Source organism: Gossypium arboreum, chromosome 7 (genome assembly GCF_025698485.1).
Source record: "Gossypium arboreum isolate Shixiya-1 chromosome 7, ASM2569848v2, whole genome shotgun sequence".
Taxonomy (NCBI): domain Eukaryota; kingdom Viridiplantae; phylum Streptophyta; class Magnoliopsida; order Malvales; family Malvaceae; genus Gossypium; species Gossypium arboreum.
Window position 1 is genome coordinate 14922882 of NC_069076.1, and position 72089 is coordinate 14994970.

Consider the following 72089-nt stretch of genomic DNA (forward strand, 5'->3'; position numbering starts at 1 on the left):
CGAGCTCGGGATTGCCAAGTTAGTTTTATTTAAATATATGTTACGAGTTGTATGCGTGCGATAAAGGTTTCTTTATTTGGTAATTAGATGTTCGGGTCGTACTAAGAATTATTTTTAATCGAGTGCACAAGAAAGCATAGTGGTTTGACTTGAGTAATACGGTTAGTTGATAGTTTGAAATTTCGAGGACGAAATTTTTTAAGGAGGGTAGAGTTGTAACATCCTGAATTTGGGGCCTAGAAGAGTTGGGTTTTGAGTCTGGGATTCGAATAGAAGAAAACCTGAATAATTAGGAAGTTTTAAATATTATCGTTTAGAAAAAAATTTATTTTATTAAATTACCACTAGAAAATTTTCTTGTATTTATTATTACGGATATTTTAAATTTTATGAAATTTTAATTAGTATTATGAGATAAAATTATTATTATTAGAAAAATATTACTTGTATGTATGTTTGAAAATTTTATGAAAATTATTATTATTTCTTGTATTATTGATATTTGAAATTTTTATTATTAGATATATTTATAAAATTATTATTATTATCGGAAAGGAAAAAAATATTAGTTGTAATGCCTTGATTTTCGGATTTTTTTGGGTTTTGTGATTTTAGTAAATCTTGAAATTTTCATGTTCTAAATATTGGAATTATGTTTAAATGTGTTAGTGGACCTTTAGAAGGCCCAAGACTAAGCTAAACACGGTAAAATATCAAGGTGGGATTTTAAGTGAATAGGAGATTTGGTTAAGTGGGCTTTTAAGAAGAACTGCGTAAGTTATGACACAAATAAGGCCTTGGTAAGTGGCAAGGTGACGCCACTAAGTTCCTAAAAAGTGGCGCTGGGAAGGAATTGGAGGTCCAGGTTCAAGTTGTAAGGTAGGCATATTGTTTTTCTTTTAATTTTAGGCATGTACTAGGCATGTGATCACACAAGTAAATTTCGACAAGGGCCTTAGGGAGATGGGCGATTGCTCTAATTTAATATTAGGGTTAGGTTCTTTTCTTTTCTATCTTGGAGAATTAGGGTTAGCCACCGAAAGCTTTCTTTCATCTTTTCTGAATTCTCACAAAAGCCGAAAACACAAGTCTATTCTCATTGTGCCGAATTTTCTTCTTCTCTTTTCTTCCATGTTTTCTCTTCCTTTATGCTTCTCCTTCTAGCCAAAACCTTCTGACCATCTTATTCACCTTCTTTGTCGATCCCACCTTCCATTAAACCTTCATCACCAATCGCCATTAAAAGGCCGAAATCCTGAAAACTCACTACTTGTGCCGATTTCTCCAAAGCCAAATCCTTCAGTATTTTTGTTCCTTGTGATCAACATTCATCTTCTCTAAACCCTTAATATCTGTTGGCATCGTTACTCCAAGGTTATAGCCTCAAACCATCATCTTCTTCATCACCTAAAAAGCCGAAATACCATAGATTTAGGGACTTATAGCCGAAACTTTAGATCTTCTAGATTCGAGCTCTACCATCATTTAGAGGATAAATCGCATCGGATCTGCGTAGAAATCAAAGAGGAACAAGTGGTAAGTGCTCATCACTTGGATCTAGTCTTATTTTACAACTTGAAAAAGCGAAATCCCTAAAATCTAGGGAGGTGTCGATTTGGGCATATGGCCTTAAGGGATTGTAACGATGTTTTCTTTCGGTGACTAGAGTCTTCTTAAGCATTGAATTAAAGGCGTGGTTCATTGGAGCAATCAGATTCGAGCTAGCTATCGATTTTGGCAAAAGGTAAGGTTTGAAGGCTTTTTGGGATATGGTTCGATCATGGATAAGTAAGTTTTGGGGGTTTAGTGATTATGGTTTGTAAATAAGAACTATGCTAATCGATTGTAGGTTATCGAAAGAGATCTCAGTAGCAGTTATCGCGAAACAGGTGTGTACCGAACACCCTTCTTTAGTTCAATTCGGCAAAAGTCGAAATGTCGAAATTCCGGCATTTCATGGTCATGTAAGTATGTGAATGCTCTCAAGTCATAGAGTAATTGTTAGATCTGGCACCGCAAGGTGGTAAGCACGTTCGCGTGATGTTTTAGCGTATTTCGGAAAAAGGGGCTCGATGGGCCAAAACTGGGCCCAATGGGCTTACGGACCAATATGGGTAAGAGATGGGCAAATTAGCCTGTTAGGTAGATGGTGGAATCAAATTGCATAAAACTGATAAAAATTACTGAATTAGCTTGTGCAGTAGCGTAGATCACGAAATTACCCCTAAAGAGCAAAATTACCGAAATTACCCCTAAAGAGCAAAATTACCGATATACCCCTAGGGTTTTAAGTTGGCTGAACTGCTTGATTGATTACTACTGTATTTTGCATGATATGCATTTATTAATATCTGTTGCATGGGATTGGGGTATTAATGGAGGAAGTACTGAAAGTGGTTCATCCACGTATTAGAGCTTTGCCTCAATCGACTGAATTTGAGTGCGTTGTTTAAACTGTGTGTGTGTAAATTTGGGTGGGTTGAGATATTCCCACAAGGTGTGTAGGGCTGATGCAGGCGGTGTAGCGGTTGGTGGGTTGAGTAGTCTCCCAGGATGGGCTTGCATTCATTATTTCATTGATATTCATGTTCTTGAACCGGGCCTATGGGCCACACTGTTATGTAAAAAGGGCTAAGGCCTTGCTCATGATTCGAAAAGGGCTTGACCTCATGTCTTGTTATCTGAATAGGGCTTAGGCCCAATGGGCTCGAGCTGATTTGGGCTTTGGATGGGTTTCAGTATACACGAGTTTTCCCAAACTCACCCCCTTCCTCTTCCATCCTTGCGGTGAGCCCTAGAATTGGTGGACTTGGAGTGGCGGGATTCAGAGTGGCCATGAAGAGTGATTGCCGACTTTAAATAAGTTTAGCGTTTATTTTGGATTATTTTATTATGCTTAAAGTTGTAATAAGGCCGCTTTTTAATTGATTTTATTTTGGGAATTATTAAACTGGTTAGCACTAGGGTTCGTTTTCTAAAATCTACTTGTTTTTTAAAAAGAATCACGATGACGCAAAAGTTTCCAAAAGTAAATGTTTTCCCAAGAAAAATAAATATTTTTAAGCAAACGTTTTGCAACCTTAATCATTTTCTTAAGATGGTCATAATCAAACGGTTTTCTCAAAATTATACGAGATGTTGGAGTGTGGCAATGGCGGTGTGCATGTCTAGGATTGGATCCGAAGGGAGCTTGGTACTTAAGCAGTCCGATGACTCACCTCCTCTTCTTCCTGGTTTCCTACCTGGTGCACAGCTTCCATTCACCTTAACCTACTTTTAAAAGTGTCTTCTACAACACCAACGAAGTTTTCCACCTAAGTAATACGGAATGTTTTGAACGCTTCGATGTGGCGCATCAGATCCGGTCATAACGTCTAGGCCGGGTTTGGGGTGTTACATTACACACCGTGGTATCAATCACCATGTTATCAAGAAACAATAAACCGTAAATCATTCAATAATTAAACTCAAACATTCCTCAAAATTATTATAAAACCATCCAAAATAAAATATTCAATATCTGAAGTCCAATTACAACCAAAATTAAACTAATTCTCGGGAGTTCCACAATGCCCAATTACAGTATCTAAAATGTGTAATAAAGTCTATAACAAGCCTAAGTCTCTTGGAACTATCTTTCTCAGCTCCTCAAGCTCGACAACTATCTAGACGAATTGTGAGGGTGTGAGCTTTAAAAAGCTCAGTGAATGTTAATAAAAACGGCATGTAAATCAACATCCAAATCATGCTTAAATTACAACCGATCAATCACTAATTATCAGCCATAATAAAGAAACATGTCAATTTAATTTCCATATGCTTAATCACTATCAATAATCAATCAATCATGGCTTACAAATATTGAATGATATAACAATAATCACATATAAATATATTGGCATACACTTCTCATTGCTTAATCGGGTGATCATACATCGGATAAACAGATCTCTGAACTCCTACAAATATCAAATACAATACACCGAGTTAAGCGGGCCAAAGCACACGCTCCCTTATAGTGCCTCAAATAACCCAATGAGTGGATACTCATGCTCAACACTCCCTTATCTACTCTAAATAAATCAGTCCACCTAGAGCCTTATACTCACAATGTCACAAATAAAGGTGAGTACTCACAAATCTTATGGCATGCCAACTATATCCAATGAATCCGCCATGCATGTTGCCAATATATTCAATCAAACATAGCATTTAAATCAGTCATTATTATGCTCAATTTGTGTGACAAGATGCTTATGTGTAACATGTAACATAGCCATTTAACATCCCAATTTAATCAAGTATTTAATTTTCCATTTTCCAATATTCAATTACCAATTGTAACACTATTATATCATGACCAAAAACTCCAATAAATATATTTTAATTATCCTCATAATTAACCTAATCAAATTGTACAACACCACCCAAAAGCTCACTTACCATTATTCTTTAAAAATTTAATTCTTGCACATTTAATATTAATCTTGCGAAAATCAACCAATCAACCATAATTAATCAATTGAAATAATCAATTAAGCTACTAATTCCCTTAGAAACACTCACCACCCAATTTTCCTTACCACAATCAAGTGATCGATCAAGCAAATCCAAGCTTCAATTTCGGTTAACTCGGTCCTCTTCAAGATTTAGATCTTCAATAGAGATAAAGTAGACATGACCACCTTTCTAATGCTATAATAAACACGAATTTTAATTAACTATACCAATCGAAATACTCTCACAAAGGTACCTTACTAGATTTGTAACATCAAGTCGAAAACTCGATTCCTCACAAAATCTATCTATCCAACCCTCCTAAACACTTTCAATTAACAATACTAGACCAAATACACTTATACTAAGCATCAATTTCATCTTTAAATCAATTTCACAAAATTCTGGAAAATCGGTTCATGAAGATGATGAAATTCAGATTTCTTTAAATTACCTCAAAAATCATGTTTAATATTGATAAATAGGATCAAAAACCTTTTAATAGATCCATTTTGAGTTGGAACATCCATTGATTTGTGGATTTCCTCTAAAAATTCAAGATCTACCATTAAAGAACCATGTGTTCTTGGAAGAAGATGACATTGATAAAAATCCTTTAGTTGACTCTCAAATCATGTAAAAATGTTTCTAATCATCATAAAAATAGGTTTAGGATTGAATATTACCTTTGATTCACTCTAATTTGTTGATTAAAAATCTTGATTCAAGAAACTTGATAAATTTTGAGAATATCTTTAGCTACTTTTGAGAATAATTTCGGGTAAATTGAGAGAGTATTTTGAGGAGGAAATTGGTTGGATCTATTCTCTGATGATAGACTTTAAAATCATACAAAGAAAACGAATTTTAAAGCTCTAAAATATGTGAAAAGTGGGCTAGAGACATTAGCTTTAAAATTGAAACCACCCGCCAGAAATTTAAAAATTGGGAAATTTGTCTAATGTTCACTCCTAGAGGTGAGCATGGACCGGGCCGGGCCCAACTAAAAATTGAAGCCCGTTTGCTAGGCCTGGGCTCGACCCGGCCTAAAAAATGAGCCTAAAATTTTAACCAATCTTGACCTGGATAAAAATGCTAAAACCCGGGCTTGACCCGGCCCTCCCATATTAATTTTTATATTATTTTTATACAATTTAAAATATATATAATATATCAAAAATACTAAAAGCATCAAAATAAATATTTCCTAACAAATTGAAAATAAATTTCAAAAAACATGTATACTTAAATAACACTAAGATAGATGCAACTTAACAAGTAAATGTCTCTAAAATAATAACAAAATTAACAAATGTTTTAAAATAATAACAAAATTAACAATAAAATAAGTTTATACAAATCCAAACAATAACAACAAAATAGTAGCAACATAATAGTAAAATTGTAGCAAAATAGGAGAAAATAACAAGAAAATAATATTAAAAAAATCAAAATTTTTTTGTCCTTTAGTGAATTCGGGCTTGGCCAAGCCAAAAATGTCTTACTCGAGGCCCGACCCATTTTTAAACGGGCCTTATTTTTTTGTCCAAGCCCATTTTTCAGGCCTATATTTTGTTCAAATCCTCTCACATTTCGGGCGAGCCTTCGGGCCGAGCCGGGTGGCCCGACCCATGCTCACCTCTAGTCACTCCCACATTTCCCTTAATTTACCATTTAATTATTTCCATCCAAAATTCCAAATTTTATGGTTTATTTGCCATATAAATACTCTAAATTTTCCATTGTTTTACAATTAAATCCTATTTAATTAATATTTAAATTTTACTCAAATTATTCCCAATAAAAATTATTTTAAAATTCTTTTTCAACCCAAATTGATTTTTTTACTGATAATTATTTAAAATCTTTAAAATTAATTTTTTGAAAATGTTATTTATTTATTTTTAATTTTTAGATTATTGTTTAATTGATTTTAGATTAAATTAACGTCCTAAATTAAATTAAAAATTACTAGAAACCCTATAAATTTCTAATTTTACACTTGAAACCCCAAAAAAAACTGAAACTACTAGACCCGGTTTATGAATATTACACGAGTACCCGGACATAATACATGTTCATCCGATATTAGTAGATCTTGAACCGGAAGAGTTGTTTGTGGGGTCAAAGATTCATGAGCAAAGACAAGTGTGGTAATGTGCCATCAAACGCTATAGTATGAAGGTGTCTATCGGCTACAGGGTCGTTGACTCTAAATTGACAATCTATGTTGGTCAATGTTGGAAGTTGGCAGAAGGGTGCAAGTGGCGAGTACGACCTACATTTATACAAAGGTCTCAGTAGTTAGAGATGTGGAAATATGTTAGGCCTCATACATGCACTTTTGCACGTATGATGCAAGACCACCGCAAGCTTGATTCAAAAACCCTTTGCAGCTGCATATTGGCAATGGTTAAAGACATACCCACAATTCTTATATCGGTGCTGATTATCGAAATGTAAGAACTGTTCCAGTACCAAGTTTTATACCGGAAGGCATGGTTGGCTAAACAAATGACCATGGATCAGATGTACGGAAATTGAGATTCATCGTACAACGAACTCCAATAGCGGATTGTTGCAATGCAAAAGTACGTTTCAAGGACTGTTGTTGAGTAGCAAACGTTGCCTTATTATGACTAGGACAACCAACTACATCTAGGGAAAAGAAGTTTTCACCATATGTTTTAGACATTCAATCTATGTATTCGGGCCTTTTCCTACTGTAAGCCGCTTGTGCAAGTAGATAAGACCTGGCTGTACGAGAAATATATACAGATTCTTCTCATTACAGTTACACAATACGAGAATTAGAACTTGCTATTGATAGCGTTTTCCATTGTTGAGGAAGAGAACATGGAGTCGTAGAAATTTTTCCTGGAGAACTTCCAGAGGTATGTTGTCACTCCAGAAAACATTTGCATCATTTCTAATAGATCAAAGAGGTTAATTTCTGTAATTAGGCATTCGGGTGTTCTGTGGAGATCTATCTACTGCATTAAGCACATTGCGGTGAACTTCCATAAGGAATTCAAAAATATGAAATATCTGTCTAATTTTTTTCCATATGTTTAGAGTTTGTGAAATGACACATAACATGTTGTAACGGTCCAAGGTACGAACCAGAACCACATCAGTTCAGACGGAGACTGGCTGACCTCAAAGCTGATATACAAGGTTAAACAAATACTACATTACAGGAGTGTTTTGAAAGTATGGAGCCTTGGAAATGTGCTCAAAGTTTTGCTGGCGATTTGCGATAATGCCATATGACCATCAACCTGGCAGAGGTCGTTAACATGGTTTTGAAGTATATACAACATTTCCCAATTGCATATGTATTCCTAGCTACTTTCTACATAATGAAATATTAATACCGAGAATGGGGCTTAAAAAAGTAAATCAGATGAATGAGGGGTTCGTGTATGTCGAGGCGGTTAGGAAGGCAATGGCAGTCAATAGTGAATAGTGAGGATCATGAATATTGAATTATATTATCGACATTTTAAAACTTTTCGGGTGATAGAGACTGTCGGTTGTCGTCTGGGTAGAGATTGTCGGTTGTCTATGGGTATCCTGCCTAGGTCATAAAGAGTTGATCTCCTAAACAAGTGATGCAATTGTGGGAAATTCCTAACACTTTATTATCTGTGTGCGCGCGTCATTGCAGCATTAGTGATGGTTTACTCAGGAGAGGTGTAGTATTAGGGTGAAAATGGGCTAAATATGTTAAACATCATTAGTGAGCTCAGTTGTTGATAGGAGCTACAATCGCCTATCTCTGGTGTATTGCAACTTGAGTACTTAAGGGCAAAACTATAACCCCCTATCTTCAGATGATAGAAACTATCATTCGAGTGTGTGTATGACAATGAAAGTGCCGGCTTGGGTAGTAGAGGAAGAGGAGACAGCTAACGAGGACGACTTTGTAGAGGACCTCGTCGTTCCATATGTGGAGGGACTACCATCAATTGGCTACCATATAAGTAAAGCAACCCATTCTGCATGTACCATTGCTAATAATCCCTCAATGAAGTGAAATCAGGAAAACATGATTCCAAATAAGGTCTTCTCTCCAACCAGACATTCCACAACACAATATATGGTTCATACTCTAATGCCCAATTCTTTGTATGTTTCCCCTTCTTGTCAATTTCGTGGGCATCTTTGCCAAATTGTATAGGAATGTTTGAAATATGTTGATGACACTCGAATTGATGAAGCACCCGATCCTCGATGTACCACTCCACCATTTGAAAATTTATCACGGGTGCATTAACACGCCACGCGATTACATTGGCTCTAACTAACAAAGGAATGACCAAAGCAACGTCTGGTGCGATATATGGCATCTACACAAACTGCACAATTGAACACATGATTAAAATACTAATTACAACATAATTTAATAAATAAGCTAATTACATGACATTAATATTATTTAATTTTTTAAAAATAAATTACCCCATCCACGTCGTATGCCTCGATCATCTGTCAATATACAATGAATGTTTCCGTCTTCTTGATATTCAAAATATATCATCTAAAAATATAAACCAAATTTGTTAGAACATATTTTCATGAAAAAAATCTTGATCCAAGTTTAATTTTTTTTTTTAGCTATTCACAAGTGGGAACACATGTACTTGGGAACCCACTAATGTTAAAAATGACATCCTGTATAGCGCCCAAGATTGTAGTAGTATCAGGCAGCCACCTATGTTGACTATTCTGTGCTTTTTCCTCGACAAAGCTCATAATATAGCTTCACTAGTACTGCCGAACCTAGTTGTAGGAATGGGCACCTTGAAAATTAGTCAATAAGGGCAGGTACATCAAGTGAACTTTATTATTATTGGAATCTGACATAAGTACCCCTTATAAGCAATAGTATATAGGCCTGAGCAGCCTTTATCTTCTCCATCTCGGTCTTATAATCCAATAATATTTCAAAATTTGCCTTCAACCACAAGAGTTTTAAACCCGTAAATTTATGGTACCATCATTGGGAAAGGTCCAAGCAAGTCATAGCAGAGCATCACAAGATCTGCTATGTGGCTTGAATCGTTTACCACATCACCGTCCATGGGGAGTCCTAATTGCATTGCGACATCCTTAGAACATCTCTTACCGGTAAATGGATCGTCCTAGCTGTGTGAACCTCTGCAGTAATTAAAGAACGCATATTGATATCTGCACAATCAATTTAAATTTTGAATAATCGACTTAACAAATAAACAATATGAAAATCACAACAACTATTTTTTTTCAAAGCTCATTTTCATAATTAACAAAAATCTAATTACTCAAACGAACATATAATGTTCACTTTTATTTCTTAAAAGATACAAATTATTATTAAAATAAAAAATACACTAGTTAAACCAATCTTAATATTACTTTCAACACAAATCTATCTTAATGCAAAATTCTAACATTTCTACTAAAATAAATATGCACTACCAATCTTATCTTAAAAAAAAAATACACTACAAATAAAATAAGCATACATACGCTACAAATTGTCATACACCATTCTATTTTTTTAAATATAATATTACAAATATCTAAATTAACACAATTTTAATTTTTTCTAAGTTAACATATTATTACAGGAAAAATTAAACTTTTAATACAATTCTAAACTATTAATAATAATTATATTATTAGAAAAAAAAATACATACTTGTTCTTTTGGGAGACCTTCGGTTGTGGAGAGGGAGGGAGGACCATCCAAGTATTTGTAATTAAAAAAAAAAAATCAAAGATGCAAAATAATTAGTACTAACCTTTTAACACAAATATCATACATTTATGCTAAACATCTACTGAAATAACTAATTATACTAAAAATTAAAACATACTTTTATTTTGATTTTCGGGGATAATAAGTACTAACTTTTAACAAAATAACATACTTTAATAATACTAAACTATTATTAAAATAACAAATTGTACTAAAAAAAATTAAAACAAAGTATACCTTCGGTGGGGGAAGGGGGGACCTTGAGCAACTTCCAATTTTTTCTTCCTTCAGATGCGTGGGGGGTTGGGAGACCGAACCAACCCGCTTTTATAATAATAAAATAATATTTATATAATTTTTAAATCAAAAATTGAAAAAATACTAATATAAATTTTATTAGTATTGAAATTTAAACCGTAATTGATAGGTCACATCGGTGGCAAATCGTCAGGTCGGTGTTGCTGAGCTGTTAGACGATACTAATTTGATGGTCTGTCACCAATTGATCGGGTGGCATCAAATATATATATATATATATATATATATATATATATATATATATATTTAAAAGTGAGATCATCGATAACAAGGAGACGGGTGTCGCCGATTGATCGACATCATCGGTTTTACACTGTAGACTTTGTTTAGATTGGTAAATATTAGGGCCATTATACTTTTTCAGTTTTTATTTAATTATTTTATATTATTTGGATAAAAAACTCTAAAATAAAAAATTAAAATGTTGTTTTTCATTAAAATGTTTGTAAAAGTGAAAATGATAAAAAAGTTTGAACTTTAAAATAATTCATTCTCATCTAAATTCATATAAATGTAAAAATATTATATTTTTTATCAATTTTTAAATATTAAATATGATATCCTAATTTGAATCAATATAAATGTAATTTTTATTCTAGTTCTTATATTTCTGTTATTAAAAAAAGTTAAAAACAACATGCTTCAAAAATTGGAAACAATAAACATATTTTCATTGTTTTTATTTTATTAAACATGAGTCGAATCCTATTGAACAAAATAAAACATGGGTCGAATCCATATAAATCTTTTCATTTCTCATATTTCTAAAGTTTGTTTTCAATTTTTGAAACTGTAAATTGAGTCTTAGCTCAATTGGTATTGATATTGTTGCCATTGCAAGCGGATGTGAATTTGAGTGAGCTAAAACCCATTATCCTCCTATTTATAGGTTGAGGAGAGATTATGAGTAGTTCTAGGTATTGTATCAGTCAAAAAGAACAAATATGATCATTCAAAAAAAATAGAAAAAGAAAACTGTATTTTGAAAATGAAAAATAAAAATATTGTTTTTATTTTTCAATTTTTTGTTTTATTTCTTTTGTTTGTACAAAACATGTTTGGCTAATTGAAAACAATACTTTTATTTTGGCTAAAGAGTATATAACTCCTTGAATTTTGGCGAAAAAATCAATTAAACCTCTATACGAAAACACATTCAATCAAATATCCCTCAAACTCTCAAATTGTATGAATTAGATCCTTTGAGCAACATTTTTCATCTTTCTCTATTATTTTTTTCCCGTCTTTAATCGTTACAAAGATAACATGGCACTCCATGCCAATTATAGTTTTTGAGCACAAATAAAGAAAATTAAAACATAATAAATTAAAAAATTAATCTTTTAATAGAATGAATCTGGCAACTATTTTAGACTTATTTTTAAAATTTATAAAATAAATTAATTTTAAAAATTATAAATTTGTAAAACGTTATTAAATTTGTTGGGGATCGACCTTTATAAATAACGAAATAGTAAAAGTGGAGAAGAACGAATACAAATATTTTATGTGAAAAATCCTCAAATAGGAAAAAACCATGGGCAAAGGAGGAATCAACTTTTCACTAAATGAGTAAACAAACAAGATTCTTAACTCAGAAATTAAAATTAATGAAAATAAAATTTATTTATATATTTATTTTTATATAATCTAAAGGTATCAATAGAATTAAATCATTGATATACATATCATATTTTTAAAGAAAATTAATTGTAATATTTTTATAAATTTGAATAATATTTTAAAATTTTTAATTATTTGTCCAAATTTATTCCAGTGAAAAACTTAAATAAATTTTTAGATTTATTTTTATATTTTTACTGATATGGAGCACCATGTCAGTACAGTTAAAATAACTTTGGTCAAATAACTTAATTAATATAATTTGAGAATTTAAAGACTTAGAAGAACTTAATTAATTCTTTTTTACCAAAGTTTAGAAGCTAATTAATACCTTTCATTTTTAAAACATGTTTTCATTATGTTATATTTTTCATACTTTAATTTATTTTTAATGATTTTATGTGAGGTTTATAATTTATATTTAAGTAACCCTAAACCCTTGCGCCAGGGAAATGCATGTTAAACTACTTTAAGAGGAAACACGTGATCCAATTTCTGTCTCTTTCATTCTCTGGAAATCTGCACCCAATTTTTTTGGCTGCTATTTCCTTTTTACTTTAACTCATAAATGGGTATTTAAATTGACATAAAATATTTTTTTAATATTTTTCTATATATTATAAGATATTTGTTAACCTCTCACGTGTTTGTAGAGTCTAAAAAATTTATCGATAATGTACCAAATATATTCTCTTAAAGTATACTCTCTTTTTGGGTACTTAATTTTTTTATTACAATTAGTACCTAAACTATAATTTTTCTCAAATTAGTGCTTTCATTAGTGCAACTATTAGTCAAACCATAAGTCTATTTTAAAAAAGTTTAACATATAAATTGGTACCTATTAAGGGTAAGTTTGGATGGGTGGTGGGCTGCGGTGCGTTTAGCTTACTTTTTGTCTCATGCTACAGTGTCGCTATAATATCTAATTTTATCGTCACCATTGTTTTTACATTAACCACATGTGAACGCACTATCCATCCAAACTCAACCCAAGTCTATTTAATAAAAGATAATCAATTAAAAATTGTCATGTGGCAAAAAAAAAGAAGAAGATAAATGGTATTATTTTCTCTTATATTCTACAAGAAAAATATTTAGGTACCAAAATGAAAAAAATGGCATAGCTTAGGTATCGTTTTGTAGGTTAAGCTTTTTTTTTATATATATAAATAGACTTAATGGTTTAACTAATGGAGGTACCAACTTGAAAAAAAAAGTAGTTTTGATATTATTTGTAACAAAAAAATTTGAAGTACCAAGGTAAAAAAAATGGTATAGTTTAAGTACCAATTTACAAGTTAAGCCTTTTCTTTTCGTATAATGAAAGTATCTTAATGTTCGTTTTACAATATGTGAAGATTAATCTTTTTTATACTTGTCATAATTTATCTAGGCTATATATTTAAACACTTGATTGTGTTGGTATTACGAGTCAATCAGACACTAACTTGGTTGAGTAATGAAAAAAATATTATACTTCATAAAGTAAATTGTATTATTTTGAGGGCATTTTATCATTTTACATCTTCAACATAGAAAAAGATACACACACAATAAGAAGTCATAATGACTTATTTGGCCTTCTAACTTTACAAAAAAATTAATTTTAGCCCTTCATTATAATTTTCACCTTTTAGCCCTTAAACTTGTGTTTTTTATTATCAAATCAATCTAAAATGGATGGAAAAGTTAATAATTTTAACTTTGCTAACATGGATTGCCACGTGGATAACATGTCAACATTTAATTATTTTTAATTTTTAAAAATTTAAAAATATATAAAAATTATTTTTAAAAATTATAAAAATATTTTTTTAATTTTAAAATTAATTAAATGTTAACTTGTCATTCACGTGCATAACAAAAGTAATGTTAATAAAAATAAATTTTTCTATTAATTTTAGAGTGATTTGATAAAATTTATAAATTTATAAAATTAAATAGAGAGTTAAAAGTAAATTTTTTTGAGTTAGTGTGAAAAAAAATCATTAGGCAACCTTACTTTTCACATTTGTGTTTATCATTCAACAAAACCCCATTTATTATTTGATTCAATATTTTATTAATATATTTATTTTATAGTTTTAATTTTTCAGCCTAGCACAATAATTTATAAATGTATCTATAAATGCTTGTAGCTTGCAGCTTGCTCCATGCTCACCGGGATTATCGAAGTCGCATGGCATCATCCATTATCATTCCCTGGATTTTCTACATTCAAATCTTAACCATCAGTTCTAAAGCTATAGATGCAGTGCCTGCTATAATCGTCTTCGGAGATTCATCTATTGATACGGGTAATAACAATTACCTCCCAACATTTGCCAAGTGCAATTTCGAGCCTTATGGCCGTGATTTTCCCGGTGGCACCCCCACCGGTCGTTTCTGCAATGGCCGGCTTCCTCCAGATTTCGTATCCGAGGGCTTAGGGCTCAAATCTATCGTCCCGGCTTACTTGGACCCTACCTTTAACATCTCTGACTTCGCCACTGGTGTTTGCTTTGGTTCTTCAGGAACTGGCTACGACAACTCTACAGCTGCTATACTGGTAATTCAATGAACTTATATGCCATTAAAAAAAAACACAAACTTATATGTCATTAAACGCTTTAACCCTTTGACTGACTATGTATTTGACAGAAAGTGTTTACTTTATGGAAAGAAGTGGAATTCTTCAAGGATTACCAAACCAAACTACGAGCCTATCTTGGTGATGAAAAGGCGAATGAGGTAATCTCCGAGGCCTTATATATCATAAGCGTAGGGACCAATGATTTCCTCATAAACTACTATAACTTTCCTCAAAGGAGGACCCAATTCACCATTCCAAAATACGAGGATTTCCTCATCGGCAATGCTGAGGATTTCATTAGGAAAATTTACAGTCTGGGAGCTCGGAAGTTGTCCCTGACGGGACTCCCACCGATGGGGTGTTTGCCACTGCAAAGAACGTTGAACCGAAAAAACCCTCATAGCTGCTCGGAGGAACGCAATAAAGTTGCTTTCGAGTTCAATGAAAAGTTAAAAGCTTCGGTGGTAAAGCTGATGATCGAACTTCCAGGATTAAAAGTGTTGTACGTAGATGTTTATGAGTTCCTTTCGCGGTTGATCACACGACCCTCCAGATACGGTAAGTTTTTAATGGACACACATTTGAATATGTATGGTATAAGGTGGGATAAAGACTGAAGTTTGTTGGCTGAGTGACAGGATTTGAGGTTGCAGAAGCGGCATGTTGTGGAACAGGGCGGTTTGAGACGGGGGTACTGTGCAATCGCCTTACTCCACACACCTGTTTAGATGCAGACAAGTATGTATTTTGGGATGCCTTTCATCCCTCCGAAAGAGCAAACAAGATAATGTCAGATGAACTGCTTCCTTCCCTCAAACTAGCGTTTCTATGATCTCCTCCAATTATTCGGCAATGGCCAATTTCTTCCAACTCCAATACGCGAGGCATTGTATGGCAATAAATTGAGAGTGAATTTGTGTAGGTGACTCGTAAATTTTTAATTTTTAGTGAAAGCATGTGGGATTTTTATGTATTCCTTTATGAATAAAAATAAGTAATTTGACTGTCCATAATGGTACTATGATTTTCAACGACCAACTGCTAAATTCAGTGCATGATTAAGATTTAATGCTTCAAATAATTTTAATATTATTTGTTACGATTAATACTTTGAATTTTTTTTATTAGAATTAGTTTGGGAGTTCAACCTATATTTGTTAAGGTCCGAAATCTCTGCTCAAATTGTTTTCAATTGTCGATTGATCTGATAAATATACCAATCCATATTAACGTCCTTCACAAAGCAACAAAAAACAATCCATCATAGTCATAAGAAATCAACAAGTTGGTTGGTGAAATATGTAGAGTCATGCATGAAAAAGGGTAGTTCCTACGGTAAAAATAGGGTGCAAATAAAGCATAAATGGCGATGAGGAGAAGAGATTGGGGGTGCATCTGACCGGCCAACTTAGCCAATAGAAGGGAAGTATAGTGGAGGTGAAGTCATTTCATGCCTCTCTTCAATTTCCGAAGCCGTCCTCTGCTTAATCATGTGTGTAAATCTCGAGGGGTGAGCAGGTCAGTGATGTGGTCCTTGTGGCAGTCACTTTCGTTTTGGATTGCGAACTTTGTGTACAATTTTAAGGTACTTTAAAATGGGTGGTGCGTTTATTATAGTTAAAACCAATTATCACGATTAAATTAATTATTATACTTTAAAAATTTCATCCCACCACCGTCACTATCTATTCAAAAATCCCTTATTTATCTGAGTTCCTCCTCCCGACTTCACAAGGTGAGGTGAGGATTTGGACGTCAAACCACCGAAAAAAAAAAAATTTCTTATGGCTACTTCTTACTTCTTGGTAACATTTTAGCTTAATTATATGCTAATTAGTTTAAATAATATGGTCTAATTTAAAGGAAAAAAATTATTTTAATAATTTTAAATTATATCTATTTAATTAAATATTGATGGATATACTAAATTAAAAGTTAGTCATTATAAATTAATCCTCTTTACTTATTAAGTTTCAATACTTAATATACATATAAAAATTATAATTTTCATTATACAGGGTTTTTGTAATTAAACAAAGAGATTAAGAGGAGAAATTAATTTATCAAATGTTCATCATCAAATTTATTGATTAACTCTAATCCCGCATTAAATAATTTTTAAACTTATGAAAATTGTATTATTCAAAAGAGTAATTTTAGATTAAAATATTTTAAATAGGATGATTATAAATATATATGATTTTCTGAGTAAGAGAATCAATAACCCTTTCTAATAAGGGATTCAAACTAAACTTAAGATGAATGTCCACTTGAAATACGTTTGAAATTAGTGCATTATTTTTTATTTTATGATTAATGAAAGTAATAAATCTCATCACATTCAAAAACAATTCTCATGAAAAAATTAAATATCATGAGTTGATTATATATTTACACTATTGTTGACGTGAAAAAATATAATATTTGGTATTTGAGATGAATTTTTTAAAATGTGGTACTTAAATTTTCTTTGGGGTCTTATTTAGTACTTAAATTTAGCATTTTTTTAATTTGGTACCTAAATTTTTTAGGTTTAATTTGGCACCTAAACTTATTAAATGTTATACAAATTACACAAGACACTATGATATTAAAACAAATGTTATGCTACAAAATATTGTCAATATTAGAGTAAATTCATGTTAAAAATTAAGTATTGAACTTATAACCTTAATGAATTAATATTAAATAAGAAAAAAAAGGAGTTTTAAAACTCAAATTAAAAGGAATTCATTATTTTCAATTAATAAAATAATTAAAGTAATTAAACTTATAAAGTACAAAAAAATATCATATTATCTGTCACATCTCAATCATACATTAATTATTTTTGCTACCTCATAAAAAATAGCATCATTAGTATATTGGAGTAATTTGTAAAACGTTTCACAAGTTCAAGTATCAAATCAAACAAACAAACAAACAAACAAAAAAAGAATAGGTATCAAATTAGGAAAAAGAGTTAAGTTTAGGTATCAAATTGGACCCCAAAAAAGATTAAGTACCAACTTAAGAAAAAGTATCAAGTTTAGGTACCAGATTAGAAAAAAGTGTCAAGTTCGACTATCAAATTGGACAAAAAAATTTAAATACCAAATTAAAAAAATATTAAATTTAGATACTAAATGTTACATTAAAAAATTATTAAAGTCTAAAACCATGAAACCTTTTTGTTGGATTACATATCAGGTGGTGTCCCTCGATGACTTTCATGATGGCCGATATTTGTTATTAGGGTTAAATTAATTGATGCCTACATATCATAAATTGATTAAAGATAATGGTCATAATTTTATTTATTATTTTATTAATATTTTAAGTATTATGATTGGAATTGAGGACATATTATATTATGAGCATTTTAAGTATTTTACATAAATGGGATTAAAAGTTTTGTCCTCTCAAGTTGTAATTTTTTAAAAAATTTGATGTGTACGTGAATTTGTTAGTTACTAAAGTGATTAAATTAGAAAGTTTTATAGATTTCAATTAAATTATGCATGTGTAAGTTGTTAATATCTATGTAATTAGTTAAATGATTATGATGAAAAAGTAGATAGTTGACTTTCACTACTCATTAGAACTTGAATTTATCCAAAGGTGAAGTATTTATCTTATGAATAGTGAAAATTATGGTGACAAATTAATATTTTTGTTAGATACATTTGACTGTCCAAAGACAACATGTATATTTGATGAAAATTATTTACTTGTCCATTAAGGTTATTAGTATTTATTCAGATGGTATATTGTAGTATCTACCCAAAGGAGAACTAGTATATACTTGGATTGTTTGCATATATTAATCAATATTTGAGCATTTATGTATTGTTTTGCTTTTATGTATTATTTTGCAACTATTTCTATTCATTCATAAGCTTCATCTGTTCCTTTATTTAATAGGTTAAACTTCTCTGAATAGAGTGAACAAGTCAAGTTCCATTTAGGTGTTTTGGATTTTGACTTAGCACTATCAGAAGAAAAACTCGTTGCTATCACTAACTCAAGTAGTGAGGAAGATATGTTATAGCATAAACAATGGGAACGATCAAACAGGTTGAGCTTTGTATTTTTACGAATGACTATTGCCAACAATATTAAGGCCACCATTTCACAAACTGAAAGCACAAAAGCATATCTTATGCTTGTGGTAGAAAATTTTCATTCTTTGGATAAGTCACTCGGTACATTAATGGCACAACTCATCACCATGAAGTATGATAGGTTAAGGGGCATGCAAGAATGTATCATCGAGATGGCTAATATTGAAGCAAGGATAAAGACCTTGGGAATGATGGTGGATGACTCCTTTTTAGTATAGTTCATATTAAACTCTCTACGTCCAAATTATAGGCCATTCCAAATTAACTATAACACTATTAAAGATAAGTGAGATGTTAATGAATTGTCTAGTAAGCTCGTTCATGAGGAATCAAGATTAAAGAGTCAATAAAGTAATTCTATCAACCTTGTGGGTCAAAAAGCTAATGAAGGGCTTAACCAGTGAGATTAAGAAGAAGAAAAACTAATCTATGAATGTCCCTAATGGCGAGAAAAAAGAACGAATGGAAAATAAGTGTCACTTCTGTAAAGAAACTAAGACACTATTAGAAAGATTGCCAAAACGCAAAGCTTGGTTATGAAAGAAAAGTAATTTTTATGTTTCTGTATGTTTCGAATCAAGCTTAATTAAAATTCCTAATAATACTTGGTGGTTTGAGTCCATTGCTACTACTCATGTATCCAACATGATGTAGGGATTCCTTTCAATCCAAACCACATATCGAACTAAAGATTTCCTATATATAGGGAACCATGAAGGCTTTGATTGAAGGCATCTAGACTTATCATTTGGTCTTGGATACTAGTTATCACTTAGACATATTTCAATTTATTTAAGAATAACATTGTTTTAGGTTCAGAAAACCTTATTGATGGTTTATATAATTTGAAACTTGATAATTTCTTTGTGGAATCCTTACTTGTTGATCATATTGTTAGAAAATTCCAATTTAGAAAACAATTTTCAGTCACAATGCAAGTTTAAAAAATTTAAAAACTGAGTTGGTTTGTGATATTTATAATAATAAACTTTTTCCTAAAAAGTACATGTGATTTGTGTGAGACGGATCCGAAACGTTCCTAACTTTCAACTGAACGAACTTCTCCACTATCCTCACACCCTGAATCGCGTCGAGTGTGGGCTTGAGCAACACAAACCAAACACAAGACAAGAAACAATTTAATTACTTTCAATAGGAAAGTAATTCTCTCAATAAAAACTGGTAAAAATTGTAATTCCAAGAAACTTTTGTATATGAAACTTTCGTATAACAACTTATGTTAATCGCTATACCAATGACATCTATTTATAGAGAGAAATATGTGAATCCTAGTTAAATCAGTATAACATCAATAATATTTATTTAATAGTGATAAGCCATAAAAATAACATGTTTTTAATCCCATTCTTGATGTGCTTTTGGATGATTTATTATGTAAATTAGTGAATTTGATGCTCCTAATACTTTAAATTCATGTTTCTATACTGAGGTGAACATTAGGGAGCGAAAGGAGCGAAAGATCCAAAATTGAGCAAAAAAAAGTTATTTCCAAGATCCACATAGCCTGGGCATTTCCACACGTGCTGGCCACACGCCTATGTGCCAGCCCGTGTCGATTTCGCACCCTGTTTCCCAAACACGTGGAAAAATCTAATTTTTAGGTTTTCTGAACATTCTAAAGTCTATAAATACATATTAGAAGAATACACAAGGGAGGGAACACAAAGAAGAACGAAGAAAAGACTCGAAGAACGCCACCGGATTCATTTTAAAAGAGGATATCATTCTAGATTGAAGATCTCCATTCAATTTCTTTAGAAGTTTTATTGGGTTTCATCATGTCTTATTGTTATTCTAACTTTGAGATGATGTTATTCCAAATTATGAACTAAATTCCCTAGATTCCTAGGGAAAATGAAACCTATGATGGATCTTATTATTTGATTTCTAAATTATATGATAAATATTTGATTCTTGTTCTCAATTATGTACGCTTATTTCTTGTTTTAATATTTCTGAGATATTGATTCAAGTTTAATGTGCTTATTCCAGTGGAGCAAAAGTCTCTATTTAAGAGTAGATCAAGCATAATTAAGTGGAGTTGCATGCAATCCTAGAAATAGGACAACATAAATCTACCGGATTAGAGTCAAATCTAATAGGGGAATCCATAGATCGAGTTAATGCGACAATAAGGGTTTTAATTAGAAAGAGATTTCAATTAATCAACCTAGAGTCAGTTGTTCTTACTCTCAAAAGAGATATTAACATAATGTAGGGATTTTTACGGATCAAGGCACAAGTGAATAAATCGTTTAAATCAGATTCAAAATAATAGGTGAAGTCTAGGTGGATTCTCTCCTGGGTATTGTCTATCTCATTGGTTATATTCGTTTATTTTTCCAATTCATTCTTTGTTACGTTCTTAGAAATTAGTTTAGTTAATTTTAGATTAAAAATAATCATCCCATTTTATCAGCTAAATAATAGAAAAACAGTAATTACTAGTACTTTTAGTCCTCGTGGATACAATATTCCCTACTCACCATAGCTATACTATTGTTCAATAGGTGCGATTGCCTTTGTTGTAATTATAGTTAGTTTAGTGACAATCAAGTTTTTGGCACCATTGCCGGGGACTAAAATATCAAGAACACTCAATTTTTATTGCATTTTATTTTTATTTTTATTTTTAGTTTAATTCTTATTTTCTACTTTTTTTATTTGCTTCTGGCAGGTTCCTTTAGTTTATGACTAAAAGAAACTCGTTGGGACCACTATTACTTGACAATGAGATTGAAAGTACAGCTCGAATGTAACAGCCTATTTTTTAGTGAAATCGAAATAGTGGTTTCGGGATCAAAAATCCAACCCAAAAATATAATTTTTATTTTATTTTATTATATGGTCTATAATATGATAGACATGTCGTGTGAAAAATTTGATACGGATATTTTATCAATTAAGTGTTTATTTACGAGAAGGACTAAATAGCATAAAATGCGAAAGTTGAATTCTAGTAGCTATAAGGATTAAATAGCTATGGAATTCAAATCTAGATGTCCTTATGTGGTAATTAGACCATTAAGAAAAGTATGTAGATTTTCTTAGTGACTTATCCATAGAAATATAGAAAAAGGGTAAGGACTAAATTAGAAATAGTAAAATATTTAATTAATTAAAAGATAATAAAAAGAAATATCATCTTATTTTGTCATCTTCAACCTTAAAAATACATGGAAACCCTAGGAGAGAGAGAGGAAACTTTCAAAGCCTAATTGGGTAAGTTTTCTTGACCCGTTTTTAGTACTTTTGATATTTTTGAAATCGGGATAGCTTAATCTATCTATTTGAGGCATCATTTTGAAGAGTTATCAAATTATGGAAAATGAGTCATGGATGTACATGCTGAAAATTAGAAAATTATGGTAGAAAATGAGAGGTTGTTGATAGATAAACAACTTTTGCAAAGTGATTTTTGATGAAAATATGATTTAGGGACTAAAATGTAAAGTTATGAAATTTGATGAAAAATTCTAAATTTTTATGAATACATGTGCTGTAAATTTTGAAATGGGGCTTTGGTTAGGCTTGGAATAGGGAGTAAACTGCACAAGTTTCATTTTTTGAGCCTAGGGACGAAATTGGAATTTATGGAAAAAGTTATAGGCAAAATGGTAATTTTTCGTAGGACATAAATTGAGTCCATATGAGTATAAAAAATGCGAAATTGATGATTTAAGCTATTTATCTAAATCCAAACAACACAAATTTGAGGTTAGATCGAGGAAAAGAAAATATTTCAGATTAGTAGATTTAATACGCGAACAAGTGTCATGGTAAGTTCGTGTAACTTAATCGAGCATGTAATTATGTTAATTGAATGTTGTGTTTGTATATAACATAATTCATATTGATGTGCATTACTTGTATACTATAATGATAAATTGAATACATGCTTGTAATGGTGAAAAAAGGGTTAAGTCCCAATTGAATATTGAATTCCGATGAATATATGCGCTTTCTCGAAATGAATAAGGCCCTGCATTTGTTGCGGACGGGATTTAGCTCAGACGAGTAGCCCTATTGACCTTATTATATAAAGGATTTAGCCCAGACGGGTAATCTCGACACGATACCTCTCGAGTATACATTACGATTAGGTTTTAGCCTAGACTGGTAATCTTAATCGAGCTCTTTTGAGCATACGTTATATAAAAGATTTACCTTGGACTGGTAATCCTGTTATACGATATGTGGCTCGAGAGTGCGTTCCTTGATTAAATGCCCTAATGGGTACCCTTGAATAAGAAATTGACGGATTATTGAATCGTACACCTCGAGTGTACTACTTGAGTATCCATCGGAATTTCAATGGTTCAACGGACATAAAACTCTTGAGATGGTATGAGAATTATGAGATGAAATGATAATGTCTTGAAAGAATATTGTATGATGAGCTAATCTATGTTTACTTGATCGATATGAAGATTTTGGTGACTAACATGTTTGATTAAGTGCATGTGTTTAGGCAATTTTGCTAATGGATGGAAAACTTGTTATTATATACTTAGATTTAATAAACGAGATTGGTAAGTTTAGTTTCCGTTATACAAACTTACGAAGCATGTAATGCTTACTCCTTTAATTTTCCCCTGTCTTATAGTGCTCGGAAGCTCGTGAAGGTTGGAGATCATTGGAGCATCGTCACACTATCAACTAGTCATTTTTGGTATACTTCATTTTGGTATAATGGCATGTATAGAAAAACTTAACCATTAGTGGATTGATAATGATTTATTTGTAATCTAGCCATTGGAATGGCTAGCAATGGTTGTTTTGATATACTTGTAAGGTCATGCTATGGTAGCTACATATATGTTAGGTAGTGATCAAATGATGTTAATGCCTAAGTTAAATTAAGGTAAGTTATAAACACTTGTGCTTGAAATGATATACCTTGTTGAATGATGAAGTTTGTTAAATTTGAATGCTTCGAATGGTTGGTATTTGTTGTGTGTTTCAAGTGCAGGTCTTGGGTGAAATTTTGGGTGAGAAATGAAGCTAGAAATGGCTTTATTTTGTCTACATGGGCAGACACACGAGCGTATATCTAGACCGTATGTGACACACAGTCGAGTACATGGGCGTGTAGTCAGGCCGTATGTCCCCTGCACCATAATTTTGAGAAATAAAATGCTCAGAATTGAGCACATGGGTAGAGACACGGGCATGTATCTCAGCCGTGTGAGCCACACGGCCTAGAACACGGGCATATATCTTCGCAGTGTGAAACCTGCACCTAATTTCAAATTAAATTAATTAACCACACGGGCGTGTGGCATGGCCATGTGTGCAAGTGAGAAAGTTACATGGGGTCGAACACGGCCTCTAACACGGAGGTGTCCTAGGGTTACATGCGCGTGTCCCTTGGACCACACGGGTGTCTGAGCCCTGTACCTTAGAAAAATTTTGTACTTTCGTGAAAAATTCTTAGAAGTTCTGATTAAGTCCCGACTCGTTTCTAATTCTAGTATTGGGTCTTGAGGGTCCATTTAAGGGACATTATAAATATTCTCGGTTAATGAATAGTAACTTACATGAATTATCCGTAAATGTTTCTGAATATTCTAGTAATGCTCCGTAATCCTATTCCAGTGACGGATACAGGTTAGGGGTGTTACATCACAAAAATCATAGAGAAGCAGTGTCAACAGAGTATAGTAGAAGAGTAAGAGGAGGTTATTATTATCACTGAGGAGATGGTGATAATCAGAATAATCAGTTACCTCTTGTGGTTGCTGTGAATCCTGCAAATCCAAATCCTAATCTTCGTACTATGTACGACTATGCCAAGCCAACTCTAACTGGGGCTAAATCGAGTATTGTGAGACCCACTATTACTGCGAATAACTTCAAACTGAAGCCGAACACCATTCAGATGATACAACAATTTGTTCAGTTCGATGGTTTGCAAGACGAAGATCCAAATACTCATTTGGCTGACTTTCTGAAAGTATGTGAAACTTTCAAAATAAATGGTGTTTCTGACGATGTTATTTGCCTCTTGTTATTCCCTTTCTCATTGAAGAATAAAACTAAACAGTGGTTGAACTGCTTACCACGAGGTTTTATCACTACATGGGACCAAATGACCGAGAAATTCCTATTGAAGTACTTTCCACTGGCTAAAATAGTTGAGCTGAGGAATGATAGACCTTATATGATGCATGGGAGAGGTATAAAGATCTATTGAGAATGTGCCCTCACCATGGGTTACTTTTATGGCTATAGGTTCAAACCATCTACAACGGTTTGAATCCCTCAACTAGGTAGTTAATCAATGCAGCAGTCAGTGGTACCCTGAACAATAAGACACCTGAAGCGGCTTATGAATTTATAGAGGAGATGGCACTAAATAATTATCAGTGGCAAGTCATGTGGATAAAGCCTAATAGAGCAACTGGTGTTTTTAATATAGATGCAGTCACCATGTTATCAAATCAGGTAGAACAATTAAATAAGAAAATTGATGGTTTATGTGTTTTTACGAAGGTACATCCGGTAATGCAATGCGATACAAATGGAGGAAGAACAAACAATCCAGAATATTTACCTTACAGTCCTAGCACAGAGAATGAGTAAATCAACTATATGGGTAATAATACTAGACCTCAGAATAATCCTTACAGTAACACTTATAATGCAGGTTGGAGGAACCATCTTAATTTTCTTAGGGTGGTTAAGGAAATCAAAGACGACAACCCCCTCTAGGCTTTCAACAACAACCTTACCAACAAGAGAAAAAGTCAAACCTTGAGGAGATATTGAAAAATTTTACTTTGGTGTCAGAAACCCGCTTCCAAAACACCAAAATAGCACTTGAAAATCAACAAGCATCGATTCAAGGGCTTGAGAACCAAATCGGTCAACTTGTGAAGTTGATTTCAGAACGACCACAAGATAGCTTGCTTAGTAATACCAAAAGTAACCCAAATGAGCAACTTCATACAATTATTGTGCGAGATGAAGAAGGGTTAGTTGAATCTAAACCAGAACCGAGTCAAGAAAGTGTGGTAAGTAAAAGTAAGTTAGAGGTAAGCCAGAATGAACAAAAACCAGTTGGTAAGAAATATAAACCTAGAGTTCCATATTTAAATGCAACGGAGAAAGACCACACTAATGAACAATTTGGTAAATTTCTTAAACCTTTAAAAAAATTGCATATTAACTTATTGTTTATTAAAGCTTTTCGCAGATGCCTAATTTTGTTAAATTTTAAAGGAGCTTTTGGCAAATAAATGGAAGTCAGATGATTCGTCGCATGTGGAGCTAAATGTAGTTTTCTCAGCCATATTACAAAATAAACTACCCAACAAATTGAAAGATCCAGAGAGTTTTACTATTCATTGTTTAATTGGTAGTTTACATGTTAATAATACTTTGGCTGATTTAGGGGCTAGTATTAATGCCATGCCCTATAAAATGTTTAAACAATTAGGTCTTGGGAAATACAAACAAACTAGGATGAGTATTCAATTAACAGATAGAACCATTAGATTTCCTAAGGTATTATTGAAGACATACTTGTAAAAATTGATAAATTCATATTCCTAGTTGATTTCATTATTTTAGACATGGATGAGGATAGCAACATACCTTTGATTTTAGGTCAGCCCTTTTTAGCAACTGCCAGAACTATTATTGATGTTGGTACATGTGAATTAATACTACGTGTACGTGATGGCACGATTACTCTCCAAGCTCGTGATTCTGCTAAGATATCCAGTGATCGAGATGATGATACGAGTTCATATGAATAACATTGTGGCTCAAACTTCTTTTTAGGAAACCCCTCAAAAAAATGTGATAGAGCTACGTTCCAATCTATGTGACAGAAACAGAATGACTAATGAAGAAAAAATGTTACAAATCGATGAACTAGATGAATGGCAGACATATGTCAAGAAGAAACCAAGAAAACACGATGAAGAGCCAAAGCGATGCCATGATGAGCATGTGGATAGAACTAACCAATTTAAGATTGGAGACAAGGTACTTCTAGATAAAACGGATTCTCGAATTACCACTTCAGAGCTTGATGCAAAAGGATCGAACCATTTATGGTACTAAATGTCTTCCCATGCGGTACAGTCAAGGTAACTCATTCTGAATTTGTCACATTTAAAGTAAATAGTACTCGACTTAAACCTTATTTTGATAATAGAATTAATAACTAGAAAGAGGAGCTTCGACTTTACGAACCACAATGACCGCGCGAGCATAAAGTAAGCTGAGCTTAGACTTTAAATAAGCGCTTGTCGAGAGGCAACCTGAATGTTTAACTTTTGCTAATACTTTTAATTCCATTGCATGCTAATTTAAAATCTTAAAAATAAAAAAGAAGAAGAAAATGTGTGTTTTTGACCCATACGGCCTGGACACACGGGTGTGTGGAGCACATGGCCTGAACACATGGGCGTGTCATAGGCCGTGTATGAAATGAGGTAACCAACAGTGAGTTACACGGCCTAGCGACTCACACGACTTGGCCACACAGGTGTGTGGGATCTCACATGGGCGTGGGAGAAACGAAGGAAAACACATACGACCTGGTGACATGGCCATGTGACCCACACAGCCTGGACACAGGGGCGTGTCCTAGGTCGTATGAAACCTGGACCTAATTTTTTCAAATTCAGAGAGTTACACGGGCAAGGCACACGATAGTGTGAGAGACACGGCCGGGCCACATGGGCATGTGGGATCTCACATGAGTGTGGGAGAAACGAAGGAAAACATACATGGTCTGGCACATGCCTGTGTGAAAACTGGGTTAATTTTTAATTGCACACGGGCTACAAATACCTCACAAGGCCGTCTGGCCCAAACCCTATAATTCCTTTCTTAATTTGTCTTTTTCTTCTCCCCTAACCAAGCCACCCCATTTTTATTTTATTTTATTCTAATTATTATTATTTATTATATTATTTATTATTATTTTACTAATTATTTTATTTTATTTTTAATTTATTATTCCTATACTTATATTTAATTTTTTTTGCTATTTCTATTTTTTTAGTATTTTTACTATTATTATTACAATTACCTTTAAGTTTATTGGTATCATTGAGTTTATTATTATTATTTTGTTTTATTATTTTATTTTGGTTTAGTTTATTTATCTTTTTTTAATTTTGGTTTAGATGCTTTATTTTTTATTATTTATTTTCTTCAACTTATTATCATTATTATCTTTTGAAATATATTTTTATGGTTGTTTCTAATCGAGTTATAGCCCCTTAATCTTCTTTATTATTTGTGTTTATTTTCTTATTAGTTTGCTTGGAATCTTGCATTACATTTAATTTGACTACAATTTCGCTTTTCACTATTCTGGGGATTTCATCTAATATTCAGGGTAGTTTCAATTTTCTCCCTCTCTTATAATATTCTGTTTCTACTGCGATTATATCTGTTTGTACATTGAGGGCAATGTGCATCTTAAATGTAGGGAGGTTATTTATATAATTATTAGAAAATCCCTGAATTATGTCTTGTGTTTAAGTCATTTTCACATACTTCTATGTTTTGGATTAAATTTATAGGTATTTGTGCATTGATTGTTTTAAACTTTAAGATATGAGAGAATCAAGCATGATAAGTTTATTTTTAAAATTAAAAATTTTATGTTGTTTCTCTGAATTTAGGTATTATCTTGAAGTTTTAAATTTACAAGTTTGACATCAAAACCATAATTTTTTATGAGATTTTGAACCTTTAGAGTATACACTGTTCTTGCTCATTTTATTATTTGGTTATGAGTGTACCAATTTGATTTGTTATTCTAAAACTTGCTTCAATTATGCATGTTGAGACCACACTTTTGAGTTTATATACTGAGATGATAAAGGCACTTAGGTTTTAATCCACTTATCCCATAAAAAGCCTACCTACATAATTAACCCTTGGTGAACCCCGTTAAGCCTAACAAATCGTTTCTTTATTTAACCATTAATGTTAACCCAAAACTCATTTTTTTTAGTTGATAATTTTTCCCATTTTATTGGTTTCTTTTTTTTGTCAAGTCTGATTTGGTTAGTTGCCTAACTGTACTCTTTTTTGTTTTGCTGAATTATTTCTTATTGTGATAAAAAAAAGAAAAAAACAAAAAAAAAGAAGAAAATCGAAAAAATATATTTATTATTATTTAATTCTATAATTGAGCTTGAACAGTTAAATTCACATTTTGAGAAGAAGCTCGTTTTTATTCTTGAATAGTTTTCGATTGATGTAATTATTTTTTTAATTCAACATTTTTTATTTTTCTAGTTTGGTAATTTATCAATTCGATCTCGATTTTAACCAACCTTTTCAGCCTTTCTCCACACCCTTAACCTAAGCCCCATTACAACCTCTTAAAGACCTTTTGATTTGTGTATCATCTCATTTTATAGTGGTGGAGATTTGATTTTCATGCAAGCCTATGGTAATGACTTTTCATATTTGACTGTTGAGTGTTTATTCTTGAACCTTAAATAGTTTGAGTGATTTGAGTGAATCTTTAGTAAGGATGTCTATTCTTGTTGATTTTGAATTAAAGGTAATTACTTAGATAAGGGAAAATACTTATGTTTTCATGGTTTAAAAATATTCGACTTGGATTGTTTGAATCTTTAGTGTTCTTTTAGTTGAATTATCAATGTATGATTATTTGTGAATTATTTTGAAACATTATTGATGAGAATTATCAGTTGAAAAAGATTAATTTTAATTGTGAGTTGAGGCTTTTGCTTGAGGATAAGGAAACACTTAAGTATGGGGATATTTGATAAGCCATAAAAGTAACATGTTTTTAATCTCATTCTTGATGCATTTTTGGTTGATTTATTATGTAAATTAGTGAATTTGATGCTCCTAATCCTTTAAATTCATGTTTCTTTACTTAGGTGAGCACTAGGGAGCGAAAAGAGTGAAAAAAGAGCCAAAATCAGGTAAAAAGAGTTGTTTCCAGGATCCACAAGGCCTGGGCATTTCCATACAGGCTAGCTAAATACCTATGTGCCAGCCCGTGTTGATTTCTCACCCTGTTCCCCAAACACGTGGAAAAACCCAATTTTTAGGTTTTCTGAGCATTCTAAAATCTATAAATACATATTAAAAGAAGACCTAAGGGAGGGCACGCGGAGAAGAACGAAGAAAAGACTCAAAGAACGCCACCGGATTCATTTCAGAAGCAGATATCCTTCAAGATTGAAGATCTCCATTCAATTTCTTTAGAAGTTTTATTAGGTTTCTTTATGTCTTGTTGTTATTCTAACTTTAAGTTGATGTTATTCCAAATTATGAACTAAATTCCCTAGATACCTAGGGAAGATGAAACCTATGATGGATCTTATTATTTGATTTCTAAATTATATGATAAATACTTGATTCTTGTTCTCAATTATATATGCTTATTTCTTGTTTTAATATTTCTGAGATATTGATTCAAGTTTAATATGCTTATTCTAGTGGAGCAAAAGTCCCTGTTTAAGAGTAGATCTAACATAATTGAATGGAGTTGCATGCAATCCTAGAAATAGGACGACATAAATCTACCAAATTAGAGTTAAATCTAACAAGGGAATCGATAGATCGAGTTAATGCAACAATAGTTTTTTAATTAAAAAGAGATTTCAATTAATCCACCTAGAGTCAGTTGTTCTTACTCTCGAAAGAGATATTAACATAATTTAGGGATTTTTACGGATCAAGGCACAAGTGAATAAATCGTTTAAATCAGATTCAAAATAATAGGTGAAGTCTAGGTGGATTCTCTCCTGGGTATTGTCTATCTCATTGGTTATATTCGTTTATTTTTCCAATTCATTCTCTGTTGCGTTCTTAGTAAATTAGTTTAGTTAATTTTAGATTAAAAACAATTATCCCATTTTATAGGCTAAATAATAGAAAAACAGTAATTACTAGTACTTTTAGTCCTCGTGGATACGATATTCCCTACTCACCATAGCTATACTATTGTTCGATAGGTGCCCTTGCCTTTGTCGTAATTATAGTTAGTTTAGTGACTATCAAATAGAAAACACCCTCCCAGTCTAATTGAAAGAGGGTTGGCCCTTTATATTCATGATGGGTAGTATTGGGCCTTTAATGTATTGGGTTCAATTATATGCGCTTCATGAACTTTTGACCAAACACTTTATAATTTTATCCAATCCAATAGTTGTTTTCTATTTTGCAAAATAAATATTAATTAATTAATTTAATTAATTAATCAAATTAACTAAATTAATTTAACTAATCAAATTAACTAAATTAATTTCTCAATTAAATAATTTTCTCATCCTAATTCTAATCCCATCAAAATCATGGCAACCTTATCGTAAAAGAATCTACGAGGAAATATATTTAATTTCCATCTTCAACGGATTCATAATGACTCATTAATTTAATTTAATTTTCAAATTTCAATTATTTAATTATAATTAATTAAATAATAATTTGAAAACCTTAAATTAATTCTTAAGTAATTTTATACTCAGAGAGAAAATGCATTCATTTGTGAATGCAACTCATTTCTCTAACTTCATCGTTTCCATTCATTTATGTTTATTTTGTTCTATATGCAATTCATTTATGATTTCAACGAGCTAGCGGAGGGATCGATTGGACATATATATTTAGGGCTAAAATAATTTCTAGTTTAGTTTTAGCTTTTTGTCTATTAATTATAAACTCATTTAGTCACGAAGTCATTCCACTATAGTATTGTGACTAAGCTCTCCTTAATTACATACCATTACGAAAGTTACTCGATCAACACTTGTCCAATCACCTTGTCATAAGTGTGGTACCCTCATGGTAATCATTAATATCTTTGGGATAAATTTATTCTCCCAATATGATCCTATTTTATCTCATGATAATCATAACATCTTCCTTCATGAAAAGTCAAATACTACCGAATAGTAATTAAGTCATTCATCACAAAGACAAATAACCATGGCCACTTTTAGTTTTCATCTATCATGTAATGCCAATGAGAGGTAATAATTTACCCATTTCTTGTGCTATGAATTCCACTTTTGTGTATAGTGCTACATGTTGCAAAAGTCATATACCCAACACACCAGTTTTCGGTTCCTTATTTATTTGAACTTAGGCTTTTACTTACATCAAAGTAACGAGTCACACATATATAGTCCACCATCCACTCAGTATTAATATATGTCACACTATAAACGTCACAAGTGAATAAATCCATAAATAGATTCAGGTTCTAATCTACTTGGGTTTTATCTGATGTACTGTCAATCCAGTCAGTCATATCTATGTCACTATCTTTTAGGAGTCATCTGCTCCGGTGCTCAAGACAAAACATCCTTATAATTGGACTTGATAAACAACATATTAGTCTCTCTATTGGTTTGCTCATTTCTGATTAAACTAAGGACATGTTTAAGTTCATCTACTAATATAAGTTGTCTTTCTGTATTACGATCCCACCACGTAATGTAACACCCCTTACCTAGTTCGGTCACTGAACTCGAGTAATATGATGCTATTAACAAATACCATATAATTACATGCAAATTATAGTTCAGAATCTTAGTTAATCAACATATCATATATATGATCAAGTTTAACATGTAGTTCAATCAATTTCGAGTTAATATCAAGCTTACGAAAGTATAAAACCAACCTAGTATCAAACAATGATCATTTTGAAACAAAAAAAAAAGTTAGGATAAATCTGTAAATAGGGGTCACATGGCCATGTCCCCTAGCCGTGTGGAAATGTTAAGGTCATATGGGATAGGAGACATGACCGTGTAGGCAAGCCGTGCAACAGACTGATGTCGTGTGGGATTGGAGTCACACGACCATGTGAACAACCATGTACACTCACCAAGGCCGTGTGGGTCAAAAGTATAAATATTCAAAAATATGTCACACGTTCGTGTAATAGACTGTGGCTGTGTGCACTAAAAATCAATCAAAAGCTATAGGCCAAACAACCGTGTCATATGTCGTGCAAGGCATATGACTTGTAATGCCCCAAACCCGATCTAATAAACTGGACTTGAATATTGAAGGTCACGCCCTATTACGAATGTAACTTAACCTTTTTACTTAAATAAAATTTCTATTCATGGTTATTATATAGAGTCACTTCGAATCGAATTTCTTAAGTATGTCCAATGAATGGATACAAGTTCGATGCATGGTAATTAAATTATAATGATATCTATGTTTTCAACTTTGTGCTAATGTAAGTACCTTAATTCACAAATTTGCAAACATGATTTCATTCTTTGATCATGCCACATAACTCGCTCTGTATGCATAATAGCCTTAGTTGCCACTTCTTAGCGTAGTCCTGGCGTCGTCCCTAAAGGTACAAACTCATATCAGCTAACCTAAAAACACAATAAACTGAAGTGAATTCATAAGAACTTAGTGAGGGGAAAGTTTATTTAGCTTAATAATACTTATCATTTGTGACAGATGACACATCCTATCGATCTTATCGATCGCGACCCTTAAACTCTATCTCTAATGAGTACCTTTGCACAATCTATCCTTCGTACATCACTTTCGTACTTTTATCTAATCCTTCATATAATTATACTAGTTTCCTTTCCATAGATCCGCAAGTCTATTACGTTATTGCCTTTACCTGATTAATTCTGAACCAACGTATTATCACAATAGTGCATAAACACGTCACAGGTGGAAGAGACATCCTTTGAGCTTGTAGAGAGTCAAATCCTTATTTAAACTACCTTTTAAGTACTACCTGGAATTTCCTTACAATTTCTCAACTCATTATTTTCAATCGATTCTTGATCATAAGTAGTACAATACGTAAAGCTGACAGATACTTTGGGCATGTTGAAATTACTAACACATTCATGGGTCTTAATAACCAATCATTTACTCAGAAAGATTCTTCCGATGGAAACTCATACACTCCACTATCTCATTCATTCATCTTCTTCAATTGTCCTTTATCTTCATATGGATTTTACCTTGAATTCTTCAACTAATTTAATCCATTTCAATCTTTCTATTTGTAGTCTAGGGTGACCGCCACCGAATGTACTAACGTCCAGAGTATGAATACTGCACTAAAATATATGAAATATAGAGGCGATGTCCGCAAGTATACGGGTCAAGTTGTAATACAATAAAGTGGGTGAGTACTCTAAGGATCGTACCCAAAGGAGGCAAGTACTAGATGAATTCTAACCTAAACGCAAATAGATCTACTTAGTATTTTAAAGAAACCATATTACGAATAAATATAAAAAGGGAGAAATTGCCTATAACTTGAAGAAAGAAATAACATGGATAAAATAAGAACGAAAAAAAGCTGGATCTCTAAACTTAATCAAAACTAAACATGGGTGATTAGTTCGCTTTAGCGATCATAACTAATTCTGATGTCAGGTTTCTATTTAATCAACTAGTCGTTACCCTGGCAAGATCTCTCGATCTTTCACTAAACTAATGAGTTGGCAAGATCTACTTATCTCTCGACCTCACAATCCAGACCGGTTCGAGGCTAAGATGTTCACTTATAGGCCATACCAATTTTGGGTTAATTCTCACCTAAATGACTTCTTAGGTTTTAAGTTCTTCTTCTCACAAATAGCTGATCCGCTAAGAAAATCCTACATAATAATTAATTAATCACACTTCCACTCGATAATCCCCCATAAGAGGATTAATTCCTCATGAATTTCATAAACACAGTAAACTTAATAAAATAAATAGTCATTAAGAGTAACTCAAGAATATAGTGTAAAGAGAAATGATAATTGTATTTAACTGATGAGCGTAGAATCCACAAAGAGTTCGACTGAATCTATAAATTAGATTCTTTGACGAATGCTAATAGAAATAAACTGAAAAGAATTCTAAGACCTAAGAACAGGGAAAAACTAAAACTAAATTAATGTAAAAAGTTGTCATCAACAAGTGTTTTAAGAGCCTATTTATAAAGTTAGGGTTGACGTCATCTTCAACCCTAGTTCAACTAACGTTCTCATGTTTAATTTCCATTGTGTGGACCAAAACATCCCTAGCTCGTAAGTGCTTCCTATACAAAGCCGAAGTCGTGACACCTTCGTCTCTGTGTCGTGACATCAAAGGAAAAATATACATGGTTTAGAGGTAGCTTCAAGGGTGTGTTGCGACACTAAAGGCAATATAGCAATTGTGGCATTCTACTCATTATGCTGTGACATTGAACTCCTCGTGTTGCAACACAACAATCAGATTTGAGTTCTTACGCCTTTGAATGGTTTCCTGCACACTTACTAAGTACATTAGCTTGCCTTTAGGCCTCATACGGCCCCTAAGGTCAATAAAAGACTCAAAATATATTTTTATTAAATTTAAACTAAAATATAAAAACTTTAACTAAAACATGATAAAATTTCTTGTATTTATACTCATCAAGTACAAAAACTAGTTTAATCTGCTACATCAAATTATGATAGATCATAGGGATATACAAAATACACCATAAAACCTATACATCCTGTAATCATCGTAGAGATTACCCTTCCTATTTCACCGTAAAATGTATCCCTCAAGCATTTCTACAAATACATTAATTTCAAAGTTTGCCAAAAGCTTCAATTCAACTTCCTCCATCCTTGAACCCACCACGGTAGCATTAGAATCCATCCTTACTTGATTTGTTGGCTTGTTCATCAAGTTCTCTAGTAACAAAATCATTCCAATCTGCCAACAATTGTTTTGGGGGGGTTTTGTAATCTGATTTTTTTTTCCAAATTTTAACACCTTTTTTTGGTAATTTCTTTCATGCCTTTAATACGCCCCTTAGTTTGGGAATTCAAATTCTTTTAGCTTAGACTTGCATAATGAAGCTCATCCTTATCCTCATCACTATCAACAACCATAATTGCTCTATGAGTAACATGGTTTGTTGGTCAATGATTGTGACGGGCCTTACACTATTGTCAGTAAGCTCATTCTCCTTAAGCCTATTAATTTCCAAAGAACTACTGCTCGATACACCACTAGTAACCTAAACTTTAGTGACAAGATTAGATAATTTTGGTCCCTCACTTACCATATTTTACCTTTATTAACCTTTACATTACCACGTAAAGTTTGCATGGATTTTGCACCACCCACTAGATTTTGTGGCAAAACATTACTCTCTTTCTTAGATTGCTCCTCAAAATCTTCCCTCAACACCTCATTCAATATATCAAATCGAGAAGAAACTGCACTTACCTTATTTTTTCCTTTCCTAACCTACCTTTCTTGCCAACCGCCACATCTCTCCTTCGACTGTTCCCATGCATCCAATTACCGCATAATGATTGTTTCTATTTCATAGAATTTACAACAACATTCTTAACCACTATCAGACCAATGACTTCTGTATTAGCTTTCTTTGTACTATGAAAGCAACTCTCACTTGTATGACCAAATCTGCCACAATCATAACACACCGTTAGCAGTCTCTCATATTCAATAGGTTACGGTACACCATCAAGACCAACAAATGTGACCAAAGGTTTATTCAAATCCACAACAACCGCAATCCTTACAAAGCAACCTCTTTTGGCTAAAGTAGTATTCTAGTCCACTTTCATGACTTCTCCTATAATCCTCAAGAGACCTTTTCCATAATACCTATAATGCAAACCTAGTAACTAGATCCATGTAATAATCTTTGACTAATTAGATTCTTTCATTGTGAATTCTCTACTCCAAGGCTAGAAAATCAGATAATGACCATAAATTATCCATAGACTGCCTATCAAAACTTTCTTATAGTCTTTTTTGCTAGCAAACTTCACTAAAGAATAGTTATTATCAAGGTCAACCAATTGATAATCACCCAACAGATTCCAAATACCTTTGATTCTACTATCTAGAACCCTATAATTGTTTGTTTTAATACGAAGTCGAACAATCAATGTTTTCTTCATACTATGATTAATTAGATCATTCACATATTTTGAAAATAAAATCTCAGGGTACTTCCCATCCAAACAGATTTCAACATCATCCTCATGAATAGACCACCTATCAAAACTTTCTTATAGTCTTTTTTTCTAGCAAACTTCACTAGAAAATAGTTATTATCAAGGTCAACCAATTGATAATCACCTGACAGATTCCAAAGAGTTTTGATTCTACTATCTAGAGCCTTGAATTGTTTTTTTTAGCAAGAAGTTGAACAATCAATGTTTTCTTCATACTCTAATTAATTAAATCATTCACATGTTTTGAAAACAAAATCTCAGGGTACTTCCTATCCAAACAGATTTCAGCATCATCCTCATGAATAGAGATTTCATCATCATCTAGAAAAACAACATCCTCTTTGTCAAATTCATTTTCTGAATCACTTTTGTTCATCAACATCTCCTTATAGGACACTCTCTTTGGCAAAGTCTCATCCAACACCATTTCATTATCATCATTTTCCCCATGATCTTGTTTTTAACCTTCTTCGTTGCTCTCTTCAGATCCAAAGACAAATGAGACCCAAGACGTTCAAGATTAACCATTCCAATTAATTTTAGTTTTTTTATCATTTTTATTATAAATGAATTAATTTTTTTAAAATTCATAGATTAGTATTTTTTATTACATACAAAAGAATTTTGAAATTTTTGAAAATCCTTTGAAAAATGAGAAGAATTCTAAGACTAACAGGGCAAAATTTCCAATTATATGAACAACTTTATTGGATTAGAATTCTCGCTGTAGTGAAAGTTAAGAAAACTTAGTTTATCAGAAGCTTGGTCTAAAATTCCTGAAAAATTAGCTTTTTATGATTACATTGGCAATAATCCGGCAAAAGGAGGATTATTCAGAGCGGGTTCAATGGCCAACGGGGATGGAATAGCAGTTGGGTGGTTAGGGCACCCTATCTTTAGAGATAAAGACGGGCTTGAACTTTTTGTACGTCGTATGCCTACTTTTTTTGAAACATTTCGGTTGTTTTGGTAGACGGAGACGGAATTGTTAGAGCGGATGTCCCTTTTAGAAGGCGTAATCAAAGTATAGTGTCGAACAAGTAGGTGTAACTGTTGAGTTCTATGGCGGCGAACTCAATGGAGTGAGTTATAGTGATCCTGCCATCGTGAAAAAATATGCTAGACGTGCTCAATTGGGTGAAATTTTTGAATTAGATCGTACTCTTGAAATCCGATGGTGTTTTTCGTAGCGATCCGAGGGGTTGGTTTACTTTTGGGCATGCTTCGTTTGCCTTGCTTTTCTTCTTCGGACACATTTGGCATGGTGCTAGAACCCTGCTCGTAGATGTTTTTGCGGTATTGATCCGATTTGGATGCTAAAGTGGAATTTGGAGCATTCCAAAACTTGGAGATCCAACTACAAGAAGACAAGTAGTCGATGCAAGATTGCTTTGTTATTTTTGCTTCTACTTATTTGTGATTTGCCATAGGTCTGGAAAAATCTTGATTTAAATCGCTACCTTTTCTTTGATTCTTGTTATTTCTTTATTCGGAGATGATTCCAAATAAACAGTACGGAAGCTATAATTGTAAACCACGATCGAATTTATGGAAGCATTGGTTTATACATTCCTCTTAGTATCTACTCTAGGGATAATTTTTTTTGCTATCTTTTTTCGAGAACCGCCTAAAATTCTAACTAAAAAAATGAACTGATTTTTCATTATCTCAATTGAAGTAATGAGCCTCCCAATTAGTTGATGAGAGACAAAAATAACCATAGAAACCTTATATTTTTTGGGAAAAAGTAACATAATTAAGGAGAGTAAAAAAAATGAAAGAAAATGGAGAGTTGAACGAGTGAGGAGGATTGTGTGCCTTGCATAATTGATTTTGAGAACCCAAATAGAAAGAAGGTATTTATATGGGTTTTGTAAAAAAATAATGAGGTTTTTTTGCATTTTAAGTCATTATATTTTTTTTTAGTTTAAAATTTTTCAATTTTATCATACTTTTAAATTTTTGCAATTGAGTCCCTTTCTAAACTTTTAATTTATTTATTTTAGGCCCTAAATTATGCACTCTTTTTTTTTCCAATATCAATGTATACAATTGTAATATTTTTTAGAATAGTAAATAAAAATACAAAAATAGTTAAATTTTATCTATTATTTTTTGAACAATAAATTATAAAATAATTTTAATATATTTTAATTGATACATACAACTAAATCCATGCATTACCAAGTAGGAAAACTAGTTTCTACATATTTGATATGAATTGTGATTCTTCAATTTATTTTTTTGGGTAAACTACACTGCTAGTCACTCTAAATAGTGGTCGTTCCTAATTTAGTCACTCCAAAAAAGAAATTGATCAAATTGGTTACTCCACCATTAAATGGTAACATAAAGACTGACAATGTATTTTCTCATACTGTTTTGGGGTAGCCAAAATAAGAACAACCCCTATTTAAAGTGACTAATAGGTAGTTTATTCTAATTTTAGAGTGACTGACGTGGAAATACATATTCAACCTTCTATTATCATTCAAGTGACCAATTTGATCAATTTTCTTTTTTAAGTGACCAAATTAAAAAAAAATTGGAGCGATCAAAATAGAAACTATACTTATTTAGAGTGGCTAACTAACTATATTTTATTGTTTAAGATTTAAAAAAATACTAGATATTTTACTTGGATGCTTTGAAACAAAACCGCAATTTAAATATAGCATGACAAAAATACTTCAAGAAGATTGTAACGTAGTTATGGTTGAGAAGCCAATTTACAACAATCCACCTCATGAAATTTTGTACATTGCTAGTGTACTTTTTTAAATTTCACATGTAATTTTAAAATTGACATATATATATATTTAAATATTTTATTATACTCTTATAAGATATTTATCGAGCCTTAATTTAATAAAATATAAAATTCTAGACAATATATTAAATAATTTCATATTAAACATTTAAAACTCCAATAAATAACAACAACTTTAATTGATGGAAGCAATTTAAATATAAAATAAAATTGCTATATGCCGAATTTGCTATGAAAATGGTAAGGTGGTACATTCATCAAACATCTATCATCATTTCTAAAAGTTTAATTGTATAAGCATAAACAAAGAAGTTCATGAAAAAAAAAAAAAGATACTCCAAGAAATAGTGACCCTCATTACAAGGAACGGGTGGAACTGTCCCCAGGCCCAGCCCTGGACATTTGGAGGTACTGTTCCCATCATAGGCAAGAATAGCTGTGAGAGGTGCGACCTAGTCTACCACAAGCATAGAAAAACATTTATTTGGACAAGAATAGGGAGACGAAAGTTAGCTTGTCATCGGAGTTTTAACCTTATCGGAAGAGGATGCTCTATGGGATTTAAGCTTTTAGTCTCAAAACTTTTTTTAACAGCATCAAGTTCAAAATGATTCAAAGTCTCGTCATTAGTCGAAGATTTTCCTTATTTCTATAGTGAAATGAGTGTTATGAATGTGAATCCAGAACTTCAAAGTTATGATCTTCACATCCGCAAAGATTCCACCTATGGGCCATCTTTAAAGACAAGATAATAGTCTCTGACTGATAAGGATAAAAATCAAGAATGACCCACTTGTTAACTTATTTTTTGAATAGTTAGCAACAAGTTATTATCAAGCTCCTAAACCTCGAAATGGTGTTTCATCTATCCTGCTTTAATTATGTTATACCCTTTTAAATCATTCTTACTATTAATAGTCAAAGTAATATTAATCCTAATAAAAAGTAAATTTTGAGCATATCCTTTAGTAAAACCGAAGAAATGTAATCAATCATGTAACTAAATTTCATTTCATCTTTCACATATTAGTCATACATTAACTATTTTTGTCCTCTCATAAAAAAATTAACACCATTAGTGTTTTAGGGTAATTTATATAATATTTGACAAATTTAGGTACTAAATTAGACTAAAAAATCTTAAATACCGAATTAAGAAAAAATGTCGAGTTCAATTATCAAATGTTATATATATATATATATATATATATATATATATAAAAGAGTACCAAATATTATATTAAACCTTATAACTAATCGTAAAAATATTTTATTTTATTTTATATTTTTATATTCATTTTACTATTTATGTTCAAAATTTAAAACTGCCCTTCCAAACAATATCCTTCTTCAAAATTCAACTTATATTCTCTTCAGCAATTTTTATTTGTTTGAACCGCTGATGGATGATGCTTGAAACCCATTGTAAGCAAAATGTAAACATTACAATCTTGCCAAAAGCCTAAGTTAAAAAGTAATAGGTTTTAGCTTTCAACAATCAATTTAGATGGAAAATTATAAATTAGTCCTTCATTTATATTAATTATAAAACATAAATATTATTTATATATTCAAATTAAATTTTATAAATATTTTATATTTAATTATTTTAAAAATTAAAATTTATATTTCATATATCATAATATTAATAATAGATTATCATAAATTATTTTATTATATTTATATTATAATCTAAATTCAACATTTATTAATACCAAAATAATAATAACTCCGCGTTGTGATAATAATTGTCGAAACCATTTTTTTGAAAAACGGGAATCGAGTTTGTTTGGAAGTGAAAATTAAAACGGGAGTCACCACTAATCCTTTTTGATGAGGTGTGATCGGGTCACCTTGTAAAAGTGGTTATTTTTAATAAAAATTTGATTTATTTAAACAACGATTTTGGTCCGCGAAATTTAGAAAAACAGGTTCGGGAGTCGGTTACGTACGAGGTATGATTAGCACCCTCGTAACGCCCAAAAATTGGTACCTAGTTGATTAATTACTGCCTTAGTGTCGAAAATTGAAAACTTGAAAGACTTTAAAATACGATCCCTCTTTTTGTAAAAACACTCGAATGTTAAAGACCTTCTCATCTCCAAGTAATAAAATGTCACATCCAGTAAGTTAGGACACGACATCTCGAAATTTTGAGAATGAGCTTGCCTTTTATTTGAAATTCGTGTATTTTAACTTTTTAAAAGGGTATTCGATTATTTAGAGTAAACGAGAAAAAATCGAAACCCGATAAGTTAGGGCACGATATCTTGAACTTCCAAATATTGGATATTGCCTTTGTTTGCAAAAACCTCATCTCGAGCTGACGAGATGTCATATCCAGTAAGTTAGGACACAACACCTCGTATCTCTGAGGATAAGTATTTTATTCAAAACTCGTGTCACGATTTAAGAGGATTATGTCGTTATTTAGGTTAAACGAGAAAAATCAAAACCCAGTAAGTTAGGACACAATTTTCTCGAATTTCTAAATACGAAGCTTGCTTTATGAAAGAATTATTTTAATGTATCGAGTAAAAATATGACGTGATTTATAGTGAAATATAAAAGGAAATTATCGTACTAATACGTATAATAATATAATAATAGGTGTGACAGTGTTAATAACAATAATATGAGAAATTATAAAAAATGAAATAAAAGCAATGCTAGTAATATAAAAATATAAAACAAATGCATAAGGAAATGAAATAAACGAATACATAAGTAAATAAAAAATATAAAACATGACAACATAAAAATGACGATGATGATGAAAATAATAATAATAATAATAATGTTGATAATAATAATAGTGGTAGTAAAAATAATAATACTAATGATAATAATAAAAGTAATAATAAGAATATTAATATTAGTATCAATAATAATGATAATAGTAATAGAAAATAAAAAATGATAATAGTAATAGTAATAAAAGTAAAAATAATAGTAATAATAATGGTAAATACAAATAGTAATAACAATAATACAAATAATAAATAATCTAAAGTTTAAAATTATTTAAAAGATATAAATAAAATAAATGATGAAATATTAATAATAAGGGTAATGATATATAAATAAAATAAGTGTGCTAAAATATATATATTAAATTAGTTAATATAAAATAATAAGGTATAAGTAAATACAAAAAAAGAAAAGAAAATATAATAATAATAATAATAATAATAATAATAATAATAATAATAATAATAATAATAATAATAATACAATAGTGATAATAATAATAACGAAAATATTAATAATAATGTATTAAATGGTAAAAGAATAATAGTAACAATAATTTGAAAAAGGATAATAGTAACAAAGTAAGATTATAATAATAATATTAATAAAAATAAGAATAAAAAGATAGTAATAATAGTAATAATAATAGTAATAGTAAAAGGAATAATGATAGCAATAATAAGGGCGTTAGTAATAGTAATAATATAAATAATAATATATGTGTATGAAAATAATAATAGTAACAAAATAATAATAATAATAGAAGTAGTAATAGTAATGATAATAGAATAAAATAAATAAATATATATAAATATATAAGTATAATAATAATAGTAATAATATAAAAAACAACAAAAGTGATGAAAAGGACAAAATTGCAACTAAAATAGAAGTTTAGGGTGGATTTGAAATAAAAATAGAGGGGAGGACCTATCTGAACACGTGAATAACAAGGGGGAACCGAAAAGGCAATAATTCCCACCCCCAAAATGCGCAGTTTCGGTAGGGACCGGATTGAAAGTCAAAATAATTTACAGGATAAAATTAGGAATAATGAAAATTTTAATTTCAAAAAATAAAAAAGCGGAAGGGCTAAAAGTGCAATTAGCCCTTCCACTTAAAAACACGCTGATCTCCCCCCTTAGCGGGTCGGGTCGGATGGGTTAATGCAAAACGGCGCCGTTTTGGCACCTGATGCCAAGGTCCACAACGACGTCGTTTTAAAGGCCTTTATAAGTCAGAATTTTTTTAAAAAATTTCGTTCTTTTCATTTCTCAAAAAAAACAAAAACAAAACTCTTGTCCAACATTTTCTCTCAACTCTCCAATATCTGGCAAGGTTCGGTAGCCGTCCGATTGCAGGACCACCGCGGCGGCCATCGGTCGCCGTCACCGTTGCTGTCCACGGTGGCCGGAAAAAATTTAAAAAACCTCCCTTTAGCCTTTTCGACCCTTCCAAACCCGTTTTTGAGCCCAAAAAACCCAAAAATTCCCTCTAAAGAGCAAAAAAAGTGTAGGGACTCCTTGGATCTCCTCTTCGATCGCGATGAAAACAAAGATAAAACTCTCTTTTTTTACTTTCTTCTTTTTTTACACCTTAAAGCAAAAAAAACTAAATAACAAGTATAAAAAGGAATCACCTTTTTATTAAAATATATATTTTTTGTATTTGATACACTTTTTTTGTATTGATTTCTCTCTCTTTTTTCCTCCCCCTTCTTTTACATTCATTCGGTGATGGCTTTTATAGCCAAACAAATATAAAATATTAGTTTTTTTGCTTTTTTTCTACTTTTACTGTTCTCTGTTGTTGCATGTTGTTGTTGTTGTTGTCTTTTTTGCAGGTATTGGTGCGTGGTCAACGATGGTGACAGAGGGGTTGGTGGTGGCAGAGGCTAGAAGCGGCGGCTAGGGTTTTTGTTCCCTTTTTTTGCTGAAAACATTTTAGGTTCTGGGCTTGTTGGGCCATTAGGTTATTTATTTATTTATTGGGTCATTTGGGCTTGTAATTTTTTGGACTATGGACTGTTTATTTATTTATTTTGTCTGTTCTCTATTTGGGGTTTTTTTGGGCTTGTACAATAATAATATGTGAAAATAAAATATTTTACATAATAGTCAATTATAATTTTATTATAATTTAAATTTATATATTTCATATATCATAATATCTAAAAATTCAAATCTATATATTCCAAGTATTACGTATATCATAATATTAGTTACTTAATAAATTATTTTTAAAATTTTATTATAAATTAAGTTTATATATTTTATATCAAAATAATCAAAATTTAAATAATATTTAAATACATATTTTTACTTTTCAAAATATTTAAAATAAATATTCTCAAAAATACTTTTGATAATAAATTTTTTTAAAATACCTTTTACATCAATTTTCAAAACCCTAATCAAACCATTCTATAATCAATGAAAATTTATTCACCACATAAAATATCATATTTTAAGCAATTTGATTGAATTATTATTATTATTATTACAGTCGTGGCAATGAAGTTGGCGAAATGATTATTATCTTTGATTCGATAGGGGGCATCCCCATTATGTGTGCTTGGCTGACACCCCTATGGAAACACTGCCTTCAACCATCAATTTTGATTTCCCATATCAGGTTTCTTTTAATAATTTTTAATATATAAATTGATTTTTTCCTGAAAAAAACAGTGATGAAAAATTATTAGATAAATCCTTCTTATCATCTCAATTTTGATCCCAACTAATAATATAATGAAAATAAGAATAATTTTATATGTTATTAAAAATGTTGCCATCTACTATTATTCTTTTCTAGCATTATAATGAAAATTTTTAATGACACGTAAATTTATTTTTATTTGACGTTATATGATTAGCTAGAAACTATGATAGATGTGGTGTCAACACATGTAGGTGTTAACGTCGAGTTAAATATCTTAAATGGAATCTTATCTTTAAATAAATGAGAAAATCTCGTAAATTTTAAGTCACCGGAGGCACTATTTAAAATCTTAACCTCAAAACTTGTAACTAACCTATCTCTCTCTTTTTCTTTTTTCACACAAAATTGAAAATATTTAGTGCATATTCTTTACTATGTTTAAAAATATAGGCATCACATATGCAATAATAATTTATTATTATAAAAGGTTAGTCTAAATTAAAATTTATTGGACTTTAGTTATTAAAAAAGTATGGACTAAATATATATAGATACTCTAATAAATAATTTTGAATTAATAATGAATTTACTAGAAATTAAGTTAGTGCTAAAAGTTATATATTAAAGTTATGGTCCTAAATTACACATAACTTTTTTGACATTTGATCTTCAAAAGTTATATATTAGTGTGCAAAAATTTGATCTTCAAAACAGACTTCCCTAAAATATTGTGTGTTAATTTGAAAGATCAAAACACAAAATTTTAAAATCTCAAGATATCAATGGATTTAGGTATACTTCCGAATTTAGTTTTGTTTGTGATTTGTTCTTGATAATTTGACATGACAGATCTTGATTTACAGTTTTAAGTTTTATACTAGAATTCTAAGTTTCTAACACAAGTGGTATATCCGAACCTCGTTATATCAAATAATTGAGAATAAATCAAATTTCTTTTATTAATTTTATGATTCTATCAAGTGGTATGTCCTAATCTCGTGTCGAACCATTAAAAATAAATCAATTTTTATTAATTCATTCTTAAGATTTTATAGATTCGAATGATTGATTTGATGTTTCTAATAATATTATGATGTTTGGAATTTATATTAAAGTTTTTAGTTTTGATTAATTATAGATCCAAATTTCTTAATATAGCTTTGATTTTGAATGTTGTGTTTTGAAGGCAAATTGATTCTTAAGATTCCTATTTTGAATCAAAGAGGTTTTATTGGAATTGCAGCATTCAAAGGATATTAAGATTTTGATTTAATTAAAAGTCAAATATAAAATTTTGGAAGGCACTGGTTAAGTGCCACCAGTTATAAGTGTTTTATTAGTTTGCTACAAAAATATTGTGCATCATTTGTTTTATTGAATTCATAAAAAAATTATGATTTTAAATTTTGTATGTATTGATGTTAAGATTATTGATAAATTTTTATGAATTTACTTATGATTTTTTATTAAATTGGTTTGATGGCATTTAATATGGATATATATTTTTATGGGTGTTTTGATATAAATTCATGATAAATTATATTTACTTAATATTATTGTTCCATTTAATGTTTCATTACATATTACCATAATAGGTAAGAAATACAAATTAATCATTAAGAATTCGACTTCATTGTGGCACAAGAGATTAGGTTATGCCTCTAAAAGGAGATTTGAGAATTTGTGTTGTAACGAATCAATTTTTATTAGTGTCGAAAAAATTAGTTGTGGGGCTGAATTTATTAATCTGAGTCATCCAAAGTCTTAAATGATGTAGTTATGAAACATGTATGACAGTATAAAATAGGAATGTTGGTAATTGAATTAGAAAGTTCAAATTATTGATAGAATATTAAAATAGTATAGGGACCGGGTGGAAAGCTTAGTAGATCAAATTGTAAAGTGATTAAAATAGAGATAATTAAGTGGGAACTAAGTATGTCCCTAAAAGGATATTAGGCTAAAGTATTAATGTGTTATTTAACCATGGATAATGAATGAGCTTGATGTAAGTCGAGCACCTTAAAATGCCCAGTCTTGTCACTCATGTCTCTTCGATGGCTGATTGAATTAATTTTTTTAATTTGAGCATCTCATCAAGTGTCATTAAGTTATTATTTAGCTATAACGCAGAGAAGACATCAAAAGTGGATTGTATTTTCAAATTATTAAGTGACATAGAACTTAATCGTAAAGATTAAGTATTAATGAGCAAATGGCTTTCAATGATCAAGAAATTGAATGGCAATTAACCAAAGTCCTTAGTGGTTAATATAAGCCACCATTGAACAAAGTTATTTGTTGGCAACAACTTATGCCTTGGATTTCTGATTTGTCGTAATTTGATACCTCAAATTAGGCTCTCTAATAAACTCGAGGAGCTTATTCTCAAGCAATTTAAGTATATTTTATATGTTTTTGTCGATTTCTAACTTTAATCATTAATAAACATTTTTTCTTAGTTTTGCCCTTTTTGAGACCCAAGTTGGCCAAACAATGCAATGTGATTGAGTTGGTGCAGGGAGATCGTAATGGTCCAACCTCAAATAAAATATCATTCAGAGTGGGTGTCGCAACAATGATGCCATGGAAGTCACTACACCAAGTCCTTTCACCTTGAGGATGCAAAATTTCAATGCAAAATCAGAATGGAGCTTACTGTCGTAGGAGTCGCGATACCGAGGTAGGATGTCGCGATACTGTGCCTCCAATTTCATGATACCTCTGACGATGTTGAAATGAAAAAAATGAGGCCAACTCCATTGATGTCATGACACCAACTAGTGGATGTCGCGACACTAAGAACCCTAAGTTCCACGAGTTTGCTATTGTCTAAAGTGTCGTGACACTGAAACCTGGTGTCACGACACCACTTCTTAATGGGGAGAAGATAGCTGCAAGGGTAGTTTTTTTTTCCAACACCATCTCCAATCAAAACACAACTTCTAGGGACATTCTTGTCACCTTTTTGGATTGTAATCAGATGTTAAAAGCCACTTTTAGTTGAAAACTAAATGAGCCAACTTTGTTTTTATTTTTTCTATCCTCCTTTTAGCTAAGTAGCTAGTCTTCTTCACCACTTTTAAGGTTTAGTTCTTAGGTTTTTCTGGCTTTAGTTGTTAGTTAGTTAGTTTCTACTATAGCTTGATGTTATTTGCATTTTGGTACTCAAACTTCATCTTCTATTTTCATTCATCCAAAGCTTTTAATATAGTTTAACTCCATCTTCTTTTCAAAGTGTAAAAATATGAAATTTGTTGGTATTTCTCACCTCCATTATTGTTGCTATCATCTTCTTCAAGCAACCACCAAGAAAGCTCTAAACTCTTTTTAACCCTATCATTGCGCTTATTTGAATGTATGATTTGAATATGTGTAGGGTTATTGTTTGTATGATAATGGTGTTAGGTAACTAAATTTATGGTAGTCGGTTGATGAAAATGTTGTGTGGTTAGTTTTAGTTACAGGGACTAAATCGTAAAAACTAGACCGGATCGAATAAACTTCAAAACTTAAAATTTACACCTCTAGGTGAATATTTAGTTAGGTGAGACTGAGAGGAGATCCTATCGAGTATTAATTTGGTTGTCCCAAGTTAGTTTGGTGAGGTCGAGAGATGAACTGGACTAAATCGTCTAATTTGGTAAAATGGTGATCGAGATGTAATTTGAACCAATTAGAAGTTTAAACCTTTTAAATCCCTAATCCAAAGGCTAATAAGAAAAATAGAAGTCAACTAACCACTTTTGTGTATTGAATTGTTAATTGTCTAATTTTAACTATTTTGTAATTTAGTCTTTCTATAACAGCCTAATTTTCAGTGGTGCCAAAAAATGTGATTTCGAGACCCCTATTTACGAAGTTGGTGTAAAATAATATTAAATTTTGATTCTTTAATTTTTCCTATTAATTGCTTAATTAGGGTATAATGACTAAATTATAAATTTTTTATTGCTATAAATTTTTAATGGGTCAAAGAGTAAGGGACTTAAATTGTAATTAACCAAAGGACTAAAATAGCAAATAGACCTATTTTAAAGTATATAAGTGGATAGTAGCATTATATATTAATTAACTTAAGTAATTAGAAATGATGTGATTAAATTAAGTATAATTAAATGATTAATTTTCCTATAAAAGAACCATTATGTAACGGCCAAAACTTTTATTTTTATTTCTGTGAAATCATGGCACAAGTGTGTATCTGCTTCAGTGGTTAAGTGTTCTAGGTGTGCTAGAGAGGTCTCAAGTTCATGCTCTACATTTGGCAAATTTTGATATTTTTTTCTAAGTCTGTGTGTTGTGTAGAGGTCTTGTGTTCGAATCCCTGCACATATTTATTTTTGATCGGTTATAGGACAGAGTTTTGATCGGTTAATAGTGTAGGTAGTGGGATTTGGGTAAAAATCTGTTTTTCCCAAAATCTCTCTGCTTGGAAGACTGACATTTCTTTCTTCTCCCTTTCACTGTATTTTTTTCTCTCCTCCTATCCCTCCTGTTATTTTCTTTCCTTTCAATCGGCAACATCTTTTTTGTTTTTCGGATTACTGCTTCTTTGTTCACGATTTTCGTACGTATTGGTAAGTGATGGTGGTATCTCTGCTTGTGAAGAGAGTTTTTCTTAGAATCGTTAGATCAATTTTCTTTTTGCACTTTAGTAACGAAATTTGTGACTTGGTAGCAGCAAATCGAGAAGGTCGGGACTTTACTCTCATTGAATCGTAGTCAACCATTCAGAGCGTTGGGGTAAGTGTAGAACACTCAAATTAAATTCTTTTCGGTTTTGTAATTTTAAATTATTGTGATCTAAGATTGAGTTGGAACTTTGAAAATGTCGATTATAGGTTCTGGAAGGCTCGGGTGTATTTCTGTATCAAAACGATACCAAGTGTGTATCTAAAATATAGAAAAACGAGGTTCAACGAAAGCCAAAAAACACCACTGTCGACGCCACACGGCTGTGTAGTAGGCCGTGGACGTAGGTAAGGCCAAGTGCAAGGCACGACCATGTGATGGCTAGAGTATGGTCATGTAGGCCACACGGGCTAGACCGAATTGGGCGTGTGAGCCCACACGGGCAAGCCATACAGGTGTGTGATAACTAGGCCAGGCCGTGTGATCCACACAGGCTAGGCTAATCTGGGCGTGTGGGCTCATTGTACTAAAATTTTCCATAAGGTCGTACTGGTCGTCCAAATCGATTATGGGCCTACCGTGGGGTCGGTAAATACTTATTAAACCCTAAAACTATGTGTTCTGTTAGACTGATGTACTGTTATGAGCATGCTTATGCTTGTTTACCTGTTTATGAAAGCATGTTAAGTATGATTTATTTGTTAATTTTGTATACATGTTCTGTTACTATGATTAGGGTGGGATGATATATATTAGAAGAAGTGTTCTGAAAGGTAGATTATGCCTGATATCTGACAGCACAGCTGCATTATATCTGATATGTATCGCATCGGTACAGTGTGGTGTGTAGGGCTAGGTGGGTGTTTAAAACCCCATATGGCTTGTAGGGATGGTCGGAGATAGTGTGTAGAGGATGAGGGTAGGATTCTGTTATCTGATTTGCATATTTGTAACTGTACCTGTATTTGAAAGGGCTCAAGCCCGAATTTGTATTTGTATCTGACATGGGCTCAGGCCCTATTGTGAATCTGTCTGATTTGTGATATTTTGTATGTATACATACTTAACTCTATTGGGTTACACACTGAGTTTACGTAAACTCACCTCTTTTCTATTTGTCTATACAGGTAACCCATAGCCTTCGGCGGATCGGTGCTGCGGACCCCTCGGTGACCACATTTTTGAACTGGTTATAAATACAATTTCATTTCATGTTCTGGTTTAAACTGGGTTTATTTTATGTAGTTCAGACTTTATAGACTATTTTATTTTAATTTGAGATAGACTGTGATTTCATGACTTTATAACTTCAAAACGTGGTATAACTTAGATTTTTCCGAAAGCACGGATTTTCTTAAATTTTAAACAGATTTTATAAAAAGTGTTCTTTCAAAATAACAGGTTACTAAAAATAAGGTTTTCTACAAATGTGAATTGTTTTCCTTAAACGTGACGATTTTTCTAAGCTTCCGCTAAAATGATATATTTGAAGCAAGTCGAGTTTTAAAGTTATAATTTGAAGTTAATGAAAGCAAATAAAGGTTTATGAGCTTAAAGTTTTATCGAGTTGTGTCGTTATCAAAATCCCTTTTATGTGAGATCGCCAAATTTGGCCATAACGTCTAGGTCGGGTTTAGAGTGTTACATTTAGTGGTATAAGAGTCAGGCTACAAAACTTAGTTGTGAATTTCAGGTTCTAAAATTTGGTTTTAAGAATTGATTTTCAAATGATTTTAAACATTCCGATTAATTACGTGGTACACCGAGTCTCCGGTGCCGATTTAGTAAGTATTTTTGATCTCTGATAGAAAATTCTGAGAACATGGTTGATAGTCTACTTGAAAATACTATAGTTAGTACACTCTGAAACTGTAGAGAAACTGATAGAGACTAAAACTTTCGAAAACAACTCTGAACTTTTGATTTTTTATGCATAAAACATCTGTTAATAAATATCGAAATTGATCCATAAAATTTTTAATATAGATAAAACTTCTAAGTCACAATAAGCACACGAGGTATCTATGGATGTAATATTTGAGGCTGAGGTAGAGGCTGTAGGGGCCTCAAGCTGAATCTTCATATCTGGGCAGCATGCCGAATTTGGACACTGTGAGACACCGGTGTCACCTGCTACTGAGACTAGGTCTCAGGGTCGATCGGCGGGGGACGACGCACTATCTCAGGGTCGATCGGCGGGGGACGACACACTATCCCAAGCCATGCTGAGGATATTAGAGTAGGTCACTGGACCCAATTCTGGATTTGGGGGCCGATGGTCGGTAACTGAGCGACTCTAGTCTAATGGAGCTGAGTTGTTTAGGGGTGTCACAAGAGTAACCCCTAATGTGGCTGAGTATTAGTTAGAGGCCACTGAGAGGGTTATGGATGATTTGGACTGTACCCCCGAGCAAAAATTGAAGGATGCAGTCTCTTTACTTCGCAACGAAGCATATTAGTAGTGGTTGACAGTTAAGGAGGGCATTCAACCTGACCGTTTGACTTGGGAGTTCTTTAAGACTACATTTTACAGCAAATATGTGGGAGCCAGCTACGTTGATGCTCGCAAGCGTGAGTTTTTGAACCTCACGTAAGGTGACTGATCTGTGGCTGAATATGAGGCCAAATTTCTAATGTTGAGTCGCTATGCTCGAGATATGGTGGCATCAGAATATTAGAGGTGTGTTCAATTTGAGGACAGACTAAGAGATGATCTGAGGGTTTTGATTGCTTTGCAGAGGGAGCGTGAGTTTTCTGTTTTGATAGAGAAGGCGAAGACAACCGAAGATGTTAAATGTGCTAAGCACCAGAATAGAGATGAAGAGAGAGGTAAGAATAAGAGGGATTCAGAACCCTCTAGTTCTGTTCTGAGGCCTAAGAAAAAGGTCAAATCTGATGGGCTAGTTAGAGTAGGGGCCCCTGTTGCTTCTATTATTGCTACTGGGCTGCAGCCTTGTGGTGATTGTACCTTACATTGTTCTGATAAACATAGGATCTACTCATTCCTATATTTCTGAAAATCTAGGGTTATCGGTTGAGAGTACTTCTAGTGAGGTTATTGTGATAAGTCCGTTGGGGCAGTATATTCAGGTTAGTAAACTGTATAAGGATGTTCCGTTAGAGGTGCAAGGGAGATATTTCTGACTAATTTGATGGAGCTTCTGTTTTGGAGAGTTCGATCTTATTCTGGGTATGGACTAGTTGGTGGAACACCGAGTCAGTTTGGACTGTGCATCTAAGAGGGTCATTTTGAGGACTAAGAATGATGTGGAGGTGGTTATGATTTTGTGAGTGTTGAGACAATCTATTGCATGTGATCTCTACCCTAGTAGCTGAGAAACTGGTCTGAAAATGATGTGAGGCGTACTTGGTCTATGTAAGTGTTTCGGATTCTTGAGACTCTTTTGTTGGGAACATCAGAACAGTAAAGGACTTTTTGAACTTTTTTTAAGGATTTATCGGAATTACCATCGAATCAGGAAGTGGAATTTGGGATTGAGCTTCTTCTTGGTATAGCCCCGGTTTCCATCGCTCCCTACCGTATAGCACCAAAGGAGCTTACAGAGCTTAAGGCTCAACTGCAGGAACTTTTGGATCGTGGTTTCATCTGTCCTAGTGTGTCTCCTTGGGGAGCACCAGTTCTGTTTGTTAAGAAGAAGGATGGGACCATGAGGATGTGTATAGATTATCGGTAGTTGAATAAGCTGACTATTAATAATAAGTATCCATTTTCGAGAATCGATGACTTATTCGATCAGTTTCAAGGGGCTTTTGTATTCTCTAAGATCGATATCCGTTCAAGGTATCATCAATTAAGGGTTAAAGAGGTGGATGTGCATAAGACCGCGTTAGGACTCGTTACGGACATTATGAGTTCCTAGTTATGCCTTTCAGTTTGATGAATACATCTACTGCATTTATAGATTTGATAAATCAAGTATTCCAGCTCTACCTGGATCAATTCGCTGTTGTCTTTATCGATGATATTCTGGTTTACTCTAAGACTGAGGATGAGCATGATGAGTATATTAGAGTAGTGCCTCAGATTCTACGTGAGAAGTAACTTTACGCTAAATTCAACAAGTGTGAGTTCTGACTGCATGATGTAACTTTTCTGGGGCACGTGGCTTCTATAGATGAGGTTCGAGTTGATCTTCGAAATATCAAGGCTGTGCCGGATTAGAAACAGCCTAAGAATGTATCTGAGATCTATATCTTTCTGGGTTTGGCAGGATACTATCGGCATTTCGTTGAGGGGTTCTCTTTAATTGCTGTACCGTTAATTAAGCTTCTGCGTAAGGGTGTACCATTTGTCTGGACTGATGCATAGCAATCGAGCTTTGAGAAGCTCAAATCTGTTCTGACTCAGGCTTCTATTCTGATACAGCTTGAATCTAGAAGGGAGTTTGTTGTATACAGTGATGTGTGACATATTGGATTGGGTTGTGTTCTGATACAGAATGGTAAGGTTGTGGCTTATGCGCCCCATCAGCTTAAGACACATGAGGCCAACTATCCGACGCATGACCTTGAGTTAGCTGCTGTAGTCTTTGCACTGAAAATTTGGAGGCACTATCTGTATGGTGAGAGATGTATTATCTACACCGATCATAAAAGCCTCAAGTACCTCCTCACTCAGAAGGAGTTGAATCTTAGACAATGTTGATGGATTGAGCTACTTAAGGACTACGATTGCACGATAGAGTATCATCCGAGTAAAGCCAACGTGGTGGCCGATGCTCTAAGTCGTAGGAAAATGACTGGTATGAGGGCGATGTTCACTCACCTTAGTTTGTTTGATGATGGGAGTTTATTGGCCAAGTTGCAAGTTAAGCTGACTTGGTTTGAACAGATTCGAGATAAACAGATAATAGATGAGACTCTGGGTGTGCGGTTCCGTCAGGTTAAGAATGGTAATACTGTAGATTTTAGATTGAATAGTGATAGTATTTTGTACTTTCGAGGTTGGATTTGTGTGCCAAACGATCTGATATGAAGTAGTCTATTCTGAGGGAGGCGTATAATAGCCCTCATGTTATGCATCCCAGCAGTAATAAGATGTATCGCGACCTTCGTGAGCTATATTGGTGACCGAGTTTGAGGCGTGAGGTTACTAACTTTGTGGCTCGATGCCTAACGTGCCAGCAAGTTAAGGCTGAGCACCAGTTGCTTTCAAGTTTATTGCAGCCTATCAAGATCCCCTTATAGAAATGGGAACGAGTGACTATGGCTTTCGTTAATGGGTTGCCCCTGACACCCACTAAGAAGGATTCTGTTTAGCTCATCGTAGATTGATTGACCAAGTCTGCTAACTTCATTCTAGTTCAAACTGATTACTCTCTGCAAAAGCTAGCGAAGTTGTACATTTCTGAGATTGTAAGACTGCATGGGGTCCCTGTCTCGATCAATTCTGATAGAGATCCTCGCTTCACTTCTCGGTTCTGGAAGAAATTGCAAGAGGCTCTGGTTTCAAAGTTAGACTTCAGTACTGCGTTCCATCTTCAGACCGATAGTTAATCGATATGGTGATTCAAATACTGGAGGATATGCTTTAGAGTTGTGTGATTGATTTCCGAGGTAGTTAGAAGGATCATCTACTGCTAGTTGAGTTCGCCTACAATAACAGTTTCCAAGCTAGTATTCAGATGGCACCTTACGAGACTCTGTATGGTCATAAGTGTCGTACTCTTTTGTGTTGGACTGAGATGGACGAACGTCGAGTTTTGGGTCCTGAATTGGTTTCCAAGACTGAGGATAAGGTTAGACTGATTCAGGATCGTCTCAAAGCGGCTTCTGACAGACAGAAATCGTACGTAGATCTGAAGAGGCGTGAGATTGAGTATCTTATGAAGGACTTCGTGTTTCTTAAGGTTTCTCTATGGAAGAAGATATTGAGGTTCGGTCATAAGGGCAAGCTAAGCCCTAGATTTATTCGGCCGTATCAGATTTTGAAACGTGTGGGACTAGTTGTATAACATCCTGATTTAGGGTTTAGTCAGAACAGTAGTTTTGAGACTATAAATCTAACGTAAGAAATTTTATGGTCTATGATTTCACAAAACGATTTTTTGAAATTTTCGTTTGAAAAATTTGACGTTTGGGCACTCAATTTAGTCAAAAGGACTAGATCGTAAAAAGTGTAAAACTTTGAGTTATAGAAGCTAAAGGTGTCTAATTACTATGAAATTTTAAATTGGAGGTCCTTAAATGATAATTAGACTATTGGTTAATTTTTTGGACAAAAATGGACATGAAATAGGTGAAATAGAATATTTTTAAGTTAGGGGTATTTTGGTCATTTAGTAATTAAATAAATTAAAAACAAAATTAAAAGCCAATTTTTGTCAACCCCTTGGTCGAAACTTGCATGGAGAAACCATGGCTAGGGTTTTCCAAGCTTCCAAGCTCTATTGTAAGTTCGTTCTAGCCCCGTTTTTAATGATTTTTACGTTTTTGAAATCCTCATAACAAGTTCTACCTATTTATACCATTTATTTGAGTTATGATGAAGGTTTAGGGTTTGACCCATGTTATAAATTTGTGCATTTTGATGTCTAATGGTAGATTATGCATGTTTATGGTTGGAGAAATGACTTTTACTAAGTGATTTTCGGTGAAAACCTCTAAAAGGACTAAATTGTAAAAGTTATAAAATATGTAGTAAAAGTGTGTCTTAATGGAAATTGTGCGCTACTATAGTTATGAAAATGATTGGCTAGGCTTGTATGTTAAAGAAATTGAATAAATTTCATTTTACGAGCCTAGGGGTAAAAGTGTGATTATGACAAAGTTTAGGGGAAAAATGTAATTTTTCCATAGTATTATTTTTGGATCACAATGAATCTGACTAGTAAATAAGCTGAATGTGATGTTATAGATCAATGAAAACGAGATTTGGGCCTATAACGAGGGAAAATAAGTAATTAACGATTAGGTCCCTCTTTGCCATTTTTTGGTGTTGAGGTAAGTTCGTATGTAAATAATGCTATGCTATGTTTGTATTTTAAATATTCTAAATGCTTTGATAATGTATGAAATAAATGATTGATTCTATGGTTGTATTTGACGAAGTTCAGATAAGTGAGAAAAATCTTGTTTGAACCTTAGGAATAGAATAGGATACGAGTGACATGTCACTAAGGATATTTGTCATGTATGTGTGATTATGTGATCCAGGTGCTAGTCTCGTACATCTACCAGTGGCGAGGTACTCCGGCATGTGTTGTGGATACTTGACAGCTTGTGTGAAAAGCACTGCGTAGTTGCGTCTTGACCGTCAGCTCGTGTAAGCAAGCCCAAGACTTGCTCGAGAGCGAGCATTTATGTGATATAAGATATGAGGTAGCTTTAGCTACATATGTGACACTTATGTGCAAAGACTTTCCGTGTATCCATTTAGTATTCGAAGTGTTCAACGGGTATGCCAAAGATGAGAAAGTAAGTGATTATGTTACGAGACGGTACATGTATGTACGTAAGGTTTTTAAGTATTGGCTTCATGTTATTGTGACTTATGATCACTATGAAAGTGACTTTGAGATAGCCCTACGATTGTTGATTTATGGTCATGATGTATAAATACATGGAAACTCAGTTGATGACTATATGTTAGGCCTTGGAGGCCCAATTGATTGGTGAGATAGTAAATGTTACTCATTTTAATTGTGATTTATCGGTTATGAGTGAAAGAAAATATTGGCCTAATTACCTATTTAAATGGTTAAGAAAGTATGAAAAGAAAATGTCATTACAATTTGAAATATATTGAGTTATATGCTTGAAAACATGAATATACATATGTAACGTGTACTTTTACTAAGATGTTTAAAATGATTTGCTAATTATGAAACATGCTACAATGGAGAAATTATGGCTGCTAGACTGAAAGTCGAGTAATGTTAAATTATTTTGATAAATCAAAAGAGAGTAAACATGTGAATAGGTTATATTACAACCTTGATATTTATAGCTATTTTTATATTAATTTGTGCTTATATTGTCAAGCATAGTATATGACTAGTATGAGTTGCTCATTATTTTCATATGAACTTACTAAGCTATGAAGCTTACCCTTCTTTCTTTCCTACCTCTTATAGGTTTATTTAGCTAGCTCGGGTTGGAGATCTTCAGAGATTCTATCACACTATCAAGCTATCATTTGGGGTATAAGTGAATGTAAGTATGTTAAGTCTATGGCATGTATATGGACTTAGTCATTTTGTGTATGTGTCATTATGATATGGCCAAATGTATTGGTTTGTAATGAATAAGGATTTGATTTGGTATGTAGCCATATAAATTGGCTTATATTGGCTAATAGTTTGCAAGTATATTAATTAATCATATGCTTATGCCAATTTCATTGTGTGATGTGATTTATAATGGTATGTTAATGAAAGTCAGTACAAGGGAATCATGAAAGAGTAAAATTAGCATTAAAACAATTTTGGATAGCAGTAGTATAAATTTGAAAAATCACCAAAAATTTTGGAAATTAAATTAGAGGTTGAAAAAAATATGAAATTAAAGTCTATTGAGTCTAGTTTTACATAGAAGAAACGGTGGAAGCAAAATGATTTCATTTTATGAGATATTTGAATTTTTATGAGACAAGCTCAGAATGATTTTAGGTTCCTCTGTTCTGACTTTGGAAAATCATTAAAAATTGTATAAAAATACTTGGGGGTTCAAATTTATATGTTTAAATTCTTAATGAGTCTATTTTCAAGATAAATAAATGGGAACATCATCCAAATCCCGTACTAAGAGATAATTAATTTTTAGTGAAGAAAAGTAGAACAGGGATGAATTTGAATAATTAACTGTACTTATTGGCTAAACCATAAATTCTGAAAATTTATGGTAGGAAAATATTTGAGTCTAGTTTCGGAAAAATCAAACGGATCTTAATTTAGAGTTCTGTAGGTTTAGATATAAATAATTTAGTTACTATAACTCAAGTGGACAGTTTTGTTATGATCAGTATGTAATTGTTTTGATATGTTTAAACCTTGATTATGGTTGTATTGGTAGCTTAATTGTGCCATGTTAAGTACCAATGAAAGTGTGTATGTCAGTGTGCAAAAGAGGGTGGCAAATGGCTTGGTAAATAGCATTTTCTTGGCCACATGGGTAGAGACACGGCTGTGTGTCTCAGCCGTGTAAAGGACACGGTCCCAGGACATGGGCCTGTGACTTGACCGTGTGACCCCAAATTGTGCATGACGTCATAAACAGAGAGTTACACGGGTTGAAGACACGGGCGTGTGTGACCACACGGCTTACCCACACGGGCGTGTGACCCCTGTTTTGATGAAAAAAATTTATTTTTCCAAAGTTCTTGGTTTAGTCCCGAACCACCTCTAATGTATGTTTTGGGCCTCATAAGCCCGTAATAGGGACGATATGCATGTGAATAAAAAGTTTTGAATTTGGACAGAAATTCATGCCTTGGTTTGTAGATTGTGTGAGATTATATCCGGTAATGTCTCGTACTTTGTTCCAGCGTCGAATACGGGTAAGGGTGTTACAAGTTGCACATCAGTTGGAGTTACCCCCTGAACTAGATTGTATTCATGATGTGTTTCATGTCTCAATGTTGAGACAGTACCGTTCTGATCCATCTGATGTTGTCTCGATTGAGGAGATCGAGGTTACGCTAGACTTGACCTTTGAAGAAGACACAGTTCAAATCCTAGATCGAGATGTTAAGGTTCTGCGGAGGAAGTCAATTTCGTTAGTGAAGATGTTATGGCGGAATTATAGCACTGAGGAGGCCACGTAGGAACCTGAGGACTCGATGTGTCAGCAGTATCCTCATTTGTTCTGATCAGGTAAATTTTGATGTCGAAATTTCTTTTAGGGGGTGGAGTTGTAACGGCTCAAAACTTTTATTTTTATTTCTGTGAAATATTGGCACAAATGTGTATCTACTTCAATGGTTAAGTGTTCTTGGTGTGTTTGAGAGGTCCCAAGTTCAAGCTCTACCTTTGGCAAATTTTGATATATTTTTCTGATCTAAGCCTTGTGTTTGGGGAGTGAGCTTATATTTAATTATTTGTAGAATCATATCAGAATGAGCCTGTTGGTTCGAGTGGTAAGGGAGTCTGTGTGTTGTATAGAGGTCCTGTGTTCGAATCTCTGTGCAAGCGTAGGTATTTATTTTTGATCGATTATGGGACGGAGTTTTGGTGAAGTTAAAATTCTGATAGTGGGTGGTTGATAGTGTAAGTAGTGGGATTTGGGTAAAAATCTGTTTTTCCCAAAAATCTCTCTGATTGAAAAATTGACGTTTCTTTCTACTCCATTCACTGTGTTTTTTCCTCTCCTCATTTCCCTCCTGTTATTTTCTTTCCTTTCAATCGGCAACATCCTTTTTTATTTTTTGGATTATTACTTCTCTGTTCACAATTTTCATACGTATTGGTAAGTGATGGTGGTATCTCTGCTTGTGAAGGGAGTTTTTCTTAGAATCGTTAGATCAATTTTTTTTTTGCACTCTAGTAACAAAATTTGTGATTTGGCAGTAGAAAATCGAGAAGGTCGGGACTTTACTATCGCTGAATCATAGTCAACCGTTTGGAGCGTTAGGGTAAGTGTAGAACACTCGAATTAAATTTTTTCCAGTTTTGTAATTTTGAATTATTGTGATCTAAGACTCAGTTGGGACTTTAAAAATGTCGATTATAGGTTCTGGAAGGCTCGGGTGTATTTTTGCATCAAAACGATACCCGGTGTGTATTCGAAATGCAGAAAAAAAAGGTTTGGTGAAAGCCGAAAAACACCACTGTCGACTTCACATGACTGTGTGGTAGGTCGTGTGCCATGACACGGCCGTGTGATCGATGAAAGCAAGGCTATGCACAAGGCACGACTATTTGATGGCTGGAGTGTGGCTGTGTGGGCCACACGGGCTAGATCGAATTGGGCATGTGGGCCCACACAAGCACGCTACACGGGCGTGTGATAACTGGGCCAAGCCGTGTGATCTACACGAGCTAGGCTAATTTGGGCGTATGGGCCTACACGGGCAATCTACACAGGCAACCCATACGGGCATGTGGGCCCATTGTACTGAAATTTTTCTTAGGGTCACACGGGTCGTCCAAATCGACTGTGGGCCTATCATGGGGTCGGTAAAGACTTACTAAACCCTAAAACTATGTGTTCTGTTAGACTGATGTATTGTTATGAGCATGCCTATATTTGTTTACCTGTTTATGAAAGCATGTTAAGCATGATTTATTTGTTAATTTTGTATGTATGTTCTGTTACTTTGATTGGGATGGGATAATATATATTGGAGGAAGTGTTCTGGAAGGTAGATTATGCTTGATATCTGGCAGTACAGTTGCATTATATCTGATATGTGCCGCATCGATACAGTATGATGTATAGGGTTGGGTGGGTGTTTTAAACCCCACATGGTATGTAAGGATGGTCGGAGATAGTGTGTAGAGGATAAGGGTAGGATTCTGTTATCTGATTTGCATATCTGTAACTTACCTGTATCTGAAATAGGCTCAGGCCCGAATCTGTATCTGTATTTGACATGGGCTCAGGCCTTATTGTGAATCTTTCTAATTTGTGATATTCTGTATGTATACATGTCTTAGCTCTGCTGGGTTACATATTGAGTTTATATAAACTCACCTCTTTTCTGTTTGTCTGTACAGGTAACCCACAGTCTTAGGCGGATCGGTGCTGCGGACCCCTCGGTGACCACATTTTCAAACTGGTTTTAAATATAATTTCATTTTATGTTCTGGTTTAAACTGGGTTTATTTTATGTAGTTCGGACTTTACGGACTATTTTATTTTAATTTGGAATAGACTGTGATTTCATGACTTTATAACTGTAAAACATCGTATAACTCAGATTTTTCCAAAAGCACGAGTTTTCTAAAATCTTAAAAGGATTTTACAAAAAGTGTTCATTTAAAATAACGGGTTACTAAAAACAATATTTTCTAAAAATGTGAATTGTTTTCCTTAAACGTGACAGTTTTTCTAAGCTTCCACTAAAATGATATATTTAAAGCAATTCGACTTTTGAAGTTATAATTTGAAGTAAATGAAAGAAAATAAGGGTTTATGAGCTTAAAGTTTTATCGAGTTGTGCCGTTATCAAAATCCCTTTTATGTGACATTGCCAGATTTGGCCATAACGTCTAAACCGGGTTTGGGCTGTTACACATTAAGTGGAAAGAAAGATAAGAAGCCTCCATCTTCATCTTTATCCATCAAAACCACCATCGAAGATAAGCTTTCAAAAGTTTAAGCTTTCGGTGCTCAATTGGTTAGTGCAATTAAATCATTTTCTTATAAGTTTTATGTTTTTGAGGTCATGAGAATTTGATTTAGCTAGCTCATGTACCAATTTGTAAAACTGTTAAAGTTTTTGAATGTTTCCATTGTTGAATACTTGAAGAATTTAGTGTTAAATTGATAGATTTTAAGCTTAGATGTGAAAAAGAACTAAATTGTAAAGTTTAATTGTTAGTTCTATTCAAAAGGACCAAAGTGTATAAATTGTAAAATTGGTGTGAAATTTTTATAATATTAGATAGTATAGGGTCCTAAAAGGATGTGATTGAGATTGGTTTTAAAATTGAAACTCAAAATTGAAAGTTACAATTATTTTGATTTTAAGGACTAAATTGTATAAAATGCAAAACTTAAGAGGTATTCAAAAATGGAAGTTAAATAGGTTTATACATATCATGGAATGTTATAAAATATTTGATACTGATAAATTTAACTGAATAATTTATAGATCAAGAATTGAACTAAACTGGAGATAATCAGGGTAAAGCAAAAATTGTCGATTAGTCCTTTAAGACTCGTTTGTTGTTGTTTTGCCAGGTAAGTTCATATGGAACTTACTACTTTAATTTATGTTATGTTAGTTTGTGCTCTAATTTATTTATATATTAGAATTGGGTAAAATTAGTAAATCTGATACAAGTCAGATAATATGTTTTATGCTTTAGTAGCAAGGACCTTGTACCGGTACAAGTTAGGCAGAACATAGTCTTTCCCCTATTTTGTGTTGTTTTGACCCTCGAGGACCCGTACTTGATCTCAGACCCTTCCAACATTCAGAAATCAATTCTAAAGTATTTGAAATTGATTTTAAAGACCAATAAATGAATGTAAATTATTTTTTTCAAATTGTCAAAAGAATTTTATAAGTCCCTTTCTTGATAGTATTGTTGGCAATTAAAATTCGAATTGCTTCGGCAACGTAGTGCAATGTCCTACACTTGAATTCGGTGATTGAGTCAGGTGTAGGGTGTTACTTGTGTCCAATAGTGTTGTTGATCCTTTTTATTTTTTTGAATACTCTAAAATATCTAAGGGCCATAAAATTTATGGTCCCACCACAAAGGTTATTTTTAAGACAGATAATTCATTCTTTAAGAATGTTGAATTTATGGGAGGAGAGAGAGAATTAAGGACGTTGCCTTTGAAGAGGATGTTGATATTCCTCAACATATTATTTTAGTTTTTATTGATAAAGATGAGGAACAATCTATTATACTTGATATTGTTCAAATAGTAACTCCGGATCAAGATAATGTCATCAAGCCTTATAGTTAAGTAACAAACTCTACAACCTTAAAAACTAATACCATTAAGAAGGTTCACTAGAGAAAGAGTTATAATGGCTTTAATGACATATTTTGACCTTGAGCTACATTAGATGGATGTCAAGGCTACGTTTCTTAATGGTAATATTGATGAGACGATTTAAATGGTGCAACCAGAAAACTGTGTTCGGTGATGCACAGTCAATGATTTGAAAATTAAAGAAATTTATCTATGTCCTTAAGCAAGCCTCTCTTTAGTAGTATTACAATATTTTCCAAGTGATTACCTCATTTAGTTTAGAGATGACTTTGATTAATGATTGTATATATCACAAGTTCAGTGGGAGTAAGCATAGTCTCAATCAATGCCCAAAGAATGGTTTTGAGATTATGGAAATGAATAAGATTCCCTATATTTCAACAGTGGGAAGTCTAATGTATGTTCAAGTTTGTATGTGTTCGAATATTGTGTACATTGTTGGGATGTTGCGTAGATATTTGAGCAATTTAGGTATGGATTATTGGAAAGCAACCAAACGGTTCATACATTATTTTAAACAAAACATTACATACTTACATATCGGAGGTTTGATAAGGTAAAGATCATCAAGTATACAGACTTCGATTTTAGTGGAATATGGATACAAATTTTTTCACTAAGGTACAAATTAATAAATGGCAGTCCTTTATTCTAATAACAATAGGAGCACATTAAAGTCAAAGTACATAGACTTTAAATTCCTAATTGTTAAAATAGGAGTTTAGAGGTCAGTTGTCTATTAAGCATATTGGGATGAACTCTTTGATTGTAGATTCGCTTGCTAAGGGACACCCAAGGTTTTTAAAATGGGAGTTTGTAATTTAAATGCTTTATGTTATAAACACAATTTAGGTTATTTTAATTTACGAATATTAAGGTTATTTTTCAAAGAAATAAGGTTTATTTGGTTTATTTACACTCTGATTTTGGTAAAGTTTGATCTCACAAAGGTCTAGATGGACTAGTTGAAAATAGACATGTTTAAATCACATTGTATGTAATTTCCATGCTACACATCCATACTTGATCTATGTCATTTGTTTGTGCTAATATACGTGATTAGAGATGGATTTAGTTACAATATGTAACAAAATTTGCCTTGGTTCTATGTTAACATAATTAATAGACAAGATTGTTCGAAATACTTTTTGGATATGATAGTAATGTTTTAAGCTCATAAAGTTATATCGTGACATTTAATTTATAATATAATTATTATATACATGTTGTCCAAGTGAGAGATTGTTGGAAAAATATGGATATCACATATATAATAATTACATATTATTTACTATCATAAAGGTTAGCCAAATTAAAAGTGATCTAATTTGGTTAAGGCTTTTTGTGCTTCAATTATTAAATAAAGTATGGGCTAAATTTGTGTAGATACTCTAGTAACTAATTTCTAATTAATGATGTGTTAATTAGAAATTGATGTTCATGTGCAAAAGTTATATATATTAGGTTATGTTCCCAAAATTAGACATACGTAACTTTTCTAACATCCTATCTTCAGAAAGGAAAGAGTCATATTCTATAAAATAATTATGTTAATTTGGAATATCAAAACCACAAGATTTCAAGATTTCAAGATCTCAAGATATCAATGAATTCAAGTACACTTTTGCATTTATTTTTATTCTTGGTTTATTCTTAATGATCTAACATGATAGTTCTTGATTTGTGGTTTTTAGTTTATATTAGAATTTTACAGTTCTAGCATACTATCCTACATACACACTAAACCTTAAATTCAAATTTCAAAGTTTTTAATGGCTTATCCCTTATTAAGATCAGAAGAATGATATGTCGTTGAGAATGAAACAACAATGGAAGAATCTTTAGTATCTCCGTGTCGCAGTCATTTGTACATAGAATGGCTTGATGATAAAATTATTCTTCACTTAAGAGATTTTGGTTTCTATCACATTAGTCAAATTGTAGATTTTACTTTTGTCTCTACATTCCTTTGTGCTATGATTGGATGATAAATACTAGAAACCTATACGTTTCATTTCTATGTGGCAAATGTAACATTATTGATGGGCCTTCCAATTGACAAGCTAACAATAACAAGAAAATCTAATAAGAATATGAGAGCAATACTTATTGATGCATTCAGAAAGGGTATTGATTTTAAGTTTGATTTTTATGGTTTTTAGATTAACTTTACATGGTTGAAAGACACTTCAGTGTACTCTCACTGTATCCAACTCTCTTAATATTTAATGCCATGCAAGATTTTACATCCTCTAGCTAATTAGAGATGTGCTAATATAAGTTTGGCAACAAAGTTCATACCATGTTTTTCCTATTGTTAGTTGATTCCCTAAATAGCTAAAACATACAATTGGGGGTCAATGGTTTTGGCCTAACTATGTAAGTCGAGCAGAGTAAGGAACATGGAAGTAAATGGTTACCTTATGATATCACAAATTTAAGGGTGGTCTCATCTTTTGTGAATAACGCCTATCCCGTTTGATAATCTCAGTTTCCCTCTTATTAGAAGGTAAAATTAGAAACATATGTTTTAAAATGTATTGCATTCTAAATGTTTTATATTGGTACTAAAATTTTATATTTTAATAAATTGTCCAATTATTGTGATCGTACAACTTACTGGCCAAGATTGAGGTGAAGGCCAAGCTGCTCAAACTTCCCAGCCTCTTGTACTTGCCAAACCAGGCCAAACTTTCCAAGCTATCATACCTTTCAAACTTAGCCAAACAAGAAACCACTGCCAAGAGCTTAAGAGACTTACTACATTAGTGATACATAAAAGGTCAAGTCTCAAATGGTTTATCCTCCTCTTTATCATCACCATCACTATCTCAGAGTCTAATTTTATGACAATCATCATAGTGATCTATCATGACAAGTCCTTTTGAGAACAGCTCCCCATAGATCGTGGCACCATTGCCTTAGCAAATCTTATATGTACGATATAATACAACTAGAAACTAGAAATTAAAAACTAAAACCACAATTGCTTTAAGATAAAATATAATGGAGAAAAACCACCAAATTTTCAAACAAAATGGAGTCACAACAACAAAAACCACCATTACTTTAAGAGAAAACAAACTAAACTAAAACAAGAACCATTACAGTCTTCAAAGAAAATATAGTGCATTGAAAATAAAAATTAAAAAAATATATAAAAAGATATTGCTGAAGAGACCGTGACCAATAACCAGTTTGGAGGTCGGTGTCGCTATTTGCAAGGTCAAGATTTTATTTTAGAATGTTAAGTAGCTTAGGTTTTTTCTTCTTCATCTTAGCTGATGATGTATTTTTTAATAGGATTAATTATTTATCTTTAAATAAATGATAAGTTTCAATAGAGATTAATTCTTTTCTTTTAAATATTTTATATGAAAATTTTAAAAGTAAAAAAAATTCTTAATACAAATTTATTAATTTATAAGAAATGATTTTTCAATAATTTCCTAACTAAGTTAATTTTTTTGTTAAAATATGTCATAAGTCCTTAATTTTTTGTAACTTTAGAATTTAGTCCCTATATTTTTATTTTTAGGAATTTAGTCTATCTACCTTTTAGATTTCAAAGTTAAGGTCCTTTGTTAAAACTTTTAAAATTATTTTGTTAATAATATAAAAAAATTACTTTCTTGGTAATAATGTAAACAAAAGTATAAAGATAAAGAACATGGATTAAATTCTACATTTGTAAAGAGTATATAGATTTATGACATATTTTAAATTCTTTTTGTTGTAACCAGGGTATCATCCACAAGAATGACTCTTGACCACAGTGAATAATCATTGCACCTCTTCTCGTAGCCAAGTTAATACTACTTAACTTATAATATCAAACTTAATTAAACATTTAAAAATAGTATAAATATATAAAACAATTTTTACACGTTTGGTAATCCAAATTTAAAACAATTTGATAGATTTTATTTTTTTTACAAAGTGTGTAAAATAATAAATAAATAAGAATGACTTATCACTAAACGTTGAATGATTTCAATGAATTTAATTTATTTTAATATTATATTTTCTATAAAATTTTACATTTAAAATTTTATTTTTGTTTAGAATAAACTGAAATGATAAAAACTAAAGATAAAATATAGAATATAATTTTTTTATAATTTAATCGAACAATCTAATTATATCCCGTAATTAACTTTAAGTAATATATTAAACAAATTTTATAACTTAAATTTGGCATTTAAATTTTAAATACTTAATTTTTCAACACTTATTTTTTTCTGTGCTTAATTTTTCAATTTATTAAAAGAGCACCTTACTTTAAATATCTTTTCCTTTCTTTTCATTTTAAAAATTCAAAAATCAAACTAATAAATAAATAAATCAATTTAATTATATATAATTGATCTAAAAGTAAATAATTATATAAAAATTAAAAACAACTTTATTGTAATACAATTATTTTAATTATTATTTAATATACATATCATTTTAATTCTTTACTACATTATCAACACATTCTAAATTAATATCCTTAAGTGATTATTTATACTTTCATCTTATTATTATCACTATGATTAAATTCAAACACATATTTCATCATTTTAACTGTACCAGAGCAAACAGAGTGAACATCCAAAGAAAGCTAATCAAAAGAAGGCAGAAAGGTAAGTAGCATTCACTTTTTATACTTTGCTTAGATTGGTAAAGAATAAGAATGGATTGTAATGAAAGGGAATATTATATTTATAGTACACAAAACGAAAGGCATCATTTAATCCCTCTTAAACAATCACATCCTATCTCTCACTCAATTTTATTCAATCCACATCTCATAAAATCAAAAATTCTATAAACAATAATTTTTCTTTTAAAAAAATAGGTAAAAACTTGAAAAAGAAAATATAAAATGTCGTAAAAAATCATAGCAGATTTTATTTTATACTGAAAATGGGTAATTTAATTTATTAAAATAATATGTCAAATGCTTATTTCAGCTCATTAATTTTTATTATGTTAATCGGTTTGACTTTTATTTTTTATTCAATAAATTAACCTTCAACTTTTCAACTTTTTTATTTTTGAAGTAAAGTTTTAAAATTTTAAAAACTATAAAAATTTGAAAAATAAAATTTCAAAAGTATAGGTTTTCAAATTTTAAAAAAATTGAAACTGAATTTTTATTTTAATTAAAATTTTCCAAAATTATGTATTCTTAAAAAGTTCTTTTATAATTTTTGGAAGCCTTTTTTTCATAAATTTTGGAAGTTTCTATTTTTAAATTAAAATTATTTACATTTTAGATTAAAATTAAAAAGACATTTAGAATTATTTTGAATTATATGGTAGCTTCTAATTCTTCTGTTGTTTCATTATTAACAAGGTTTGAGAATAGACCTCACTGGGAGGCCCTTCTCTTCAGCATTAATATAGTATTTTGATAATCTACATTTAATTTTTATGAATTTTTGGAATTATTTTTATAATTTTTAAATTATTTATTAATGTGAAATATATAACAAAATAGCACCATTGAATAATAAAAATAATGAGGGCCAATTTGCTTTTAATGAAAGACTAGAAATGAAATTGAATAAATGATGTAAGGATTGAAAACTAAATTTATTAGTATTTTTATATATAAAACATTAAAATAAATATTTAATGATATAATTTTAAGAAATTTTTATAAAAATTAATTTATTTATTTTAAATAAATTAATTAAAATATAATCTAAAATATAGTTTTTAATTTTTTAAAACATTAATTATTATAATTTTTTATTATAACTATTTTTTAATACAATATCAATGGATCGATTTTAATGATCTACCATAGAAATTAAAATTTAATTCATTAAATTATTTATTTCATCAAATCATTACGTATATTTATTAAATATTAAAAATTAAAAATACTCATCTACTGCCAGTAAACTCAAAATAAAAAACCGACAGAAGTGAATCAACTATTTCGTCTTCAATCTGAGTTTTTTGAGCATTACGTCTAACTGCTAGTCTATGCCTTAAACCTAACAGCCCCTTCTCAGTTTCAACACCACCCCCCAATTTCCCTTCAAATATATTACACATTTCGCCCTAACCATTTTTTTCCTCTCTTTTTCTTTTCATTGTGCTGAAGATTAAAGCTTTTCTATTGGATTTCTTCTCTCATGGCTTCCAATGGTGCTTCTACGGTAAATCCTTCTTCTTCTTCTCCTCCTCCATTTGTGGTAATTGGAATTGATTTTCCTTTTGGTATTTAATTTTTGAAAAAAAAGGAACAAGGAGTTAGGGATGCTACGGAAAACAGTTTGGAAAAGATCAAACGGCAACTGGCCTCTGGCTCCGGTAGGAACTTGCTCCAAGGTCCACTTCTCAAGCGATCTGAGACCGTACGATCTTCTTCTTCTCTCTCTCAATTTTATTACTGGAATTAAGCAGTATTAAAATTCATTTAGTTTTTCGGTTCTATTATCAGTTATGGATTTCATAAATTTGTATTTTTCTTTTAAATTCATGAATTTTCAAGCAATTTGATGATTTAGTGTATATACTGTACATTGGTTTAACAGCTGAGGAAATGGAATGAAAGGTGGGTGATATTAGACCCGACGACGGGGAAAATGGAATACAAGTAAGTGTGTTTCCATTTCTTAATTATTTTTGGTTTTCTTCGAAACACTGAAAATTAAACTAGAAATTCTGTTGTTTTGGTTTTTGTAGGACTAGGAGGAATGAGCCAAGTATTAAGGGAATCATCACGTTTGATGAAAACAGCGTCATCTCTATGTCTCCTGTTAACTTTCAGTAAGACAATTTTCTTGTTCCTTGTTTGGTTGATTGTTGCTGTCTGTTACCTGGACTTTATTTTCCCTGCCCTTGTGTTTGATATATATTTGGACATAGGCACAGAGTTATGATCCTTGAAATATATGGAAAAGAGAAATGGTCATGCCAATGTTGACATATATCCATATTTGTCACCTCCGAGTTATTGCTGTGGGTCTCAATTCTTTAGCTGGGAATTGTTGTTAACCTATCTTTTTTGTTTGTTTGTTTTTTCATTACAGTGGACTTCCAAAGTATGATGGCTGCTGTTTCTGTATCCAATAACTTGTTAAGAAAATGAAAAGCTTCGAGGGTCTTTTTGCTTATGTTTGTTGAAGAAGTTCTCAGTTGCTAAACCTGTGTGCTTCTTAACTATACCATTTAGATATCGGGACACCCCAGAAAAAGGACTACTTTCTTTGTGCAGAGACGCCTGGTGCTGCTAGAGCCTGGGTATCAACTTTACAGTAAGTTTTTTACAATGTGCTGCACTATATCAGTCTTTTTATTATTCTGTTTTCTGTTTCAGAAGTGATACACACACATGTATTCCCTCTCCATAAGTTTGATTGAACAAGTTTATGCTATGATGTCTTGTGGGTGATATGTGGTGGGTACTTGAACTTCAAAGGTGACAGATCAATCAAACTTATGGGGAGGGAATATTTTTTTTTTTTTATGAAAGCAGGGGAGGGAATATATATGTTCGTGTTTGGGTCAGGATTGTATGTTGTGCTGCTAACTCTCTTGTAACACTCTTCTTGCTTTCTTGATAAGAAACATTTCACATGTCCTTTTGCGCTTGTCTTTTTTTGGTTGGTTGTATTTAAGAGGCCAAAATGCCTGAAATGGTAAGAGATTCATGTTCAAAGAAAAGCTTAAATTCTTATTACTCTTTGCATTCTCTCCAATTGTCTAAAGTTGACTCTGGATATCTTCTTGCGGTCTGAAAAGTATCTTGCCATATATTTTATGGACTTCTTTTGGCAACTAATTTTATATATATGGTTGATGTCATCTGTTCGGTGTTCTTCTCCCTTCCAAAAATTAGTGCGACACAATTGGTTCTAAAGGCTCACAAAGAAGCTGTCAATTCCTTAAGTGGCAACGGCTCTGCAAAATTAGGTACAGTTGCAACAGTAGTTGCAGCTGCCAATTCAACAGCCAAGGAATGTTCTAAAGAAATTGAAGCCGCAATGCAGGTATCCTTGAGAAATGTTCTAGGATTGGTGGCAAATAGACCCACAGATGGTCCGATGGATGATTTTACAATTATGAAGGTATGCTATGAGCAGTTTATCTGTTTAACCTATTGTGCTTGTATGCTGTGCTTTTAAGTTTTTTGAACATACCAGTGGATGTCGAGGTGATTCCTCTAGCTGTTGGGACCTAGGTTCATCCTTGTGTAGTTTCTGGTTAGGCAAATGCTTTGATATTCAGATATGTGAATGTGCACATTTATGCTAAATGTTTGCAAGAGTAACTCTAGCTAGCACTTAGATAATGTGCATGTCTTGTTATATTATTCTAGATTTCAAAGCATGATTATGAGGGCTAGTTGAAATGGGCCAAATTGGATGCTGATGTATATTCTGACTATAATGGTGCCTAAGAATACCTTTATGCCAATCTGGGCTGTTAAACCTGGTGGATGTTCCTGTCTTGACTGCTATAAGTGTATAATTTGTGTTGTTTGGGTCTCTCAATCTGCTTTCTTACTTGGCTTCTTGTCTCTATATTGTGGCTAGTGCTTAGTCAATTTAGGCCATTTCATTCTCCCTAGATTAGTCGTAGCTAATTCTTGTAGGAGACACTACGAGTCAAGGATGAGGAACTGCAGAATTTGGCTCGAGATCTTCGTGCTCGTGATTCAACAATAAGAGAAATAGCAGATAAACTTTCTGAGACTGCTGAAGCTGCTGAATCTGCAGCATCTGCAGCTCATGCAATGGATGAACATAGGAGGATTGCTTGTGAAGAAATTGAG

The 72089-nt window shown here is 32.2% G+C and overlaps 2 protein-coding genes across 2 annotated transcripts in view; both read left to right on the plus strand.

Moving 5' to 3' along the window:
• The first annotated feature begins 14336 nt into the window (after nt 1-14336).
• Nucleotides 14337-15772, plus strand: LOC108484042 (GDSL esterase/lipase At2g42990-like). Its single transcript, XM_017787662.2, has 3 exons — nt 14337-14735; nt 14828-15317; nt 15398-15772. Exons 1-3 carry the CDS (start codon nt 14367-14369, stop codon nt 15589-15591), a joined length of 1053 nt encoding a protein of 350 aa, XP_017643151.1. The 5' UTR covers nt 14337-14366; the 3' UTR covers nt 15592-15772.
• Nucleotides 15773-69211: 53439 nt separating this feature from the next.
• The window catches only part of LOC108456896 (uncharacterized), a 4800-nt gene continuing 1922 nt past the window's right edge, over nt 69212-72089 (plus strand). The window contains exons 1-8 of the mRNA XM_017755633.2: nt 69212-69468; nt 69553-69666; nt 69847-69908; nt 69998-70081; nt 70345-70376; nt 70488-70569; nt 71154-71382; nt 71910-72089. The exon at nt 71910-72089 is cut by the window's right edge and continues 48 nt beyond it. Of these exons, the coding sequence (XP_017611122.1) occupies nt 69445-69468; nt 69553-69666; nt 69847-69908; nt 69998-70081; nt 70345-70376; nt 70488-70569; nt 71154-71382; nt 71910-72089 (807 nt within the window). The 5' untranslated portion in view covers nt 69212-69444. The remainder of the gene's footprint in view (nt 69469-69552; nt 69667-69846; nt 69909-69997; nt 70082-70344; nt 70377-70487; nt 70570-71153; nt 71383-71909) is intronic.

Bases quoted from the DNA above. Each gene is read 5' to 3' on its own strand.
- LOC108484042 (XM_017787662.2), top strand. From the start codon at position 14,367: ATGGCATCATCCATTATCATTCCCTGGATTTTCTACATTCAAATCTTA. The intron at 14,736-14,827 runs GTAATTCAATGA...TGTATTTGACAG, and splicing joins ACTCTACAGCTGCTATACTG to AAAGTGTTTACTTTATGGAA. The intron at 15,318-15,397 runs GTAAGTTTTTAA...GCTGAGTGACAG, and splicing joins CACACGACCCTCCAGATACG to GATTTGAGGTTGCAGAAGCG.